The 70,979-nt window shown below is 36.4% G+C and overlaps 10 protein-coding genes and 1 long non-coding RNA gene across 16 annotated transcripts; 8 read left to right on the top strand and 3 right to left on the bottom strand.

The window, feature by feature from the left end:
- The first annotated feature begins 3,776 nt into the window (after positions 1–3,776).
- On the top strand, positions 3,777–4,795 carry LOC127565626 (uncharacterized). Its single transcript, XM_052005046.1, has one exon. The coding sequence runs from the start codon at positions 3,899–3,901 to the stop codon at positions 4,658–4,660; it is 762 nt and encodes a 253-aa protein (XP_051861006.1). The 5' UTR covers positions 3,777–3,898; the 3' UTR covers positions 4,661–4,795.
- A 100-nt stretch (positions 4,796–4,895) lies between these two features.
- Positions 4,896–7,129, top strand: LOC127565622 (uncharacterized). Its single transcript, XM_052005042.1, has 2 exons — positions 4,896–6,046; positions 6,111–7,129. The coding sequence occupies exons 1-2, from the start codon at positions 4,996–4,998 to the stop codon at positions 6,125–6,127; spliced, it is 1,068 nt and encodes a 355-aa protein (XP_051861002.1). The 5' UTR covers positions 4,896–4,995; the 3' UTR covers positions 6,128–7,129.
- Positions 7,130–7,547: 418 nt separating this feature from the next.
- On the top strand, positions 7,548–10,667 carry LOC127565621 (trichohyalin-like). 5 transcript variants are annotated; one of them, XM_052005040.1, is made up of 4 exons: positions 7,548–8,251; positions 8,744–9,100; positions 9,656–9,838; positions 10,022–10,667. In XM_052005040.1, the coding sequence occupies exons 1-4, from the start codon at positions 7,671–7,673 to the stop codon at positions 10,647–10,649; spliced, it is 1,749 nt and encodes a 582-aa protein (XP_051861000.1). In that variant the 5' UTR covers positions 7,548–7,670; the 3' UTR covers positions 10,650–10,667. The 5 variants fall into 5 exon arrangements, with proteins under 5 accessions (XP_051861000.1, XP_051860998.1, XP_051860999.1 ...); XM_052005038.1 differs by having other exon boundaries at positions 8,744–9,283; positions 9,467–9,838; XM_052005039.1 differs by having other exon boundaries at positions 8,966–9,838.
- LOC127565629 (uncharacterized) lies at positions 7,596–10,015 on the bottom strand. Of its 2 annotated transcripts, none has more exons than XR_007954958.1 (3): positions 9,839–10,015; positions 9,101–9,655; positions 7,596–8,743 (listed from the first exon to the last, which is right to left on the bottom strand). It is a non-coding gene; the product is annotated as an uncharacterized LOC127565629 (long non-coding RNA). The 2 variants fall into 2 exon arrangements; XR_007954957.1 differs by lacking the exon at positions 9,839–10,015 and adding an exon at positions 9,656–9,785 and having other exon boundaries at positions 9,101–9,466.
- Positions 10,668–11,431: 764 nt separating the features above from the next.
- On the top strand, positions 11,432–12,499 carry LOC127565627 (uncharacterized). The gene has a single exon (XM_052005048.1). It carries the CDS (start codon positions 11,567–11,569, stop codon positions 12,326–12,328), a length of 762 nt encoding a protein of 253 aa, XP_051861008.1. The 5' UTR covers positions 11,432–11,566; the 3' UTR covers positions 12,329–12,499.
- Positions 12,500–12,613: 114 nt separating this feature from the next.
- LOC127565628 (uncharacterized) lies at positions 12,614–14,457 on the top strand. The gene is made up of 2 exons (XM_052005049.1): positions 12,614–13,308; positions 13,369–14,457. Exon 2 carries the CDS (start codon positions 13,905–13,907, stop codon positions 14,430–14,432), a length of 528 nt encoding a protein of 175 aa, XP_051861009.1. The 5' UTR covers positions 12,614–13,308; positions 13,369–13,904; the 3' UTR covers positions 14,433–14,457.
- Positions 14,458–14,674: 217 nt separating this feature from the next.
- On the top strand, positions 14,675–15,919 carry LOC127565624 (uncharacterized). The gene has a single exon (XM_052005044.1). It carries the CDS (start codon positions 14,833–14,835, stop codon positions 15,670–15,672), a length of 840 nt encoding a protein of 279 aa, XP_051861004.1. The 5' UTR covers positions 14,675–14,832; the 3' UTR covers positions 15,673–15,919.
- Positions 15,920–16,495: 576 nt separating this feature from the next.
- On the top strand, positions 16,496–17,360 carry LOC127565625 (uncharacterized). Its single transcript, XM_052005045.1, has one exon. The coding sequence runs from the start codon at positions 16,583–16,585 to the stop codon at positions 17,351–17,353; it is 771 nt and encodes a 256-aa protein (XP_051861005.1). The 5' UTR covers positions 16,496–16,582; the 3' UTR covers positions 17,354–17,360.
- Positions 17,361–17,396: 36 nt separating this feature from the next.
- Positions 17,397–18,647, top strand: LOC127565623 (uncharacterized). The gene has a single exon (XM_052005043.1). The coding sequence runs from the start codon at positions 17,532–17,534 to the stop codon at positions 18,387–18,389; it is 858 nt and encodes a 285-aa protein (XP_051861003.1). The 5' UTR covers positions 17,397–17,531; the 3' UTR covers positions 18,390–18,647.
- Positions 18,633–21,551, bottom strand: LOC117567079 (uncharacterized). Its single transcript, XM_034246830.2, has 2 exons — positions 19,800–21,551; positions 18,633–19,743 (listed from the first exon to the last, which is right to left on the bottom strand). The coding sequence occupies exon 1, from the start codon at positions 21,405–21,407 to the stop codon at positions 20,484–20,486; it is 924 nt and encodes a 307-aa protein (XP_034102721.1). The 5' UTR covers positions 21,408–21,551; the 3' UTR covers positions 18,633–19,743; positions 19,800–20,483.
- A 16,722-nt stretch (positions 21,552–38,273) lies between these two features.
- Positions 38,274–70,751, bottom strand: LOC127565705 (putative protein DDB_G0292252). Its single transcript, XM_052005636.1, has 2 exons — positions 70,087–70,751; positions 38,274–39,084 (listed from the first exon to the last, which is right to left on the bottom strand). The coding sequence occupies exon 2, from the start codon at positions 39,051–39,053 to the stop codon at positions 38,274–38,276; it is 780 nt and encodes a 259-aa protein (XP_051861596.1). The 5' UTR covers positions 39,054–39,084; positions 70,087–70,751.
- Positions 70,752–70,979: the final 228 nt, after the last annotated feature.

Below are 70,979 nucleotides of genomic sequence, written 5' to 3'. Positions count from 1 at the left end.
ATGATGATGATGATGATGATGTTGGCTAAAATGCTGAATACATCTGCAAACTAAAACTAACATACTTTTGTAAGACAACTAATTTGTCTTGATATTGAATCGATTTGCCAGCTACAAATATTACTTCAATCTAATGTGTTTAATGCCATTTTCTCAGTTTATAATATAAATAATTTTATTTAATAAAAAACAATTTCAATTAAAGTCGTTAATTTTTGCAGCAATAGGGAAGCAATGAAAAGTCCATTTCATGCCCCAAATTGCGCTCATTAAATTGCCAGTTCTATGCATTCAACTAATGAAATCATTAAAATTGTTTAAAAGCAAGTTTTCGCCTGGCAAACGGACGCATGCAAAATTTATGTGGCAACTAGAAACTATGTTTTGGCTACATACATACATACATACATATAATAAGCACATACACACACTTAGAGTGTGGCACGGACACCCACTCTAAGGATATTCGAGCAAAGGACATTGCCTTGAGTCAGTCGAGACAAAAGTTGCGACGCCAGCGCAGTCGACAGTCCTCGGTCGGCAGAATTTAAAGGCAAAGGATATATGAAACTACCCCACTGTGAAAGTGTCCCTCGCCCTCGTTTCGCTTGCCGCGTGTGCTACTTAAAACCCTTGCCCAAAAACTATCTGCTGACCCCCTCCAACAATCTCAACCCAGACCAGACATCGAAAACATGATTTTAGTGTTTTCAAATTTGAATTTTAAACAAGTCATAATATAATTTGGCTAAGCAGCAACAGAAACAGCAACAGCAAAGGAAAAGCAAAAGCCCAAGCCGAAAGGCGAAAGGCGAAAGCCGAAACCTCACACCCTTCTATTCTGCGGCCCTTGTCTGTGTGTCCACTTGCCGGGCTTTAATCTGGCACAGAACCCGAGTTATATACACACTCCACCCCTCAGTATCAATCCCAACCTCAACCCAAACTCTATCCGATGCGGAGCCCACGCAGCTCTAGAAAATTAGCTCAAGCCTCGACTTCGACTCCTTCTCAGGCTCATTTTTCGTTTGCGCTTGGCGTTTTTCTCCTCGCACAAAATTGTGAAATTTAAATGAGATACAAAAGTAGCTATAACTATATTGCCGCGTTGTATTATATATATGTTTACATAGCTGTGGGTGTCGGCTGAAACTATCTCTCACGAAATATTGTAATTTTCTTTGCAACTAAATACGTAAACGGATATTAGGAGCAAATTTTCCCGTTTCGTCCTGTTTCGTTGTTCCTTGGGCGTTTTCTTCTATCGAATATGCTGATTAGTTTCGAGCAGGGTTGATCTAAGTATATTAAAAACCTAATCGAATTGTCATTTAATTGGACAATTACAATTTGCACATTTAACCAGCAAAGATCTAAGAAGAAATATTTAAGAATATCACAATATCAGAGATTCCTTTAAAGCAGAATAAGAATATATATATTAACTCGTAATATTGATTAACGAACAACTTGTTTAAAAACGATTAATCATAGCGTAGCTAATGAATATATAAACGATTAATAATATCATGTTGTACATAAGAATGCTTATGAATATGTAAGCAAAAGGTCAATTATTATTATTATTTATTAAAATTCGAAAGCAGCTAATATCGAGTATATGAAATTATAAAATTGTTTTTATACTGTGCTGGATTTATACTTTATTGTTTAAGTCAATTCGATTAACTTATCCGATGAATACTATATACTTAAAATATATTTTCATTATCTATTTGAATTCATAATAAATAGACTACTAATTATTATAATATTTTATAAACAAACTTTGAATTGAAATTGAGTGCGAATATCGACAACTCGAAGCAACTACACTAACATGAAGGAAAAGTGCCATCCCTGATTGCCCTTTCGTGCTACAAAGTAAATCGAAACTGCTTTTGACATTACCAAGAACTTATGGCCACACGGCAGGTTTCACCAGGATCAGGAGCAGGGATACTTGTAGTTGTGCAGTACATGGCACTCGTAGTTTGAATTAAACACAAAGGCTCAGTCGTAGACATTCCATTTGAAACACATAACATATGGTTGGATGACTATGCGGAGGCGTCGCATTTCTAGGGCGTTGTTATCGTCGTCAACTTGGCTTGCATACATTTTCCATTCTAATTTCTAATTATTTCTATCCCACATGTGTGTGTGTGTGTGTTGCTGTCTGACCAGTTGGATGGGCTCTGTCCTCCCCTGCCCGAGGTCTTGTCTGGCTGTGCGAATTAATTAAGTGTTTTCGTGCGCGGGCAAATCCTTTTGCGGTTCGCTTGCCTTGTGGGCTGTGTGCAACTTATAAAGTTTAGTTAAGGCGTTCCCTTATGGAGTTCTGTAAGTTGTTGTGTGTGTGAGTGCTATGGCTTGGGGAAAATCAATTATAAATTAAACATTTATTAAGGAAAGCATTGCCTTTTGCTAGGCCTATGCAAATCAGTCGCGGCATAAATAATGCGACATCATTATTTAGTCAGGTAGGCGAAACTTATAGCTGCAGGCTACAACAGCAACAGATGAACGACCAGAACACATTGTCGTCAAGGCAACAAGCAAGAAGATGAAGCGCATCCAGAAGATGAGGAATATCGAAGGTAAGCGAACCCATCCATCCATCAATTATGTTGAGTTGCCATGCCGAGCTGAGCTGAGCCGAGCCTCTGCGCATTGCCTTTTGGCAGCTGCTTAAATGTGATTCAACTCATTTCGATTGTCTTTCGTTGGGATTTCGCTTGATTATGCACATGCATTTGGTCCAAGTCGCGCTCGTACATCAAACTCCCAGTCGCGAATCTTATAAACTGGAAGTTCAGCTCAAATAAATGCGGCCTGCATATGCTGATAGATGCTGAGTATAACTGATTTGTGTGTACTCGTATATATCTGCATTGGTAATTTGCTATAAAGCGACTTTAATATGGCACGCAGTCTCCACTTTGTTTTTTTTGTTTTTCTTTTTCTCCGTCTCTTTCTGTTTATTTTTATTTATTCGTTTCGATTTTGCTTTGCGTTCTCTGCATTTGCACATGCGCAGCAGGAACTCCAAAGATGCTTTGCATGCAACAAAATCTTGTTGTTGCTTGGCATTTACATGGATAATAAGTATAGGCGAAGACAGTCGCATTCCATGTATACATATTTAAGTGATCTATGTGGTTCAGGAAATAAATGTGCATATGCATATCGTAGACTCGAATGATAATATTTAATTTTATTATTATTCATTCTTGATTATTTATTATATATTTTCTATGAGTCTAGTCTAAAAGGAAGCATCTGTGCTTTGTTTCTTGCTTAAAATCTGGTAAACAGAAATAAGAATCGCGTCAGTTTTGCTTTATTTTTGTGCTTTTATTCTCAACATTTTATTTCAATCTATTATGTATTCCCTTTCTCTTATGAGGTGTCGAATATGACCGACAGATGTATTTCTTTTATCAGTTTTATGTTTACAATGCAGATTAGGTTATCTTTTAAATTTGCTCAAGAGGTACACAAATCGAAATCAAAACTACATTGAAAAGAATAATATAAATGATTCCTCAAAATTTAATTACGACCCTATACTAAACTTGGATGTAATTATTAACTTTATGTTATGCGATGTCCTATCTTTAATCTATAATTTTTTTCTATATCGTTTTAAATAGAAATTGGTATCTGACAGTTGCAATTGTGCACTCCCTGCTGTAACTTTCTTACTTATTTCACTTACACAATCACTCCCAATAGGTGATGACTAGTTTGTCATTCGAGAGCACATAGAATCGTACAAAATGTTTTTCCTCAGTCTGGTTTAAACAGCTATCGACTCCATGACCATAGAATTTTAGATCCAAAATTTAAATAGTTTCCATTTTCGGGCTCAAAATTCTAAAATAGGAAGTACAAAATGTCATTTCTGAAAACCATTGCAAATGATTCTGTACCGCTAATGCGCCAGATGCGATCATTAATCACAACTTCAGTTCGCCAAACACACGATGCGTTCAAGCCCACAAAGCACAATCCTTCGCCAACGTGCCAAGGGAAGGGAAAGAGTAAGAAGAAGTCGGATGAGGATTGTGTGGATGACCATCCGAAACCACGTCAGCGCGAAAATATTCAGGACACATTTCCGTTCTATCATCTGATCAAATTCAAGGATGTCTGCTGCGGCGATCCGTGCATTGACAAAGATTTTGCTACCTTCGATGAATGTTTGTACAAGGAAAGCGATAAGAACAAGCGCAAATATCAAGTAACTTGGGTTGAGTGTCCGCCCGTAAAAATTCAGCCCAAGAAAATTTGTTGCTTTGCCAAGGCAAAGAAACCGCCAGTTGCACGTCGCAAGCCAGTTGAGAGGCCAGACACTGCCTGCAAGTACACCAAACCATGTCCACCCAAGGGAGAACAGCAATGTCCCCGTATCAAGATGCCTCGCTGTAGACCTGTTCGGGTGCCCGTTCGTTGCCATCGCATTCGTTGGCCAAGCGAGTGCAGGAAAGTTAAGACTCCCTATCCGGCCTTCTCTGAATGCGCTCGTCCCAAGTTGCGAGTGAAACGCCGAACTGAATGTGAATGCCATAATGAGATACCGATGTGCGCGTTATTAGCGATTTTGAACAGACGTCTTCGATCAGGCAGCTTACAGTTAAATCCGTGCGGAAAGTAAATTATATTTGGGTTACCCACAAATTTCACTTTTAAAATGGATAAATTCTGACGCAAGCATTCTTATATTAATTCTTAAAATTATTAATTCGATATGTTACAGATATGTAATAATAAACAAAACCAGCATACCATATACCATACAATATAGATTTTTCTGGGAGATTTCTCGCAATACCTTTGAAATTATTTTCATTCTTAGCAGGCCTTCGACAATCATTTTTCATAAAATGTGCAAGCTCTGGGGTTAGGTATTACTTTTTGCCCTGATCTTTGAGTGAACTACTCATCAAAATTTTATTTTAATTTTTGGACCTTTAATTTTTCAATCTTTCAATGTTGTCCAGTTCAAAGAAAAACGGTTATCGCACCGTTTGTCTCATATACCGAAGTTTCTCTGCCAATTCTACATTCATGGCGAAGTATTCGAGGAAGGAAAACGAAAAACGTCTTGTTAATGTTTTTGGTGAAACCATTTCAAGCCAACATGAAACTTTTTCAAAAAGATCTATAAAAGAGAAAGCTTTCTCTAAGACTTATGATACAGCTGAAAAGCTTACACCCATGGAGATGAAAAGAAGGAAGTTCGAAGAAATCTCAAATGTAGATGAAATAATTCCATTTTCAGAGATTCAAACCTTTGGCAGAAGCAGAAAGAATGACAGACGAAAACCCCAAAAAGAAGATAAGCAATATGCGGTTAATATAAAAGCTTTGTGTCGAAAGACAATGCATAATCCATTTTGGGATTCTACTACCAACATTCTTAACAAAAAACAAAAGGAAGAAAACTTAGTTGATGTCTACGGTCAAATAATTGAGAAACAAATGAAAAGCGAGCCTTCCGCTCCCGGTATAAATCAATTCAGTCTAAACTCAAAGTTAGAACATCCAACAAACAAGCTAAATGAAGAATCAGAGCCAGTTGACACGTCTGCTCAATTAATCGCTAACGGAAAGAAACATTATGAATATTTTTCAAATCAATCGAATAGAAAAGAAACCACGAAAGGAACATCAACACGTAAGTTGAGCAAAATGTATATTAAAAGGAAAAAACCATATGCTGTATACGTCAAAAAATGCAGACTCAAAATGAATTTAGAATACCCTAATATAGTCAACAAAATTCAAAAGGAAGAAAATTTAGTTGATGTCTACGGTCAAATAATTGACAAATCAATGAAAAGCGAGCCTTCCGCTCCCAGTATAAATCAATTCAGTCTAAACTCAAAGTTAGAACATCCAACAAATCTCACCGCAAAGCTAAATAAAGAATCAGAGCCAGTTGATGCATCTGCTCAATTAATCACTAACGGAAAGAAACATTATGAATATTTTTCAAATCAATCGAATAGAAAAGAAACCACGAAAGGAACATCAACACGTAAGTTGAGCAAAATGTATATTAAAAGGAAAAAACCATATGCTGTATACGTCAAAAAATGCAGTCGCAAAACGAATCTAGAATACCCAATTTACTCAAGGCCAAACAAAAATATATCCACAGAGCTTAATGAAAAAGTAGAGCTTTTGGATGTTTATGGGCAAGCTTTTAGAAAAAAACAGGAAGAAAAAAAGCCATATAGAGTGAATGAAATTGTTAGCGAAAAAATTGAGAAAAAGCATCCAGAATTTGATGTGTTTAGGGAAACTTATAAAGAAAGAAAACCATATTCAGTAGCTATAAGATTTCCATCTTACGCTTCCCCTAAGAAAACATTTCCTGCATATCAAGAGGAGGAAGAGACAGTTGATGTCTATGGGCAAGAACAAGAGGAAGATTATGAAGCCTTCGACTATACTTCTAGACAACAGAGGGAAAAAAACCCGATCTTCGTTTTGATTGACAATAAAGAGAACTCAGTCGAACTTGATATTTCTTGTCCAAAGGGGGGAAAAAGGATGACCTCTTTTAATAAGAACATCAACCGGAAGCAACATAAAAACTTTTCAAGCAAATTTGAGCATAGCGAAAAAGAAATTAAAAGAAATGTGGATGAAATGTTGGATCCATTTCAGAATGAAGAGATAACTGAAGTCAATCCCAAACAGTATATAAGGAAACGGCCTATGAATGCTAAAAACATCGACAGGATGGCTTACGATAAAAATCTTGATATTCCCAAAATATCTAGTGAAAATCAAAACGATGAAAATCTATTTATTAAGAACGAGTAGTATGACATGAGAATTCTGAAAACTTCGACAAGTTATGTAGAATGCAGAAGGAAAAATAACTCGTTAACAATGGGATCTTTAACCGGAAACAGATGAAAGAGAAACAAATAGACTTCGACAATTCTAATGATGGCCAGAAAAATTAAAGTTACATTGCTATGGGCGAGATATTCGTTCTAAAGCAGATATAATAAAAGAGAGAGTTTGCTCACACTGCCTTTTCTCGCAGAGTGTAATTCTGTCGTCGTTAGTTCTTGTTAAATCTAAATAAAAATTTATTATTAATATATATATTTTTTTTTTCTTGTCTTCCTATCCTAGTCAAAGTTCATATTGATTTTAATTCCCGCAAACCCATAAGAGTTTTGTATTTCAACATTTTTCGGTATTTTGGTATATTAATTTGGCATAATTTAATGTATTGCTGTAATGTTTTGCCTTTAATGAAAACAGTTATATGGTTTGTCACATTCGAATACTCTTGCTTTCTATTTTGCATTATTTCTAAATTTTCAAGACCTGTTGAAAAGATGTCTCAGCTACTAATAAGCAAACTTGATTAAACTTATATTAAATTTGCTTTGATTGTTTTTTATTTCTTCCTCAGATTATCAAACATCAACAGATTCTTATTATTTTTAAAAACTTAGTAGGTCGTGATATCACATGTTTTAAAGCCCTAAGAGCGCCTCAACTCATATCGTTAGTTTTCGGCCTACGTTCAGACGAATAACACCTCTCCAAATTTTTTTAAGTTTTGGTTCAACCCCGAAAAAAAAATTATTTAATTTTATTTACATCGGCATTTTGGTTTTTATTCAAAATTCGGGATGTTGTCCATTGCCAAGAATAATGGTTTCCGCACAATTAAGCCCGTGTGCCGCTGTCTATCTACTGGTTCAACGTTAATGGCAAAGTATTCCAAATTACAAAGGCTAGAACAGCGGATTGGAGAGTCGGCGTTTACAAATCAAACTCTTGGGACGAAGCTGAATGAGGAAAAGCCCTTTGCTGTAAAGGTTTTCGGTTTGAAGCAAAAAGAAGAGAAACCTCAGATCGGTGATGCTTTCTCCAAAAAGCGCAATGAGGAGAAATCTTTCGCAGAGAACACCTTCGGCCTGAAGCAGAAAGAAGAAAAGCCTATCGCCGACAAAATTTTTGGTCTTAAACAAAAAGAGGAAAAGCCAGTTGTTGATATCTCCTGTAAGAAGCGTAATGAGGAAAAGTCCTTCTTAGAAACTAAGAAAACCCTCGAGACAAAGGAGGAAAAGCCCACCTGTGAACAGATCTTCGGTCTGAAGCAGAAAGAGGAAAAGCCAGTTGTCAATGACATCTCCTGTAAGAAGCGCAATGAGGAAAAGTCCTTCCTTGAAACTAAGAAAACCCTCGAGACAAAGGAGGAAAAGCCCACCTGTGAACAGATCTTCGGTCTGAAGCAGAAAGAGGAAAAGCCAGTTGTCAATGACATCTCCTGTAAGAAGCGCAATGAGGAAAAGTCCTTCCTTGAAACTAAGAAAACCCTCGAGACAAAGGAGGAAAAGCCCACCTGTGAACAGATCTTCGGTCTGAAGCAGAAAGAGGAAAAGCCAGTTGTCATTGACGTCTCCTGCAAAAAACGCAATGAGGAAAAGTCGTTCACAGGAAATGTCTTTGGGACTAAGATAAATGAAGAGAAACCCTTCAATGACATCTCCTTTAAGAAGCGCAATGAGGAAAAGTCCTTCCTTGAAACTAAGAAAACCCTCGAGACAAAAGAGGAAAAGCCCACCTGTGAACAGATCTTCGGTCTGAAGCAGAAAGAGGAAAAGCCAGTTGTCAATGACATCTCCTGTAAGAAGCGCAATGAGGAAAAGTCCTTCCTTGAAACTACGAAAACTCTCGAGACAAAGGAGGAAAAGCCCACCTGTGAACAGATCTTCGGTCTGAAGCAGAAAGAGGAAAAGCCAGTTGTCATTGACGTCTCCTGCAAAAAACGCAATGAGGAAAAGTCGTTCACAGGAAATGTCTTTGGGACTAAGATAAATGAAGAGAAACCCTTCAATGACATCTCCTTTAAGAAGCGCAATGAGGAAAAGTCCTTCCTTGAAACTAAGAAAACCCTCGAGACAAAAGAGGAAAAGCCCACCTGTGAACAGATCTTCGGCCTTAAGCAGAAAGAGGAAAAGCCAGTTGTCAATGATATTTCTTGTAAGAAGCGCAATGAGGAAAAGTCCTTCCTTGAAACTAAGAAAACCCTCGAGACAAAAGAGGAAAAGCCCACCTGTGAACAGATCTTCAGTCTGAAGCAGAAAGAGGAAAAGCCAGTTGTCAATGACGTCTCCTGTAAGAAACGCAATGAGGAAAAGTCCTTCACAGAGTCGAAAATGGAATGGAGAAAAGTCGCTCCCAATGAGGAAAAGTCCTTCACGATCTATGGAACCAAGCTTAATGAGGAGAAGCCCACCTGTCAACAGATCTTCGGTCTAAAGCAGAAAGAGGAAAAGCCAATTGACAATGACATCTCCTATAAGAAACGCAATGAGGAAAAGTCCTTCACAGAGACGAAAATGGAATGGAGAAAAGTCGCTCCCAATGAGGAAAAGTCCATCACGATCTATGGAACCAAGCTTAATGAGGAGAAGCCCACCTGTCAACAGATCTTCGGTCTGAAGCAGAAAGAGGAAAAGCCAATTGACAATGACATCTCCTATAAGAAACGCAATGAGGAAAAGTCCTTCACAGAGACGAAAATGGAATGGAGAAAAGTCGCTCCCAATGAGGAAAAATCCTTCCTTGAAACTAAGAAAACCCTCGAGACAAAAGAGGAAAAGCCCACCTGTGAACAGATCTTCGGTCTGAAGCAGAAAGAGGAAAAGCCAGTTGTCAATGACGTCTCCTGTAAGAAACGCAATGAGGAAAAGTCCTTCACAGAGACGAAAATGGAATGGAGAAAAGTCGCTCCCAATGAGGAAAAGTCCTTCACGATCTATGGAACCAAGCTTAATGAGGAGAAGCCCACCTGTCAACAGATCTTCGGTCTAAAGCAGAAAGAGGAAAAGCCAGTTGCCAATGACGTCTCCTGTAAGAAACGCAATGAGGAAAAGTCCTTCACAGAGTCGAAAATGGAATGGAGAAAAGTCGCTCCCAATGAGGAAAAGTCTTTCACGATCTATGGAACCAAGCTTAATGAGGAGAAGCCCACCTGTCAACAGATCTTCGGTCTAAAGCAGAAAGAGGAAAAGCCAGTTGTCAATGACATCTCCTGTAAGAAGCGCAATGAGGAAAAGTCCTTCCTTGAAACTAAGAAAACCCTCGAGACAAAAGAGGAAAAGCCCACCTGTGAACAGATCTTCGGCCTTAAGCAGAAAGAAGAAAAGCCAGTTGTCAATGATATTTCTTGTAAGAAGCGCAATGAGGAAAAGTCCTTCCTTGAAACTAAGAAAACCCTCGAGACAAAAGAGGAAAAGCTCACCTGTGAACAGATCTTCGGTCTGAAGCAGAAAGAGGAAAAGCCAGTCTTTGGGACTAAGATAAATGAAGAGAAACCCTTCAATGACATCTCCTGTAAGAAGCGCAATGAGGAAAAGTCCTTCCTTGAAACTAAGAAAACCCTCGAAACAAAAGAAGAAAAGCCCACCTGTGATAAGGTCTTCGGTCTGAAGCAAAAAGAGGAAAAGCCCTTCGCTGAAATATTCAGTAACATCTACTTGAAGAAGCGGAATGAGGAGAAGTCATTCTTAGATAAGATATTCGGAACCAAACTAAATGAGGAGAAACCTGTAGTAAAGGAAGAAGAGAATGCTGAAACCAAACAAGCTGTTCGCTGTTAGAAAGTTCATTAGCAGGACTTTAAATGCCGATGCATTTCACATCCATGCATCAAATATATCTCGTAGTTTTTAATAAACAAGAATAAATATTATATATTAATAAATAGAATGCATTCTAATTTTAAGATTAAAAAATTTTTGTTTTTCTGTAGTACATTTTTAATATACTAATTCATCGGTATGCCATTTTAAGTATTTGATATGCTGATGGCTGTAGCTGTCATACATGCTCGTTTCGCTGATTTTCACCAATATTGCATTGTTTTGAGAGTTCATCTACTCTATTAGCGTACTTTTCTATTAGAATTCAGGTACAAGTGTAGTTGTCGATTCATCTGTAGTTCTTTCGAGTGTGCAAAATATGTTAGGTTTTGTGGACAACATTTAAATTGATAATGTCGTATATTTTTAATATACTAGTACATCGATATACCATTTTCACTATTTGATAACTGGTGACTGTTGCCGTCATACTTGCTCGTTTCGTGTGGATGCGCTGGTCTACACCAATATTGAATTGTATTGAAAGTTTGTTCACCTACTTCTTTAGCATATCTTTAATTCTGATCACTATTCAGTCATTTCAAAAGCCATTCGCCAAATAGACTCATTATTATTATACTATATTTATTTTTTCATTGTAAAATGTTAATCTTGTTATCTGCAATTAGGGAATTGCATTAATATTTTGACAAATTTCGAAGTTGGCCCTGCACTTGAAAAATATTCATCAAGGGAGGCGATGACCTACTCTTTAAGTAGTTTGGGGGTTACTATAAGAAAATTATACCTATTTCTATCGTTGGCCACAAAATCTCAGATTCTCTTTTTTTGGTTTCTGGCTAAATTTATTTTATTCCTAGATTTTTGTAATAAATTAAATTGTTTTCTTTTATTCGGAATTCAACTATTCGAAAATGATATTGTCCCCCTCACGAAATATCGGTGTTTGCAAATTTAGGTCGTTTATTCGACTTGGATCTGCCGTGCTTCTAAATCGACCATTTCGAAATTACTCAGATTCCGATAAGTGCGATCCTGAGCCAGAGCCAAAGTGTGCGCCACCAGTACTGAAAGAGTATCCATGTGGCTTGAAACCGTCGCAGTTGCATATTCCAAAGCCGACGCCCAAGCGCCCGGAGCTGATATCAATGTGGAAGTTTGAAGACTGTGAGCCAGAACTGTGTAAAATGGATCTGCGCTATGACATGAAGTACTATCGCATAACTGATAAGCGGAAGCGCAAGTATCAAGTGACATGGAACGAATGCCCTCGTCTCCTCATCAAGCCCAAAAAGGTGTGCCTCTATGAAAAATTGAAGCGTCCCAAGATCGTTCGCCGTAAGCGTAAGGCTCACTCTGGGGGCGGCAGTGCTGCGGAGGTCAAGACTTGTGCGAAAGAGAAATCGAGGAGTACGTGTGTGTATATTAAAGCGCCGTGCTGCAAGGTTGGACGCAAGCCGCCAAAATGCAGAAGTGCATTCAAAAGTCTCGGAGGATGCACGAAACGTAAAGCGCCGTATCCCAGTTTTTCGGAGTGCAAAAAGGATCCACCACTTGAAGTACCTCCCACCGAATGCAAGTGTCTTCTCACTCCAGCCACGTGCGATGCGTGGGCAGAATTAAGACGACGTTACGCTAGAGGACAACCCCCTGCGAAGCGATGTGGTGAAGCCTAAACTAAAATTGTGTCGGCGAAATCAGGAGAGCTATTTAAGTTATAACTTATAATTATAGTTATATTTAAATCCTATTTTGTATAATTGTAATTATAAATTTTAAATTTCAAGTTATAGGTAAAGCCAACCGCATAATTAAACAAATTGATTTAAATTATAAAATTAACATAATTCCACATGCAAGTTCATCAATGAGCCTTTTTTAGGATTAAATGAAATTTATATAGTAGGCTGGTTGAAATTTGTGAAATACTCTGATGAAAATTCATATTCATATTCAAATTCATAATCCATATATATTCGGTCTCAAAATATTATTTTTAAATTATGCTGCCAAATTTGATTTCACGTCTTGCGTCTCATGTGCGATGCACAGAGGCAACAATATATTTAACTCATAGACTATATGCTAAGAGCTCAAAGACAGATGATAAGAATAGTCCCGAACGCAGCTGCAAGCGAACACCGAAGAAAAAGAAGTGTACGAAAGTTCCAGCTCCAAGCCCGAGTTTCTCAGAATGCAAAAAGGAACCCATAAGTCCAAGGAAAACAAGCGAGTGCGACTGTCTGAAGCGACCAAATTTGTGTCCGACCAATGACAACAAATTGCAATAAAATAATAAATAGAACTTAGCAACCCAAATTGAAACTTCAAAGATTATATTATGCTTTCTATTCAAATTTATTAAAGATTGAATACTAAATATTATTATATTTTTCCTCAATATCAAAATTCTAAAAAAGAATGAAATCGTTAAGGTCGATTAATATCGGTAGCTTGTTGGGTAAGACTTGCGAAGCTCTTCGTATGGCTGGCCACCCAACATTGTTGAACAATTCTTGTTGCAAGCTACGCAATGAAGCTCGAAAATTGGCTGTGCTACGGAGACGGAAACGATTTTCTCTTTTCGATCGGCAGTTCTACAGACCCCGTCCAATTAATCAGCGCATATTTAGTCGCACCTGGCTAAGGAAGATAGGTGAGCATATCATATCAATTGGATATCATACAGCCAGTCTTTAAATCAAAACTGAACTAGAATCTGAAGAAGAACCGATGCCTGCACAACCATTTGATCGAAGTGTGTTGACGTCGCTTACAAAAAGAATTTCCGACTGTGAACCTGCTTTTAACGATTTTAAATCTAATTGTGATATGCGCAAGCGAAAAATTTCACAATCGTGCAAAGTAGAACCCAAAGTTGTTAAAAGTAGTAGATGTAGAAATAAACAGCGAGGAAGTGGGAACGTTAAAAAGTCGAAAGCTTCCCCAATCAACTTAGCGATTTGTAAACTTGGTTCCTTGAAGCATAAGTCAACGCGAATATCTTATCCTCGTAATAACTGCATTATCAGAACTAGCGCATTTTCTTTGGATCGTAGCACATATTAAAAAAAATGAAATCATGTAACTCGTATAATTATGCTCGTAAATTAAAATATAACTAAGTAACCTAAGCTTAACTTCTAACCAAGTGTTTTAAACTGTATTCTAAATATTTCAAATGCTGTCAAAATTTAAAAATAATAAATTGATCTTTTGGTTGATAGAATCAAAATTATTATAAAAACAAAAATGCGGTCACTGAAGCCCTTCATTCAGCTAGCAAATAAAGCAGGACGCGGTGTCCACGTGGTTACCAATCGAACTAATCTCAAGAATAGTTGTTGGGAGCTCCGTAAGGATACTCGTCAGGCTAACCGTAATTTCAACGGATCTCATGAGGGCAGGAATCATCAGTCCTATCGATCCAGTCCAGTTGATCAGCAATTTGGCAACTGGCCTAGTTCAGAGACGATAGATAAAGCTGGTTCCTCAATGCTGAACCGTACTTCGGAATATAATTCAACTTCGAGAGCCGATTGTACGCACTATACGCCAACATCAATGGCGGATCGTAGATATTATCGCACTTGGAACGATTATGGAGAGTGCATTCAATTCATGAAACCAACCTTGCGGATGCAGGAATTCAAACGTCCTCCGGTGCGCAAACGTGTGCTTCCTTTTAAATTACAGGCGGATGAAGAACCGAAGCTCAAGAAAGAAACTTACTATAATTGCAATGGGCTGGATTTTGGTATTCTTTCCTTTGGACCATAGCTTTGAATAAATCTTATTTTGCTTATATGATCGGGTGTTTATAAAGGAAATAAGGGAATATTTTAACATAGCGTTAACATAATATCTATGGTACGGACTCTAGTAATTACAAGGACTATAATCTATCCGTCAATCAACCGAAATCTCAGCAATCTCTTAAAAACAAATAAATTCTTCTGCTAAGTAAGCTTTGAATTTCATGTCTCGTTGTGCTTTTTGTGTAGTGTTCGAATCACAAAGTGTTCATTATTTTACTTAGCCTTTCGGCAATCGCATCATTTCGACGGGCAACATGAAAATCAATCTAAATTAAAGTTTTTATAAATTTTTCGTAAAATTTTTCTTTTGGCTTTTAATATTGTCTCGAAATTGAATATTGAGTTGCGAGTTTGCAAGCTCGATGATGCAATCCTTTAAAAAGAACCTTTCCCAACTGCCGTTGGCGATGATGCAGCTTTTCCAACAGCCGCAACATATCGGTCTTCTGTCCGTCACGAGTTGTTCGAACGTCGTAAAGCAAAAGCGATGCATGGATACATTGTATGGTGTGGAGTCATGCGAGGATTGTGCCGATGCTTATCAGATATCGGGACCCCGTGAGGATTTGCAGAAAATGAAGGAGCCGGATCCATTCAAGGCGAAGGATCCATGCTGGCAATCCTTGCGACGTACGGAGTACAAGTGTCGGACAGACCCAGAATTTTTATTAGATTCGTTCATCGATGCAAGAAAGAAATGTCTTTCGAATCCCTGTGCCTGGGACGTACCACGTGCCGACTTGACCCACTATCGACCCTCTGATAAACTGAAACGCAGATATCAGCGAACTTGGATCAAGTGTGTGGTTAAGCGACGCAAGGTCAAAATGCAGTGCGATTGCAAGCCTGTGGTACTTCCGCGTCGGAAGTTCAAGAAACTTCAGGCACTACCCGGCAAGACAAATAATGAATGCATTGGTGGTGGTCCAGACTTGGGCCTGGCCCTGTGTGTGAAACCAAAAAAAGCGGAGTCACCATGTCCCCGTCTGAGTGCTAAGGGCTGTAAGCCATCTAGGTTTCCCCCATCCTGCAAAGAAGGTGGACGAAAACCGTCAGGATGCCGCAAGCGCTTAACTAAATATCCAGCCTTCTCAGAGTGTCTAATTGATCCATTACCCGATGCACCGCCCGTTGAATGCAGTTGCCTAAAGACCCCCATGATGTGTCAAGTATGGGAGTATTACCGTAATAGAAAATCTTAATTATCAACAAAAAACATTTTTTTAAATATTTGATTGCTGAAATTAAATGAGCCACGATATAAGTTATCGATCCATTATAGATCAACATTAGCAGAGCTAACAATGGTGGAGGGATAAAAGAAGTCCAGAAAGCCCCACTCGAATTTCACATCAGGTTGCCACATACCACTTTTCTAGTAATTTAAAAAAACGCAGACTATTTTCCATAACAATAATTACTTTTATATAAAAAATTTTGATAAATTAATAGTTGATTTTTTGATTAAACTGGTTGATACATTCCGTGGGTTAGCAGTTTTAAAAATTACTTTGTAGATGATTTTTAAATTAGCGTGATGACACGTTTTTATAGAAAAACAAGTAAGAATGCTACAGTCGAGTGTGCTCGACTGTGAGATACCCGCTTCTCATTTTAATAAAAGCAATATATTGCGATATTCTCAAAATATACAAAAAATACTAACAATATACCGAATGATACATTTGGTATATCGGAATAGTACCATATTCAAAATATCCCACATCGATCGAGACCGTATAGCCATATTTATATCAAAACGACAAACTCCTTAAAAATGCCTGTAAAATGGAATATACCACATACAAATGCTTTAAAACGAGATAGAGAGATGCGACTTAAAATGAACCTTAGTATATTTTGTCCTCGCCTAAAACCTGCATTCTTTTTTGTCTGCGATCGAATGCTCATGCAGTGTAAATACACTGTTCGCAATTGACTTTAATTTAATGCATTTTCTTCCATTGACGAATTGTTTGAAAACTATATGAATGTTGATCCGAATCGAAATATGCCACGACCAACATTTCATACATAGCTATGCTTTCAAAACTATTCCTTTTTTTGGCAATTCCAAAATAAATTTTTTGTTCAGGTCTACAGAGATTAAAAATGATTTTAACATGCCGCTTGAAACCACAACAAGTACTGCGCTTAACGCCTCACATCTGTCCACACTATGCCTACCACTGGGGCAACTACGATGCCAGCTCAGGTGAATGCTGTAAAATGCAAACGAATTGCATACATAAGACGCATTGTGGAAAAACGACTGCAATACCCAATCGTTGCTATAAGAGAGTGGATAGTGCCAAGGTGCTGGAAGATGCGTACTCCAAGCAGTTGCTGGAAATTCTAAACAGAGAACAGGCCGTCATTGACTGCGATTTATTCAAGCACGACATGGTCTATTATCGACCCTCGGATAAGTCGCGTCGCTACCAACGTACCTGGTGTGAGTGTCCACACATTTGGCTCAGACCCAAGCCAATCTGTTGCTATGATAAAGAAGTCAATCTGCCCATGAAGCGGCGCCCAAGGCCGCCACCCCAAAAGGAGAAAACCGCAGCCGAGATGTACGCTTTTCAAATGGAACAGCTGTGCAAGTACAATATTCGATTGGGGCAATATCCGAAATTGAAATGCCACATTGTTAAAATACCCAAAAATTGTACAAAGGAGAAGGCACCATTCCCCAGCTTTTCAGAGTGTGATGCGGAGTGTATTCCTCAGTATTGTCCAACCGAATGTGCGTGCAAGTTGAAGCCAAACCTTTGCGATATGTGGAAATTATTTCACCATAATGCTGGGATGCTTAAAAAATGCACAGAGGCATTAGTTGACTACTGTCCATTCAAGAGGCGAGCTCGTGCTCTATCATAAAGCAGATGAGGTTGTCAAGAATTTAGTAATCCGGGCATTTTTCTATAAAGTTATTTTTAGTCTCTAGCCGGAACAACTACAGATATGGAATATTTATTTGTTTAGACATTTTCAATCAAAATTCAAAATTATTTCTTTTTCGAAACCTTTTTACATTTTTCGGCAGCAATTATTCAAAATGCGCTATTTTGGACGAGTCTACGGCAGTCGCATTGGTATAACTACAGTTCGAACTTACTCCTGCAAGCAACCCGTACATTCGGATCCGCCCTGCGTTTCACCTAATCCCAAATGCTTTGTGGTCGAGGACAAATGTGGCGCGGCACGAGATTATCTAACTAATAAAATACCATTGGACAAACACATGGTGGAAGCTCAAAGACAGACCAAAGATGGAGAATTCGAACCGCCTTGCTGTGTCTCACGCATGGTGTTTCCACCGCCCGAGAAGTTCAAGCCGTCAGTAACCAAGCCGAAGGAGCGACCTCCCTTTCGCTCGATGTGGGAGCCCAAGTGCGAGGCCAAGGAGCAGTTTTATTGTAAGAAGATGCTGCCGCGCTTTGATGAGATGTTCTACCATCCGTCGGACAAGAAACGTGCCTTTCAGCGTACCTGGACCGAATGTCCGCCTATCAAGGAGCGCCTGAAAAAAGTATGCTGTCTGGATGCCATCGAGCCGCCCGAAATACAGCGAAGGGTCAAGGAGCGTTGTCCCGCTGTCACCTGCACCTTCGACTATGTGCAAATGCGCCACGTCTGCAAGAAGACCGATCCTGATCAGAATAACAAGTGCACCAAAATCCATTGGCCCTGCTGCAAGCCAGCTCGCTGTCCACCCTACTGCCATCGGGTGCGAAAGCTCAACAAATGTTTAAGGCTACGGGCACCGCATAAGAGTTTCTCGGAGACGAGACAGTGGCAACGTCCTCTGCGTGAACGGGAGTGCAATCGGGTGCCGCCGAGCATATGTGAAATAATCAGAGAAGGACTTCATCAAAAGCAATTTAAATTAAAGTCTGAGTGTCCCACAGGCTAGGCAGAAATCTTTCTAAGCGAATTGGGAGCTTAACAGACGAAGGATCGCAATCGTAGAGTCAAGCGAAGTTACCTAAATTGAGAAGTATTCATAGGGGGACTCCTCTTCACATCACAGTTTCTTTTTGGCCTGCCTGACGCCACTGACGATTGTAGTCTGATCACAGCATACAATATCCACTCTGTTGAGGGCAAACTACAATCGACTGTGACTTTAAATGAAATTGAGAATAATTTAATAAAATTCATTTTAAATTCATTCTTTAATTTTTTTTGGATCGTTGAATACAATTTTTGCTTTACAATTTTTCCCGCCAGCCTCCAAAACATAGAGCGCCTTAAGAAGTGCATAACGCATGAGAATCCTCGACTTGGAATCATCCAGTACAGTCTGCATCTGTGCCTCTTGACTATTCTCAATTTCTGTCGTATCGGTACTTACATCATATTTATCGGGATCAAATGCATCACTTGAATCTGTTTTCTGGGCTGGAGGAGCTAACGGAACCTCAATTGTTGGAAATGCTTTATAACTGTAGATGTTGCCTTGGGTTTCATTTTGAATTTTACCCAAAGCGCCTTCACTTTTTACTTGCGGCAGATCTTTATGTAAATCTGACCTAACAATGTTAATAGCGCCTCTGAAAATTATATTGGACTGTTCCACATCTTGCATACTGATTCCAGCCACTGCCAGCGCATCTTGCGCTTCCTTAAGATCGCCCGTCGCCAAGGGTTTTGTGCCTTTCATACTAAGATATTTCTCTAATTCGGTAACTGCCACAGCACACTTATTGATTAAGGCATCCATTGCCTTGCAATCTACACCGAGCTGGTCTAGTTCTTGCTTCAGCTCCTGATTTGTGCATAGTCCTTCAACTTCTTGAGCTGTATTTCCCTGAAGTGTGCATTTGCCGATCTTATGCTGGTCATCCGATGTTGTGTTTTTGTTGAGAAAGCCGCGTGCCACTTGATCGACTTCACTGTCGCCATTAAAATGCGAAACACCTCCAATATTCATGAGTTCCTGAGATCCTGGCCACAAGTGCTTAGAAGAGGCATGTCGCATTATAGGTTTCCAAGATTTCTGGATCCAACGATAAGCATTACGTGTATAAAGGCCAATCTCAATCACGCACGACATTCTGACTTTAACAAATAACCGAAATTTTGTAAACAAATATATAAAGAGGAAAGCTTTGAATATCAAACAAAGCGATGTGAAATAAAAATAATGTATGAAGTGTCAAATCTGAAGGAATGGGCAAAACTAATAATATTTGATGTAGGAAATTTGAAATTTGTATTTTGAAAACTACCAAAAATAAGTTAACAAATTCAAATTGTCATCAACGCTGTAAGAATATAACTTTGGAATAAGTGTTGTGTGAACATAATTCAATTTTCTGACCAAGTTTGTTGGTTCATTTTGATTCCATGATCTAGATCGTTCTTTTTGCTCTCCAAGCTAGTTTCCTCCCTCGCTCGTTGCTTAATCTTTAAATTTGTCCGTTAGATTATTCTTTTGTGGAAAGTAATATTGGTAGCAATCGAGAATTTACTTTACTCAATCTTAATACCAAATAAAGAAATACACACTTATTCAATATTTGTCATACAGGAGAGGTAGGCCACGATAGATCGAAAATGCTAGTAAATGAAAATCTAGAAACATCTCGAGAGAGAGTAATCACATGAACAAGACCGACCTAAGGATCAAAAGTACGCAACTCAACACAACTGAACAACAAAAAATAACTTATTCAGTTCCTTGCATGTCCTTCTCTCACTTTCTCGTTCTTTCCTTTTAACAGTGAAGAAGCAGTTGTTAGACATTGCAATCGTTTGTTTCTGCAAAAATTTCTGCGCTTAAGCAGCAATTTCTGGTTTTTCAGTTACATCAAAGAATGAATGGAGGTGATAGTTGACTTTTGTATTTATTGGTTCCCCCTTCAGCTATTGAATTCAAAGTATTTTCTGAAATTGCAAGCAAATCATTTCAAACTGTTTTATAGATACTGCGAGGATGTGCAGCATAAATACAACAGTTTATAACAATTTGCATTGTACTGATCCATCATGATATTGATACAGATTAAGGGCATTTGGGGCATGGGCACATTCTCAATTGCTCGTGAGTCATGTTCGCCTTCGCGCGCACCGAATCGCACTGGGATGGCGGGTCTAAGCAGCGACACTGTGGCGGCCTTTGTGGAATGTTAGCGGCTTCCATTTGCTGGCACTCCGAGTAGCTGGGAAACGGGCACTTCGTCTTGGTACAGTCCAAGGGACGACGCACAATATTACAGACGGGCGGCACCCGAGCAGCCCGACAACAGGGCATGGTCAAGCGCATGCAGTCCTTGCTCTTGTCATTAAGACATTTCAGACGCCTTGCCTCGTGATCCTGATTGCAGGCGGTGCGCGGACAGAGAGGGAGGCAGCGCCGCGTCTTCTCGGGCGGAATGGCATCACAGTAGCAGCAGACGCGCTTCGGAACCATCCGAGGACAGCACTCCCACCATGTGCGTTGGTACTCTTGCTTCTTGGTCGAGGGTCGATAGTAGAGCACATCGAAGCGCACATCGTCGCATTTGGGACAGCACTCGGCTGGATAATCCCACATTAGAGCTGTCTCAGTTTTCATGTTCATTGGCGTCGACTCCCACATCGACTCCCATTTGTGGGTCTTCTTCTTGTCCTTATACGATGACGGCTGGCAAACATCCTTGGAGAGAGACGTATTCCTGCAGCAGGATATTTTTGGCTGCTGTTCACAATCCTTTTCGCTGCACGGTCTAACTGGTGGATCGGTTGGACTGCATTTGCGTTTTTTGAGTGTCAGGCATTCCGTAGTCTTTGTCTTGGGACAGTCCATGGGATCCCGTGGGGATCCCGTATCCTTTCTGGACAACTTATTGGAGCGATGAAAGAAGGCTTTATTGAACGGAATTACGTCGTATTTCCGGGCCAAAAGACATTTCCAGCCCGTACTCAGAGGTCTGGCAATTTGCGGCATTTTGGTATCAAGTAAATCAGCGGAACCAATAAATATTTGGATTTTGTGTAAGGCCAAAAGAAAAACGAAATGTGTGGAAAATAAATTTACTTTGTAATTTTCAGTTGCTCATTTCATGACGCAGCAGCAGAGCCAACTATGAGTTTAAACTAAAACTATTTTCATAGTGAAAGGCAAGGCAAAACGAATTTTAAAATAAACGAATTGTATTTCTATGAGCATATTGAGAGCAGCAAAAGAAATTCCTGAACAAACCGACTGCAATTTGACAACAACATATGAATAATTCCATGTTGTTGTCAAACTGCAGTCGGAATGTTAGAAGATCATCTGATCGTAAGTCGTCACACTACATAGTTGCTGGGACTGTCAAAGAGAAATCTTCGGAATGCCCGATTCCAATTTCCGTTTAGCTCTGAATTTTGAACTGAGGCCTTTTCAAGGAATTCTTGTTGGACATCGAGCAGTCCAGGACGCCTTAGTAGAGATCGTTGGAGATGTTGATATCGATTGTTCGATCCCAGAATAAAACCATAGATGCTCTTCACAGTCTGGACATTCTCATGACGTTGCGAATACTTTCGATCCATGGCAGCGACACGTTGATGATCTTGGACACTGCTGGGGACGTTGCTCGTGCTCAACTGGACCTTGGAGTAACGGGTGATAAACTTGGTCAATCGCTCGGCACAGATGGTGGCCAGAAAAGAGGTACCAGCCATAACCATAAGAAGTAAGTAATAATAATAATAGTCTTGTTAACGAAAACCACAATTGATTTAGAGAGTATAGGTTTACTTTGATTTCAAACATTTGTCGTTTTCAAACGTGTCTACTGAAATAATCATTGATAGATAGATAGATAGACACACAACATACACAGAGATAGATTGCCGAATTGTTTCGAATACTGTCTCCACATTGAAATCGCTGCTGCTGCTGCGCCTTTCCTTGCTGTTGTGACAGTGAACAACAAAAAAAACTGCGCATGTTTAGCTTTAATTGAACATTTAGCCAAACTAAAATGCATTTTATTACGCAGCCATGAGACAAAACTTGCGACTAGCAAAGAAATGCAAAACAAGCCAAACTCGCGCCCAATCAGCCAAACTCAGCCAAAAAGGCTTGCAGACAGTCTGTTGGCTTCCTTCCCCCTCCCCGACCCCTTTCCCTCTCCAGCTGCTCCTGAGACTGAGCTGAGCTGCTGACTGAAGTCTCAAGTTGCTAAGCCACGCAACGGTTTTTTGCCGTTGTCTTATTTTTATTTGGTGTCTCTTTTATTTATTTTTTTTGTTTTTGGCTGTGAATTGTTGGCGCTTTTTTATGCGAAATTTGGCACAGATTCGCAACGGATTTTGAGAGAGACGGATCTAAGAGCCAAGTGGCCAAATGGCCAAAATCGAATTGTGGAAGTCTCGAACTGAAACTGGTTTACAAGTGGAGGCGGTGGCAATTCTAAAGGCAGCTAACATGCGTTCTCAAATTGTTCAATAGCCTAATTAAAATGTGCTCGGGAAACAGGTTAAGAGCCTGGAAAGTTGTACGAGTATGCAAAGAAATAAATCCAACTATTTTCCATAGACAGCAGCCCAGCTGCTGGCGCCATCTGACAGCTGACGAGTTGCAGTCACTGTTTGCAGTCACTGTTGGCAGTCACTGTCACTGTCAGGCGGGTGGATGATTGTGTTTTTTGCATGCTTATCTTTTTTTTTCTGCTTTTTGCTTTTTACGCTTTTCTATTTTCTGTGTTCGCAATTACATTTGGTTGTTAATTGCATTATGCATATTTATGGACGGCAGGCAACCATCCTGCTCTCCTGCTCACCATCACCATCAGCATCAGTTAGAGACTCGACAACCCTGGAGCAGGACTCTCGGACTAACGGCACAATGCGGCTCATTAGCATACATCAGCGCGTTAAGCGCAGAATGTGTCTCAGTCTCAGATGATGGGCATGAACATGAGTCTGAATGAGTTATAACAGCGTTCGTTGTCTGCCAGTGAGTAGCTCTCCGACAAAGTGTGAGTGCCCCCTTCTCTCTCTCGCTCTCTCCCTCACATACTAATTTAAATTAAAATATGAAAAATACTCGAGGCGACAAACACACACATAGAGAGAGAGACAAAGGGGGAGAGAGAATGCAGCAAAGAGCGAAATGTATAACTCAAAATGTGTGTGAAAATCAAATCTAAAATAGCTGCCGGACATAACATAATCAAATTGAATGCGACTAAAGGAGAGAGCGAGTAAGAGCATTCACTACATATTTGTCTTCTTTCTTTCTTTTTTCTGACACTGACAGAGCATGTGTGTGAGAGTGTGTGTGTGTGTGTGTGTGTGGGTGATTCACAGTTAGCTTTCATTTTAGTTTTTTTTAACAGCTTTAAAAAATGAAAACCAAATCATTGTAATTAAAGTAACACTATTTATTTCAGTAAAAAGTTGTTAAATTGCGCTGAATTTTTTCTTTTTAATATTTATTATTTTTAATTTTTTATTTTTATTTATTTTAATATTATTAACTTTTTACTTATTTAGTGTATTATATTAAATATTGAGGATAAAGCTAAAAGAAATTTCATGAAAAATTAATAAATAAAACTACTTTGAGCTGCCTTCAAATGTGATAGGAACTTTTTAAATAAACTAAAATAATATTAAGAAATTTTTACTTGTAATATTTTCATTTTTGAATTTAAATTTTTTTTAAATATATTTTATTTTTTAATGCATTTGTTTAGTGACAATTGTTGAAGTTGAAATAAATTAATATACAATCTTTCTAAAATTGATTTAAACTAATTTAAATGCAATAAATATTTTGAACAATTTTTCAAATAAACTGAAATAAGAAGCATCATTTCATTCACTAAATTAGTAACCAGTGCACTGCAGTGTTCCACAATCAAATTGTTCCACACATCTACACGAAGCACACACACACACATTCATACTTGAGGCACATAGAAATTGCCTGACAACTAAAATATCTTCAAATATGTGCTCTCTTTGTGAATGCTCCCTGAGTTGACTTCTAGTCTCTGTGAAAACGATGTTCTCCTTGCCCTTTGCTGTGCGCCTGTTACAACACACATCTAAGAAGTGAGAGAGAGAGAGAGAGAGGAAAAGAGCGAGAGAGTAATAAGTAGGAAATGGGCAGAACTAAGCTCGTGAGTGTAAGACGACGCTTTGGAAAGCAGCGCCAAAGTCGCGTCAAATGGCGGTAATAAATAAATATGCCATTAACCCACTTTGGAAGCGGAGCCCGACGTCATTGCCACAAGCTTCTTGCCTTGCCACATGTAAAAATATGTAGAAATATTAGGCGGCATTTGTATATCAATATGCGGCGGCAAGCGGAAAACTTTCTAATCGCACAATAATTGCAGGCAAAAAAAAAAGAAGGAGAATAAGCTGCACTGCAACTGCAGCAGTTACAGCAACATGAGCAGCAGCAGCTGACATGCCAAGCAACAATTAATGTTGCGGCAACATGTTGCGTATGCATGTTGTGAAGCTGCAATGGTTTTCAATGAAATCCAGTTGTAAGTTAAGAATACTTTGGACTTAATGTTAATGTAATGCTGGCATGTAAATTTAAAAAATAAATAACATCTATTACTATAAATATTATTTTTTTTAATTTAACATAATTTTTACAGCTTTTATAGACTCTGGTATTCACACCTCGCAGCATGTTGCTGCATGCAAAGCGAAGCACTCAGACGACTGCAACATATTGACGCTGGCGATTGTGTGTCCACATTAATTTATATGCCGCGATTAGGGGCAGCCCCAAAAAGAGTTTTGCTCTAACATCAATGGCATTTTGCTTTTGCTTTTGGTTGTTGGTTGTTGGTCGTTGGCTTACAAGCGTTGACTAAATAAAATTTATTGTAATGACAGTCGCACGACATTTTATAATTAAGTCAAATTGTTGGCCAAAAAACCGGTTGCCTATTGGCCGGCATAGCATTTAGCTGATCTGGCTGATTGATGTGGTCAGCAGTATGTAGCCAGTACTCCATATGCGGTTGCCGGTCTCTATCGATGATCGCTCGATGCCGAAGAGGGGCAATAAGCGCAGTCAGTCGCAAGACAATTAGGCCGACCTTAATTTGTGGCCAACCCCCTCAGCTTGTGGATGGGCAATTAAACGGAATAAAACGGAACGAAACGAAACAGGACCCACTGCCAAGCCGGACGCTAACTTCGAAGCGGGACACTGCAAAATATACGTATCGCTTAATTGAAATAATTACACATTAAGTGCATTAATTATTTTTTTCACTCGCGTTTTGCCAGCTACATGCAAACTGACGACGCGCCTGAAAGTCGCCTGCGCCTTTTCTCCGTAATTATTAATTTAAAGCATTCGACTCCGCTGGGTATCGTAGGATATTACCACATTTTGTTGCTGTTAGCCACAAACACAAACTGCCAACTGCCGACTACCAACTTCCAACTGGCAACTTCCAACTGCCAAGTTGCAAACCCGTTTTGTTGTTACTTTGGCTTAGGTCATAATTATTTACGTAAAATCATAATTAAAAGTGTATTTAGTTAGGCTTTGAAATATGCTTAGATGACCGCGGGGCAACAACCTGCACTCAGCTCCAGCTCTAGCTCCAGTTCCAACTAGCCAGATGTCGATTATCTGATAGCTTAGATAGTCTCTAATTATACTGCAAATTCTCTGACGATGACGAGGGTGCAGTTGACCAGGCAATTTGATACTTTTATGTTTTCTTAATATCTTCTAAAATCTTTAAGTTGAGCAATCTCAAAAGATTCAGCATTTTTGTTAACCATTAAGGACATACCCCATTTCATTAGCTTGTATTTATTACATCCTTAACTTTATTTACTAACACTCTGTGAGCTTTAATGCGCTTTTACATTTGCTTTGACTGCCTATAAAAGAAAACACTCACTTGGGCAACTTATCTTAACCAGAGTTATGTTCTCTTCGGAGGCTAACAAAAAATGTGAGTTCTTGAACATTTGATGTTTTTTTTAACCATGTTCAAATAAAAATTGTTGATTTAAATACTCAAAATGAATAAAGTTGAAGTTCAGCTTTTCAATAATAAAAAGCTACAACGAGTGTCTTGTTCTCTTGTTCAAATATACCGAAAAATACTAAAATATACCAAAAGATATAATTAGTATATCAATATTCAACTACATTAAAAATATAAAAATATATATCGTGAAAAATACCATATTATGAAATAAAGCGAAAATTGCAGCCACATAAAATTATTTCTTCAATATCTTTTAAGATTTTGATTTGATCGCAATCCAAACTTTAAATTTTATTTTATTATTTGTAGTCTGCTTTTGAAGAACCCAATGTTTGCTAGATTCTTCAAACTAAATTCAATTTCTAATAGTAGCCAGAGGAAATATTTTTCAAAAGTCCAAATGTGCATCTAAAGTTAGTTCATCATACATCGATATCAAGACAAAAAAAATGTCCGAGTACAGTAATAAATCATATCTTCAATGAAAAAGCTTGAAATATACATCTTTATTAATAACTAAATGTAATTCCAAAGATATAATTACTTTTTTTTGGGCTAATTGGAAGTAATGCATAGTTCAATAGTTGAGAGAAAAGACTACTGAATATGTTAGTTTGTTGTTGTTGGCGGCATTTTATTATTTGCCAATGCCAATTAAGTGAAATTTATGTGCTTCAATAAGTTATGAGGGCCGCAGCTGACATATGCGCAGTGTCAGAGTGAAGTAAGCGAGTCAAAACAGCGGAGGACACTTTTAGCCGAAGGATAACTGAAAAATTTCGGTGTGGGGCTCGATGGTTCGCTGGAGGCGGGAGCGGGGGCAGTGACACATGTCGCTAAGGTAAAATAGTTATTAGTGAATATACACACATATACAAATATGTATATACATATATAGACGAGCTGTACACCAAAATATTTGAATAGAAGACACATGACGCTGAAGCGTTGCACATACGCCGCGTTGTCCCCTGCACCGCCCAACGGCATTGTACAGACTAATAAAACAATTGACGTGGCTGAAGCTGGCGCTGAAGCCGGAGCCGGAGCAGAAGCAGAAGCAAAAGCTCGTTGCCAACGAGCCCAGGGACAACCCACAACAGTTGACTGCAATAATTATTCAAACAAATTTCGTTGGCGCCACAGTGAGGCAGAAGAACATCAGAGGATGACGATGGCAAGTGCCGGGGTATTGAGCTGAGCCGGGAGGATGCTTTTGGTGAGGTTCATTGGCAGCCGCATCGACGTCGCCAGGTTGTGGCCGCTGTTGACCTAGCCAAGTGAGTGGATAGATGACTATTATTGCGCACAAGTTAACCTGTTTTAGTAATTAATTTGGGTATTGTATGTTTTAATTAGAAGCAGCGAACAAACATCAGCAGCCGCAGCTGGAGCATCGGCAAACCCAACTGACGGATGTATTACGCAAAGTGCCAAGGGTATGAGACCTAAAGGCTTGGAAAAGCAGCTGGCCAAGAGTATGCTTTATTTTACTAACACTTTTCTAGTTTGCAATTGTTAATATTCCATATGTTTTGAACATAGAAGTAGAAATAAAAGAAATATTCTATTCATGAACAACTGAATGACATTAATTTTACTAAATTAAATATATTTGTTAAGATAGTAATTACAAGAGTAATAGAAGAATTTGCTAAGTAGACAGATTTGTAATCATAAAGCTTTGTATTCGCCAGTAATCAATTCCAGCTGAATGACATGATACTTCATCATTCAATTTAGTATCGAAACAGGTAAAGTTTTGTATAAGAAATGGTCACACTTTTCAACACATTTTAGTTCTTAAGCCTTGTTCCCATATAAGCGAAATCCCATTTTTCAAGTTGCAATAAAATTTGCTTGGGATATTGTCGTCAAAGACATAGACAAAGAATGTAAGTGCATCTGTTTCTTTCAATAATTTAATTTAAGATGATTTTTTTTGTTTTCTACCTTTTTCGTGTCAAATTTAGACACACAAAGGTTGCTAAAAACAGTCACTCTAAAATGTGTAGAACTTGCTTAGTATATACACAGCTTTTATCAAGCGTACCCTTGATTTCCGTTTTTGTGTTTTCTGAATCCTGAAAGTTTCCTGCTGAATGCAAAAATTAGTGATCAGATATCACGATTAATTTCTGAATGCTCCAGATACATTCAGAGTGTCAATCGATTAGTCCCACCGAACTATTTCGTCTATACTCTTTTAATCAAAATATATTTGTTTTACTTAAATCTGATCATTTTCAACTCGTGATTCAAAAAGATTACCAATAGTCAATAGCAAATAGTAATTAAAAATATCAATTTAGATAAATCAATTTACTAAATTCTGTATTTTCTACTGTGAATATCCATTTCTCTTCTTTTTCGCCTATCTGAAGATATTGAACAAACAAAAGCAGCACTTTATACGTTGGTTGTTTTGCCATTCTGCCATTGTCTGTGCATTTCCTTGGCGTGGGCCACACCCAAGTACCGAAGCGAAAATGCAAAATAAATAGTGGAAAAATTATGCATATTTTTTGGTGAATTTAGTACAGCATCTGCGGCTGTGGATCTGCGGGAGTTTTGGAGCCAGTTGGCCAGTTGGCTAGCTCATAATAAACGAATTAGCGCCTTTGGCTAAATGGCCAAAGAATGCGCCTTTATTGCAATTATCGAGTTGCAGTTTCTACGTTTCTACACTCGAGTTGCAACTGCAACAACGAGTTGAAGTCGTTTCCTTCTTCTTGCCTTCTGAGAGTTGCATGGCTGAGTTGAATAAACAACTGGGCTTCTGCCCTCTGTCCCCTCATTGGCCTCGAATAATCACATAAAATATTAATGCTGGCTTAAACCTGGTACGTTTTCGCTCATGGCCAATTTCTTTTGGGGCCACAAAACGCAGCGCTAACAAATAGAAAAATTATCGCAATTGTGGCATCTTTTTTATGCTTAGTCGTCGTTTGTGGGTTTAGACTGTTACTCTTGTTGTAGTTGTTGTTGTTGCAGTTGCAGTTGCAGTTGTGGGTTTTTCTGTGTGCCAAACCAAATGTGCATTTAATTTGTGACGCGGACAAAAAGAACACTCGAAGAAATCGGAGCTGGTTTATATTCATATAAATGAAATTTAACAAAAATGTTATGAAGTGGCTTTTTAACTAATATTTCGTTAATGCAATTTTTATTCTAGTTACTATTAATCACACGAATTTGTATAGCAATTAAAAGTGTCCAATTACAATATAGGATTGCTCTTTCGTTTGTGCAGTTTTCATTTATTCATTGCTCGCACTAGTTGATAATAATCACACAGTGTAATCCAACGAGTTGGCCAAATTGTCCCGCTGATGCATAAAACATCAATGCGATGGCCAAAGTAGTGTGCCACGTACGACTCAAAGAAGCGCAAAATAAATGCCAAAAACAAAAACACAAACAACAACAGCAACAACAGCAACAGCAAACAGCGGCAGCAACAATAAAAACAGCAAATATTATGCCTTTTGGCAACGTTTTTCATACTCAAAACAACAGAGGAGCCGAGCTAGTCCGCCAAACCAACCAACGAAGCAGCCAGCAGACAACGGGTACTCATACTCATACTCGTAGTCGTAGTCATAGTCGTTCAAACATGGTCATAATCACGCGTTAAATTAATGAGTTAAATGCTATTTTTGGCTTTAACTATTGCTGGCACACACAAACACAAACGCAAGCAAAAGCACAGGCAGAAAAAAAGACAGCAGCATAAGCATACGGATATATACTGTGGAGAGGCATTTAATTGAGTGTAGCAAAGTTGAACCAACATCGTCGCTGTGGCTTTGCCACCACTCGGTTGCAAATTATGAGAGGCCCGGCCAAGTTCAGGCTCAAAACGTGGCGCATGCGCAGAGCTCTCGAAGCGACTTGCAACTTGCAACTTGCAACTGGCGACAGGCAACCGGCTCCATGCGGCAATATTAAATTTATTTTAATGCGCACGCTCATTGCCTAGTCCAGCTTGCTTTAGTTTGCATCCAGTGGGCAGAGAGAGCGAAATACTTGCAGCACTATTGTTGTTCACCGACGTCGCCGACGCTGCTTCGTTTGACTTTTATGATTATTATTATTTTCCCCACAGCTTAACGTTTTAATAAGTAGTACAAGCGTAGTCGAAATCGCCACTCAATAATTAATTGTCCGCTCTCTCGCGTGGAGATGCATGCAACAAAGCTGAATTCAAGTGGCAACTGGATAAGGTCAACACGAATACTCAAATGGCAAATTCAAGTGATTTATGTGTACCCAACAATAATGCACAAATACTAAGCGCAGCTTCTATAGAATTAATTAATAGCTATTTATTGACTTTGCTTAAATTTAATTAAATTCAATTAACAACAAGTAAGAAAGCTACAGTTGAGGGTGCTCGACTCTGAGATACCCGCTACATATTATCAAATAAATATACTGTAAAAATACTACATGGTAAATTTATATAGTACTACATTCAAATTATACCAAATTGTACGCCAACGCTATAGTTCGATCTTCATTTTAAAATATACCAAAAATACTGAAAATATACCAAATACTATATTTACATTGTATTCCAAATATACCAAATAATACAATTTTACAAAAATATCCAATTTTAAAAAATACCAAATATACCACATTTTAAAATATACCAAATTACTATGCCGCAAAAATAAAATAAATATACCAAAGACGAAGTTTAATATATTGATGTAGTACTACATTTAAAATATACCATATAGTGCTAAATATACCAGATTGTCCGCCAAATCACCTAAGACTAAAAGTAAGTAGGTATTTTTTTCCTATACAAAATAACTTCAATAACTTCCACAATTTAGTTTAGCTTCTATAGATTTAATAAATAGCTATTTATTGACTTTGCTTAAATTTAATGAAATTCAATTAACAAAAAAGCGAAATACTGATTTTGACAGCGTAACTCAATTTAGTTGCCGCTACCGGACGCCAGCTGGCGCTTTTCACACGCTTCGCCTGATCTCCGGCTGCAATTGAGGCTTATTATCACGCATATCGTATCGCTTTTAAAGCTACAACAACTTCAAGCTAACTTCAACTTCTGGCCACAGAAATGTCGACAACGTCTGGCAGCATTGTTAATAATTTTTTAATACTACCATAATTAAGACGAAGGCAATTTGCCATTTGCTGTTTGCATTTTTTGTTGTTTTTTTTGTTTTTGCGTCTTGCGTAAATAAAATGAAATTAAGGCAAGTCAAGGCGAGACGATGATGGAAATGGAGATGGAGATGGAGACGGGGGTAATATGAAAAATGAGCTCAACGTCAAAATCAACTTGGCATATTATATTGCCCCTAAATGCAGCGCCTGATGATTATTGGCATTACGTGGACGTTCATAAGTACAACTTGCATTATAATTAATTTATAATTAAATGCACTGCCAATTTCAACTTGCATGCAGCTGACGTGGTAACCGCAACAACAAAAACTGCAGCAACCAAACAATAACAACACAGCAGCACAGCAGCAACGTCCGACACACAAATTGCTTTGTAATTTATTTGCAATTAATTTTGAATTAATACAACTACAAGCAAAGTGCAAGCCACAAATTGTCCGCTTGGTATTTGGGTCTTGTCTTTTTTTGGCCCCAACTTGCACTCTTACACTTGAGACACATCGGGACACACGAGATACGATATACGAGTGTATTATCCACATAAATACTGGGTTTTTGGGGCCAACCGAGGAGCCTGTCAAATGTCAGCCATGTGAAAGCGTCGGTGAAGGCGTGTCGAATCCCACAAAAAACAAAAAAAAAAATAACAAAAACATAAGCTGAGTAGCTGCCACGACAATCCAATCGGGGGGAGGGAAACATTCAAATATATTAATATTGAGAAGACGCAAGTGAGGATTAATTAATTTGCGAAGCGAGGAGAAGTTGAACGTCAGGCAATGAAGTTGAAATTTATTGATATAATTGAAAATAAAACGGGGAACGAAATAACTCAGCTCAATTAAAAGTATAGAGACGCTTTCCTTACCACACTTACTAAAAAATGAGTTACTTGGCGAGCATTAAATAATAAAGGGTCACTTTTAAGAAATCATACATTTTTTTAAATTTAAAATCTCATCTTATTTTAATTAAATGTTGCGAATTGAATTCGAAATGAACAGTAATGATTATAAGATTTATAAAAATTAAATATTCAATTAAATTACAAAAATTTTGTCCTGTATGAACAATAAAGTGCATATTTATTTATTTAATATTAAATCAAAGTTAAAATTTGATGCCAGAGCACGAAAGTATAGCTTAAACTCAATAAATAGTAAATAATTATTCTTTTTTCCTAATATTGTATATTCCATTCGATTAATAAAAATACCATTATAGTACAATATGGTCGAATAAATATTTGTAAGGACCTGAAGTCTGTTCGCAATTTTTTGTCCTCTCTCTTTCTTCCTATCCTTGGATTTAGATTTGTGAATGTGGAAGTAATCAAGTTTACAATTTATATAGAAAATATAAAATAGTACAATAGAAACTTAAAGCATAAATTAATTCAATTTGAACCTTAATTAATTTTTCAATAGAGTTTTATATCTTATTCTAATAGTATTTCTCCAATACAACAAATATTTCCCATAGTTCAATCGATGCGATCAACTATTCAACTATTTAAATGATTTGCTGTATTGAACAAATATGTTAGCCTTTCAACTTTTTATTTACTACTCTTATTTATTATTTTTCGTAACTCAGAAATGTTACCTAAGCACTTTAATTCTTTAGTTTTCTTAACTTTCTGATTATTTTTCCATTTTCACTTCGTATGCAAACTGAATTTTATACCTCTATAATATTCCTTCTATTTAAGCTTTCTCGTTCCATTTTTCATTGAGAATAATTTATTACGATAATCGCACTATTTATTCACATTTTTGCATAATTTATTTAGGTTTTGCCTTTGGTTTCTTGATTGCTCCGCTCACCTAATTTGCAGTCAATTTTCGCACTGACTTTGGCAGTCATAAAAATTGTTGCAGAAGACATTCTTTTTAATAAGCAATTATTGTCTGCTCCTTTTAAACGTTGACGCACCGAGACTCTTAACTAATTACAAGCGATTTACATGCCACGCAGCTGTGGCTTGCAACCGAGAGTGAGAGAGAGAGAGAGAGAGAGGTAAAAGAATGATAGAGAGAGAGAGAGAGAGAGAAGTCCAGAACCAGGCCAGGCCTCTGGTTGAGTCGTGGATAATCCCGCTTTAAATATTTGCAACATTTAAAATAAATGCAGAAACCGGTTGGCAGTTAGCAGCCAGTTGCTGATCATCGTGATGATGACGTTACAGATGTGAATGTGAATGTGCACTCAAACACACACACACACACACTTGCACACCCACCCAGCTGAAGAGGCACATCAAATCCGCTTGGCACGCACGTATTCTCCAGGCTGTCAGACATGGAAGAGGAGGCAAAAGGGGCAATGAGGCAGCCTCATTGCACATGCGCAACATGTGCGCTGTAAATGCGAGTACGACTTTGTGTACGAATAATAACGCTGGCCACAACTTGTAATTAGCGACTTTAGATTTTAAATTAGAGTACACATTCGCACTCTGTGCTTTCACCGCACATCTGGTTGAGGGACTGCACAGAGCCAGAGCTAGAGCTAGAGCCAGAAATCCAGATCCGGGCCAAGCCTGCGGCTGACCAGGCTCATTAGACGCGTTCGCCGTGTTGCCAATATGACTCACACAGCGGGCTGCCGCCTTGGCCTCAAATTGCATTGAATTTGCCGCCTGTTGCACGTACCACGTTCCACGTTGCACGTTGCCAGAGCCGTCAAATTGCGTAGCCAATGGGCTGCCCGACTGCTCTGATCATAATTAGCTGTAATATATTGTGAACTGCACCTATCACCCCCCTTCCTGCCCTGTGATGTTGTCTCAATTGGCCATTGTAAAGCTGTTTAGCTATGTATACCCTAAGATCGGGTTTTTGGACTTTGTCATACAGATTAACATAAGAGAAACGGCAAAGCATCTTTGAGTAGTTGATTTACATTTCTTATACCCGCTATCTTTACGGTTGAAGGGTATATTTTATAGTTTATTTTGAATGTACTATTATCTCAATATACCAATCAACAAACCTTTAGTATATTTTAGTATTTTTGAGGTATTATTTTGTCATATTTTACGAATAATATCGCACTGTTTTGCTTTTATTGTAAATGGGGAGCGATTATCTCAAGTACACTCAATTGTAGCAGTCTTAATTATTCTTATATTATTATTATTTTAGTGTTAACGTTAACCTTTAACCTTTACCTTATATGTATATATTTTATTAGCCCCATTCAGTTATTATTTCTTGAAGCTCAGAGCAGTTTTCGAATTTTGGAGAATTCCACCAATTTTATCAATTGTGTTTATTTTAGTTTAATTCCTAAAATTATATTATTTTTATAACGATATATTGCATTTTTATCGTGAAATAATTGTAGTAGCATTTGTTTATTTTTTTTTTTTTATAAAAATCCTATATTTTTTGTAAATGATATATTTTACAGAAAAATAAATAATGTCATATATAAGACAAAAAATTGTATATTCATATAATGACAAATTTATATGAAAATTCATAATGAAATTTTAATTGTTGTAACCTTTGTTTATAACCTACAAAATTATTTACTATATGACATATAAACATAATTATGAAAAAAAATTAATGAAGTCATTATCGATGATCAGAAAATGTTTATTAATTTTGTAGAAAATCAAATATACAAACTAAAATTATATTTACGATAGTAGTAAATAGTTAGGAAGTCTAATATTCTAATTAGTTTATTTCTTAACGATAGTCTTCTATTAAATCTCGATTTTTTAACCATCAAAATGAAACAATACGAAATTTGCGCAGCTAATTACTCCGAAGTTAGTGTAGTGACAATTCGTTGTTAAATTTCTTGCTGTGTTGTGGCCTTTGATACGATGTTTATTGCACCTGGATTTTCTTGTTTGCAGTCACCAATATAAATTTATTTCTTATATTTTTCGACTCGTGTATGTGTGCTGATTATTTTGCGCTTATTATTTGCCTTATGCGATGTTGTTGTCGTTGCCTGTCGCTCTTTTTTTTTTTGCTTAATTTTCAATAAATGTTGCGAGTTTATTATTGTTGCACTTATTGTTGTTGTTTGTTGTGTGTGTTTATGTGTGTGTGTTGGGCCAAGCGATTACTCATTTGACTGCAAGCACATAAATTTTATGCACTTTTTTGATTGCTTTATTTTTATTAATTGCTTTTTACAACATTTTGTTTGGCTTTTTGAGCATTACAAGTCGCATTTTAGTTGCATGATTTGCCCAACGCTCAATGCATTGATAGCAGCGGGTGAGGTTCAACTTCAAGGAGGGGATTGCATTTGCTTCACTTCGATTCAATTCCATTCGATTCGATGTGTGTGCGTGTTGTGTGAGCTGATTGTGTCATTAGAGTGCATGTGGATCGGACAGAGACAAAGCGGCCGAAGCTGAAGTCAAAATGCGGTCAAAGATATTGAATTCAATTTTTGGTTTTATCGAATGTGGCATGCGCAATGGCCAAGTGGCTTTAAAATTAATGCCAACTAATTAACGATATTATAATTAGATATGAGCACTGCTCAAACATTTTATTAATTTGCCTAATAATTCGAGTCATTAATTCGATTATAAATTCGATTTTTTTTGCAGCCTATGCAATTTATTTTTGTCAAGCTTTGCTTAGAAAAAGTTGGACTATAAATTGGATTATTGAGGTGATTTTTTCTGTCATTGCTAATCAAGAGTTATGGCCAATTTTAGATTTGACAACATTCTGCAAATGTAATAAAAATTATATAAATCTGTGGTAATTAGTTATTTATCACATTTTTTGCGCTGAGGCAATTTCAAAGAACTCTTTACGATCTCAAATATTTTCACAGCCCTTTGGCCGGCTCGTAATTTAGGCAAAATTTACGAGAAACGACAACAATCGCCTTAGACGAAAAATTAAACAAAAATAAACTTGAAAACGGAGAACCAAAAACAACAACTGATCGAAGCGATTCGCAGCTATCAACAGATCGCGTTGTTGTTGCTCTCATTGTTATTTTTGATGTTGTTGTTGTTGTTGCTGGTTCCACTATGCGCCAGCAGGCACAAATTCAAATTCAAATCCAAAGCCAAAGCCAAATCCAAATCGAACCCAAGAGCCCAAGCGAAAAGCAATGCGAGTCCAAGCGAACGAGGACATGCGAAATTTTTATTTATTGCTGACAATTGCACAAATTTTTTTATGAACTCATTTCGGCTCAGTTCGTTGTTGTCTTTTGTGTGTTGAGTTTTTATGGTCATTAAAATTGGGACAAATATTTGACCGAGTGCTAGCGCAGTTGTTTTTATTTCTCTCTGTTGCTGAGCTCTTTTATTTTTTGTGTAGAGCACGACATGACTGAAGCCTGCGGCTGCTACAAAACATTTTGTGGCATAAAACATTTGACGCCAAATTTGCCCTTGATGCTTGGCCGCCGCCGCCGACGCTGCCGCAGTTGCAACAAACAAACAGCAAGGCAAACTGTGGCAAGCTCAGCGAGATTTAATGATTAGCCAGTTTGGTGGCGCAACTAATTAATGAACGTTGCACCGTTTGCATGCTAATTAAAAGCAAAACCAATTCAAGAATTTAACTCAGTCAAATAGAGATGAACACGTGATTTCTCACGCGTGAGCTGCGATCTAATTGATGTGCATTTGTAATAACTTAATAAATACTAAGTTTTAGTTGAATATGCAATACTGATCGATTTATATAATTTATTTATTTTTTTATTAAAGGCATAAACTGAAAATTAATTTATAACCTAGCTGGATTTATATAATGTTTCATTCGTTTTACAAATATGATATTTGCGGTGCTTCTTATAAGACAAGCCAATTTAAGAATTTAACTGACACAAAAGGCAACACACCTCTATTTATTGATGAGATCTAATCGATGCACATTTTAAATAACTAAAGGAATAGTAATTTTTAGTGAACTTAAATCAATTATAACAATTAATTATTTCTCCATTTATTTACTAAAACAAAAAAAGGATGCTCTGGTAAAACATCTTAAGTGAAGCACAGTGTGATTTAAAAAATGGTCATTATAAAATAATGTTATTTTTCGTGGTCTAAAATAGTTCCATTATACCATTTACTTCTTTTTAAAAAAAAACGTATTTTTGTGGCACGAATATCACAAAAAATAGATCATTCATTAGAGCACATCAATAAGAATAATTCAGTGAAATTAAAGAGTACTGAATACCTTATTAAGCTTGTGGGGCATTTACATATTAATATTAAATGTTATTTAAATTTAATAGAAATATTTTGGTAAATCTGAAATAGTTCTTCAATAATATAAACTTCCTTAGAAAAACCCTAATAAAAATGACTAAAAATCAATCATTGATCAATTAGAACCATTTAGTTACGTTAAAGAATACTGAATTCCTTATAAGACTTGCGAGATTTTCAATTTAAAGAATGTTAGATTAATTTTAGAAATAAATAAATAATATATTATCATCAAAAAACGATTATTGATTAAAGCACATAAATAAGAATAATTCAGTGGAATTGAAGAAGATTTTTAAGACTTGCTGAGTAATTATTTATCGCGTATTTTTCCGTAAATAAATATATCATTAAAGGCCACTTGAACTGCCCTCAATTGAGAGGCAAACAGAAGGCGCTCTGCAGTTGCTCAGATTTCTCTAGTTTTTAATGAGAATTAATTTAGCTTTTAGCGACTCACCGACTCGGTCTTAATGTTGAGCGCCAGCACATGCGACGAATTGTTCGAGGAGTCAGATGGCGGCGACGAGGGCGTGGCACCTTCACATGGCGACTGTGCGGCAACAGCTGCCGGCGAACATCGGCTGGGCAGCGGACTGACATCACGCATCGGGCTGGCGAGGGCGACACCAATGCCCATCCCCATCCCCATGCCCATGCCCATTCCCATGGTCATGCCGATGCCACTCTGGGAGTAGGGGGAACCGGGCGATTTATTGGCATTTGTGGAGCAATTGGAGGGCACTATGGCCGCGGTGGTGCAACTGGTCAGTGTGCTGGCCGATGAGCTCGATGATGTGGATGAGCACGATGAGGAGGAGGATGATGAGCTGCTGCTGCTGTTCGTATTATTTGAGTTGGCGTTGTTATTAGTGCTGTTGTTGTTGTTAATGTTGTTGTTGTTGCTGTTGTTGTTATTGTTGTTGCTGCCAGCGCATATCAATGCCTGCAATTTGGTATTGTTGTTGTTGTTATTGTTATTGTTGTTATTGCTGGCGGAGCTATTGTTGTTATTGACACTAGCACCAGGCATAATGTTGCCATCGCAAAACTCTCGCTTCACAATATTGCTGCTGCTGCTGTTGTTGTTGCTACTGCTGCTGCTGCTGCCGGGCGTCGCGACAACGGCCGCCTCACAAGGCAACACCGTGCCCAACATCTTGTCTAGCTTGTACTGTGACGTGGTGGATTCTGTGGCGCCGGCAGAGTCCTCGCAGCCCTCGGCCATGTCACTGATCCGCTCGCATTGTGTGCGCCACCTGTAAGCAAATGAGATGAGAGCACAAATTAAGACTATGTTGAAAATGGTCTTATATTTAAAAGTACAACTTAGCATTATTCGTTAGAATTCTCAAAAATTGTGCTTATTCTTATTAGTATTTAAGCTTACCAAACGAAGAACATCAAAACACCAACAACTATCGAAGAAAAATATAGAGTAAAAATAAAAGTACATCTTAGCATTAATCATAATATTACTTACACTGTATTCATAATATTACTTACATTGTATTCAGATTAGTATTTAAGATTAACAAGCGAATAAAATCAAAACATCATATCAAAGAAAAAGTTCAATGAAATTCAACGAGTAACAATATTGCTAGCGAAATTAAGCGACTTAGTTCACTGATCACAAATGAGCGAACGAAATTACTCAATATATTGAACCAAGCTTACACAACAGTGCAGCCCTGCTTATCGATATGCTGGGAAGCCAAGGATTGCATATCTATATGTCGACGACGGAATAAGAAGAAGAAAAGTCGCGTGCTGATCGATATTAGATTTAAAATGGCAGCAATCAATAAACCTTATAAAACTAAAGTACCAAAGTGTTTAATTATTTATTTCGCTTGTCTGATGTAATACATAAATGTATTATACCTAGCTTTTTCAATAATAACCAACATAAAATACAACTTGCATTAATGTTTTGTTATTCTTTATTATATTATACTAATTCCGTCTCCTGATGCTCATAATGTTTCTTAATTTATATTTATTATATATATTTTGTGCTGCTGTTAGATTTTGATGACTGACACACGACTCCTGATCTACATCTTAAGACTGACAAACTACTTCTGACGTCTGATGAGACCAACAGCTTCATGCCTATTGATTACCTAATGCCAACATATCCAATATGATCTATTGACTAGAGTAGTTCATTTTTAAACCGAAGCCAGCACAATTACAGGTTCTATTATATACCTTTTGCAACGGAATACATTTCATTAAACTCCTGAGACGTGATATCTGCATTTCTATTACACGACACTAAACGTGCTCACTCTTATTTCCTCTTTAATAAATCAATATCTTTCAAATAAGATTATTATTCGAGTATTGAAGTGGCAAGGGCATCGGTGTCGGTCGATTATGCTACTCTGGACTCTTTGATAATGAAAGCTGCAGCAGTTAATTGCAATTAAAATACATGAACCACCCTATTAGCCGGCTTTTGGCTGGATGATGGTGACTGTACCTGTGAGTTTAGTCCGCTTTTGGCTCATAATTTAGAATTTGCGTTTATCGAATATATTTCGTGCACTTAAAACTCATGCCCAGGCGCATTAATTTCATTAATTATCCCTGTTGCCATCCGGTTGACCACAGCAACACACAAAACAACAAAAGGCAAAAGGCGGCGCCAACAGAAGGGAGAGAAAAACAGAGGCAGATTGATAGAGTGAAAGGGAAAGACATATAAACATAGAGAAAGAGAGAGAGGCAAAACATTGCACACATGCCACATAATTTTGCAAATGCAAAACGCTCGAGTTTGAGCTCGAGCTCGAGTCCAGTGCATGTCCTTGCAACCGACGACGTCCTGCATCGGACTACGACATTGCAGAGCTAAAGGGGCTTGTAAAGTAGCCACAACAGGCTGATGGCTGAGGGAGGAGTGGAGGAGATGCAGAGTGGTGGCTGCTTGCCCAGTCGTAATCGGAAATTTTACACCTACTCCGCATTATAATTTATATGCCTGGCGGGGCTGACCAAAAGCCTGACTGTGGAGTGAGTCACGTCTGGCAAGAAACTTTTTCTTATGTAGAAACAAGAGTTTTCGGTGTTTGAGTGTGTGTGTGTGAGAGATGTTGGGATGTGAGATCAAAGTATATACGAAATTTGGTACATAAATTATGCAGAGATGTACTTAAGATTTAGGTATATAACCCTCAACTTCAAGAAACTTTTATTCTGCACAGAGACACAACTTGATTAATAGCACTGAAGTGGAACATGATTCTATTCGAATTTACTTTTTTAAGATAGGTTAATTATTATATTATTGTGAACTACAATTATACTAAATAAAATAATATAATGACCATAAAATATGTTATCTTATTTCTGAAGATAAATCAATTAAGACACATTTAAGTATTTCGTGCTAATTACTAACTGTAAGCCCGAAAATTTTGTTAGAAATCAACTTTCATACAGACATATACGAATATTTTCTCATAACTACAATTTCCTTGTGTATTATGTAATTTAATAAAATTAAATGAAATTTAAAGACTAGCACATTATTTTGTAATATATTGTATTTTGAAAATAACTTATCTTAATTGAAATAAGCTTCTAATAAATTAGAAAATAATTCCTAGCTTTGTAAATCCGAAAAATAAGCTTCTAATAAATTATATTGAATAATAAATCTGAAAATTATGATAATATTTCCTTATCTACTTTAGAATTCATTGAAATATGCTTGTAATAAATTATATTAATCATCTCAAAAACATGTTAAACATTGCCAGTTTACTTTCGAATTCCCTTGAATAATCTATTGTTTTCAGTTTTCTAATTGAAATAACCTTCAGAATACTTTGATCTAAAATCCAACTCGTTTATATGCAGCTCTCACAGGTTAACATATCTTAAGTATTAGAGCATAATTCTGCTGCAAATGAATTGTAGAATTGGTCGCCATAAGCTGCTGGGCTCAACTGCAAATTGACTCAGGCAGTAAATGCGCCTAAATGTAGGCACACAACATAATACCCCAAAAATGGGGCTGTTTTCATGCCTTGACTTTTTCTCTAAAATGCACAGACAGAGACAGAGAGAGAGAGAGAGAGAGAGTAAAAGAGATAAGGAGTAAAGGAATCGAACACGAGTCTCGATTCTGAATGTGTTGCTGCTGCTGTCTTCGGTTTCGCAATGCCAAGCACACAAAACGGGCGTTGATTTTAATGCATAATACATATGTATGTGTGTTTCTGTGTATGTGTGAGTGTGTGAGTGTTTGTTGTTGTTGGCAACAATGCAGGCAACTCGCCTACGTCTGTCTGCAGTTGGAATAATACAAAGCTGCCATGACCAATGCAACAACAACAGCAACAAACAGACGCATCAACTGCACTCAAACTCAAGCTCAGAGTCGGAGTCGGAGTCGGGGGCAGAGACAGAGTAAGGAGCAGAGCTACTGCTGGTGTCAGACTCGGAACTCTAGTCGTAGCCGTAGTCGTAGTCGGAGTCCGAATCAGAGTTACAGTAACGACGACGAAGAGTACGACGCTGACCAGCAGGCAGCAGTCAACGAACGCACTTTTCCGGCCACGTCGCAAGCGTCGTTGGTCATAATGAGCTGAGTGCAGCCAAAGGGGCTAAAAAGGAGGAGTCAGGGACGGAGGCAGGCAGGACGATGCCTTGAAAGTTGTGTGCAGGACATGCAATGCCTGACTCAGGACAACAGACGTTACGTTACGTTCTGTTGTGTTGTGTTGTAGATTTTGGCTGCAGTCGAAGGAAAGCAGAAGGTGGCCGGGGCCAGGCGTAATAATTAATTTTGTACATTGCATGCAAATGTCTGAGCCAGAATGGTGTGGCAAAGACAGAGGTGGCATGTGGCATATGCATAAGCAGGCAAACAATGCGCAAAAGCACAAAACAACAAAATCATTGCGTCTACACAGTGCGAAATTCAAGAGTAGTTAGTAATGAGCAATGCTTGCTGATGTTGCTGCTGCTGCTGCTGCTGTTGTTGTTGTGGTTGCTGCTGCACCTTGGCAATATATTGTGAAAGTGCGCCAGCAACATGGCAAATTGCAGCGACAAAAATGTGCCAGCCAAATTAAGTACAATTTGCGCGTATTAAAAGTCTGTCTAAATTGCTGCGGCAGGCGGCAATTGGGAGCTGGCAACATGCAGCATGCAACAGCGCTTCCTGGCAACGAATCTAATCAATAACCGACAAACTGGTAGAATTTCATGTATCACACTAAATAGCACGATTAATTATCGCTATGGCCAACCAGCTATAATTCAAATCGAGTGCACTTCTTTTGCTGCTGCTGCTGCTGCTGTTGCTGCTGCCTTCTTTAATGCACGCGGGCAACATGCAACATCTGCAACATGAGCATGCCAGTGCTTTGGCTATTACAACAACCACTGCGAACGCATTACAAAACCGGTCTAATTATACTCATTTTGTTGCCGCAGAGCCATGCGCTTGCAACATGTTGCCGTAGCGGCTGCAAAGTCCAGCTATAAATTGCAATTTCCATGCAACTTTCTATTGGTACAAAATTTATCATTTGCAAGCGGCCAATGTCTTGGCCAACGTTTTGTCATGCCTCTCCGCAATAGAGACGTGGTCGCTGCTGCAACCAACGACGACGGCGACTTCCAATTCGTTGCCAATATTCAAATTAATAAAATCATCAATAATTTTTGCATAGCTGCAACATGCAGAACATGTTGTTGCATCTACCAGAGACTGCAACCTGTCGTAATTAATAGTCTAACTAAATTGTAGCATATTCTCTGCCATCCATTTAGAGGTATCGCTTCAAATGTGGCACAAAGCAATTTTTGATTAGAAAACAGCGTCCGGCAGCAGAGAGACAACTTCTATTTATGCTTTGCCATTAAATTGCCATTGATTTGTAATTAGCACAGAATGCTGCACTTTAAATGCAACGACGAGCTTCAAGGAAGTGAATGTTGCAACATGCCCCACAAGCTAGTGGAATGTGACAGGAGGCAAGGGCTGTGGCTTGCAACTTTTTTGGCAGCTAAAGTTTTCGAGTGCCGGCGGCCTGAAAACAAAATCAATAATGCGCCTCCTTTGCCCAAGCGGCATTAAGTCATTGAGTTGAAATTATTTATGCAACATTTATTTACGCACACTCATAGACTACCAAAACACACACTTACACTTGCACACACACACGTGTGAGTTAAAAGTTTTCTGCATTGTTTTAGGGTTGTTGGTGTCGGGGATGTTTCCAGTATAAGGTGTGGGTGTATTTGTGTTTGTGTTTGTGTATAAACGTGCAATTTTCTTAAAAATTACACACGATTACACATGAAATACAACCTGAAGGTGGAACATTATGAAAAGTAGCTACTGCATCGTCGAATGGGGAATGAGAGCCGCCTTCCCCAGGATGGTCTAATAAAAGTACTTAGTCCACAGTTTTCGAAAATGAGCCAAGGCTCGTAAAGGTAGAAAGGTGCAGCCCTAAACGGATTACGAACAGAATACAGAATAGTCTAAACAAAGGTTGCCAGCGTTTTTAAGTAGATTAAACCGAGCAAATAAACTTTGTTCTCAATACTGGAATGAGTTTTATAATCAACTTACATTAAAAGCTATTTAAAAAAGTTAAAAAGACATAAAAAAAAATTAATATTTATTAAAAGAACAATTTAAAAAAATTATTTGCTCTGAAATTTGTAATTAAATAAACTTGTTCTATGATATGTCAACTTTCAATAGCAAAACGGAAATAGGTTGTTATTTAATAAATAAAAATTTAATATATATTTACTAACGTTACGCTGCATTCATAATTTGAATTTCTAACTATAGACAATCAGAGACATCGATATCGATAGCGATCAGCAGATCAGTTCTATTTCGGCTATTAAAAAAGAAAAGACGCCAGATGCCAAAAGACGATCGCAGCTGCATAAGTAAAAAGAATTAAGTGCCAACTTCTAATTGCAGCAAATTAATTATTGATTTGTATAAATAAATTAGGAAGCTTTCAGAATGCGCTATGCTCTAACTATTAAAACAATCTGGCAACGCCACGCTGCATTCAAAATTTCAATTTCTGACTATCGAATATCTATGCTTCGATAGTCAGAAATTGAAATTTTGAATGCAGCGTGGCGTTGCCAGATTGTTTTAATAGTTAGAGCATAGCGCATTCTGAAAGCTTCCTAATTTATTTATACAAATCAATAATTAATTTGCTGCAATTAGAAGTTGGCACTTAATTCTTTTTACTTATGCAGCTGCGATCGTCTTTTGGCATCTGGCGATAGCGATCAGCAGATCAGTTCGAATTTTAATGAAAAGTGACGCCAGGAAATACAGATAAACTGAAACGAAGTTGCTATAAGTAAAATAAATCAAGTTTATATAATTTCTAATTACTTATCTTATTTATATTGAAAACTATACTATAAAGAATATCTTGTGCTAATCGATAAAGTAATTTCCATTTATATACCGAATTGATTAATGAGTGTTAAGTGTAAGATAAACTGGAATAAGTTGTTATTGAACATATCACCGTTAGCTATTTTACTATAAAATTTAATTGTGAGTTAATATTTAGCTAATCTTGAATGGATTAGAACTGCTTTAAGTGACTCTGATAAATTAGCAAATGCAATGCAAATGCGACTGCGATGAATGTACAAACTTATTTGCTTGGCATTGGCTAAATTACCTTTGGCTATATAGTAGATATAGAAAGGAAGCATTATCAAACGCATGGCACGGGCCATTACATTATATTTTATAGTATTACGCGAACATATAACGAGTACGTGATCCATGTGGCAGGTTGCAAGTTGTTGGTTGACCCCCCACTTAATGCAAACAAAATGCATTGCAATCCGGTCAGTGGACTATTTAACTGGGTGTTTTCTTGTTCTTTTGTGTTTTGTTTGAGCTGGTTTTGTTCTATTGTAATTTGTTTTATAGTATTGTTGCTTTTAGCTCGGCTCGGCTTGGCTTGGCTTGGATTTGTTTTTCTATTTTTTGCTGTAGACTTTTTCCACTCAAATCATTAAAAATAATAATAATGAAATTTGCGTGATTCAAACTGAGCACGCACCAGGCGATGCCAATATAACAGCAACAACAATACCAGAGGGGTACTCAATACAACAACAACAAATAACAACAACAACAGCGACTACACCAACAATAAACATGTGCAAGCCGAACAGTCAAACGCCCCCAGAGAACTCAGCGAAAAGGAAGTCAAAGTCATGCCAGGCCAGGCCAAGTGAGAGACCAGACCAGACCAGGCTAGGATGAGGGCCAAAAGCAACCCTCTCGTAGCGTGAGTCCTGCACACACTCACACACACGCACACCCATCCACACACGTTGCCCTTAATGCGCCTCGTAATGAGTTATTCGCATTTTGTATTTGCATTAAAAACAAGACTCTCCCTGCCCAAACCCGCCCACATTTGGCAATTTTAATTCATTTAGAAGGGAAATAATGAGAAAAAATTCAAAGCTCACTTGAAGCACACAGATTTTGAAATACCCTTACGAAAATTTTTTTAAAATATAATAATGAAGGATTTAATAAATTAAATTTATTGAAGGAAATCAATGGAAATTTAATTTGTATTATTACAAAGAATTTATTGGGAACTTGATATTTAAAGAAACTAGATGAACCTAAATATTGTTAAGAGAGGTTCGTAATTCTTTATATGATTACATATTATCCAGAAATTGCGAAATATACCTCGAAGATTTGCTTATTCTTTCACCTAAAACTTAAAATGTATAAATTTCTATATGCTCACTTGAATCTCAAAACTTTGAATAATATTGTTGTTTCATTCATAGAAAATGTTATACTTTTTTAAGTAAACTCCTAGTTCATTAGGGCTTAAGATTTAAGGAATCCAGAAGGACTTAATATTTTTTAACTTGATCATCTATTCAAACAATCTTAAATATTACCTTTTTTTTATTATTTTTTCGGAATCTAGGTAAGCGAATGTTTACTTAAAATAAACTGAACTCCTAAAATGATAATGGAATCTACAGTCTACTATATTATTCGTTATTTTTCAGTTCAAAACCTGTTCTTGAATTGTTTGACAAAACAGAGTTTTCAATTCAAAACAACTTAAATATTTCCTGATTCGTTTACGTAAAGAAAACTGAACTCCTAAAATGATAATGAAATCTACAGTCTACTATATTATTCGTTATTTTTCAGTATAAAGCCGCTTCTTGAATTGTTTATCAAAACAGAGCTTTCAATTCAAAACAACTTAAATATTCCCTTATTAGTTTACCTAAAGAAAATTGAACTCCTAAAATGATAATGAAATCTACAGTCAACTATATTATTCGTCTTTTTGAATTAAAGATAAATGAACTCCTAAAATGATAATGAAATCTACAGTCTACTATATAATTCGTTATTTTTCAGTTCAAAACCTCTTTTTGAATTAAAGATAAATGAAATTCTAAAATTATAATGGAATCTACAATCTACTATATAATTCGTTATTTTTCAGTTTAAAACCTTCTTCTTCAAAACAGAGCTTTCAATTCAAAGTAACTTAAATATTCCCTTATTCGATTTCTTAAAGAAAACTGAACTCCTAAAATGATAATGAAATCTACAGTCTACTATATAATTCGTTATATTTCAGTGCAAAACCTCTTCTTGAATTATTCGACAAAACAACAATACTCCTCAGATGTCATTGTAAGTGCATGAGAAATGGCATAACCATAGGTCGAAAATTGCATGTCCCGTTCGTGTTGCAGTTGCATAACATTATTGTGGTACAATGAGAAGAGGAGTGGAAGTGCAACACTGAAGAGTAAGGGAAGAGGGAGAGAGCACAAAACATAATTTTGCTAAATTAGCGAAAAACAAAAGAAATGCCACGTGGACTTGTGGGCGGGGTTAGACATTCCCCCTGACTGAAAACTCCCCAATTGAGCACGCACCAAAATCGTTTGCCTAGAGCCGTGTTCCCACCACGAATCGCGGGTTTGAGGCACCATAATCAACGTCTAAATATTTGGCAAAAAGTAGGAAAAAAAACAAACGAGAAGCCGTTGGAAAAGAAATATGTAAAAAACCTGCTGATGGCTTTGGATTGCATTTGGTGCCGGGCAACGGGCAACGGGCATCAGGCAACGGCCAACTAATTATAAAAATTTTTTTGCAACCCCTTTCACTGCGCACAATAAGAATTATGCGAAACCCTTTTGTGAATTGCATGCGACTCGATCTGAGGGTCTGAGGCCAAGTCCGGGGTAAGTGATTGTGTACGTGCTCATTATGGAAATTTCTTTCTGTTTTATTTTTTATGTTTTATGTGTTTTTTTTTTGTGTTTTGCATTTTTCCATTTCTGGCATTGCAAAATTAATGCAAATGCCGCTTGGCATGCTTGGATCGCAAATGTTGGGCAGTGTGGGCCGTTAATGACAGCTGGCTGTGTGTGTGTGTGTGTGGATGAGGATGGCAACTCTGGAACACAGTGGAACTCGGAGCTTAGCGAGGGGCGCTTGACAAAGGTTTATTGGAGCTTTGACACAGGCGATACGCGATTATAATTAGAATTTAGCCGCGGGGTTCGGCATGGACAGTAACTTGAAATTTGGAATTTTTGCAGACCAAGCCAAGCCAAGGGTTGTTGGGGGTTCAAATGGGGTTGCAAAAGTGTTTTCGGGTTGATTGCCAAAAACTGCTGCGCGACCGACTGACTTGAAAGTGCCACGCTAATCGAATTTCAAATCGATTAACTGGCCTGTAATTTGGAGAGGACGCAGATGTTATAACTGATCTGCCAAAGATACGTTTAAGATAATCTCAAAATCCCTTGACGAAACTGTCATTGAAGACATGGACCTTGGTCTGTGACCCTCATGTGATGTCGTTAACCCAGACCCCGCCGGTTGAGGCCATTAGGAACGTAACGCAAAAAACGTAAAAAATAGCAAGATGCAATAAAAATTATTGTGTGCAATTAATCGATCGTTGATAATTATCGATTATATATTAAATACAATTATAATTTACATATAAGTAAGTACAAGTACGACTGCGACTGCGAATTCAACTCAATGAGGAATGCCGTGCCTAATGGATTGTCAACAAAGTTGCATTGAAATGGCGTCTTTAATAAGCTATGATTAAGTAGGGCATTGTGGGTAAGCGAGAGGGGGACAGCACTTGACTTCATTTACTGCATTGACAATTGACAACGTAATTAGCCTCCTAGCCAATGTAATTAGCGTAGGTGCAAGCGAGACGACAATAATTACGCCAGCCTCGAGTCAACTACGTATGTATGTAACTGACTGTACCTCCAAGCTAACAGCATTTGTTATGATTGTTTTGTTGTTGCTGTTGCTACTGCTGCTGTTACGTTCCCAGCTAAGTATTATTTATTATTTATTTATTATAATTATTTATTTACTTTTTACAACTAGCAGTGCTTATTAAAAGCAACTTAACTCAACGTAAACACTGCGCAGCGAAAAGACAATGGCCACGTTATTATTTATCACGCCCACAATGCATCCCAACTGACGCCTCCTTCCGCTTCTACCCCTCCATAATAATGTAATAAATGTCATTAAATTACTTTTACTTTAACAGCAATAGTAAAGTGCGAAAGTAGAGCGCTAGAATTTTACTACTTGCAATACAGTTTTAAGATTAACTCTTCTGTTAATCTATCCATTCAATAAATTTGCACCAACTTTAATGGCACACTAGCTCACTGGAACTCAGCTATGTCATTTATTTATGATGTTCGCTGGGAATAATCAAACAAACAATAAATCGAATGGGATATGCTCGCTAATGGGGCTAGGTGAAGTTTAAACTTAGGAGTCATATGGGACGAAATGTTTGTATAGAGATGATGGGAAATTAAATGAGAAAATAGAAAATTGAGCAATGAACTTTTATGACAGATGGTATTTTCAACTAGAACAGTTCGCTGGCTTAATGTAGTGAAATTTTTGATTTCAATTGAAATAAATTTCTATTAATATTTTTAATTGTTTGTTAAGCGAAAAATTGCAGTAGCTTTCAAAATGGCGAACTTGCTTAGAGAAGAAGAAAGCGAGAAAGCAACAGCAAAATCGTTATATTTGTTAATTGAGATTTGACCTGATGATATAGTGAAATGAGCACAATATAGCAACAACAAGATCAGCAAGAACAACAATGCCAGAAGCTGAAGCAGCACAGCGACAAATAAAATTGACGTCAACGAAAAAATTGTCGCGAGAAAGAAAGAAATGCGCTGTGAAAGTGTGTTAATTAATTGAACGAGGAGCAGACAAATAAACTGTACTGTACTACGCAAGAGGGTATAAGTACAGTGTAATAAAACGATTAATTTGTGTATGCAAAGTGGCAAAGTGTTGCAAAGTGTCCAAGGCAAGTGGTTCAGCAAATGGTGATAAAAAAAGGGGAAAGGAAAGAAGAATGAATTTTTAAATTGTGAATAAGCAAATGAAAATAAAAATACTATCATTTATATAAAGTGAGATTTGGCAAAAGTTGAAGAGGTTAAAATAATATCATGTTTATTTACGAATGTCTTAAATTCACGTATTATAAGAACATTTAAGAAAACCACACTTCCGGGGAATAATCTTTAAAAAATACTGAATAATTATAATTAAAAACTATGAAAATATACCAAATATACCATTATTAAGTTTAAGTACAGTTGTCAATTCAATTAAAAATAAGTGGGCCAACACATTCAATTGACATAAAAATCTTTGAATTGTTTAAGTATTAATTTCATTTAAATTCCAAAAATTTCAACTAATCGATTGCACAGATAAATGCAGTTAGTTGCGTTTTATGGCAACTGCGAATATCGTTTATTATTTGGTGCCGATGCCCAGCAAGAGAATGTCTCTTAGACAGGCTAATTGAATGCAGTTTGCTGTTATATAAAGACCTATAACTAGATGCCTAAATATGCGCCACATGCCACTCTCTATTCCTTGCGGCGCCCCGAAACGTTCCCAATATATCAGGCCATTCAACGCCCCAATGCTTTTGCAACACTGCGCACTAAAAGTTTGCAGGCATCGTATGTTTGGGACGACGCGTCGTCACACTTTCCTATAATTTGCGCTCATAGTAACTGCAACAACAACAACAGCAACAACAACGACAACAAACTACAAACACATATGCAACAAAAATCAAATGGCACGCATGAAATTAAAGTTTAAGCGCGCAAAAAATTTATATGTACGACGCCGTGTGCCAATTAATGTAAATTACGCGACGTCGACGACAGCAACGGCAACAGCAAACAGCGGCGGCAACACGACACCAACACCAACAACAGTAACAACTACAACAACAAGAGCAGTAATAGTGACGCCCAGCGCGAGATATGGCAACGCCGTGGGGGCCACTGCCAGCAAACTGCACGCATGCGTTCATCTATCCATCCCCCTCTCTCGCTCTCTGTCTTGCTTGCTCATGATGGCTACACGGAATTTTGAAAGTACTCACAACGCCTGCAAGAAATTAGCGACTACAAACACACTGTAAATGATTATTAAATGCGCCAATTTGTTGTCGCCATCGCCCGCAGACGAAGTCTCAGTCTCAGTCACAGTTGCAGCCGCAGTCGCAGGTACAGTCACCGCGAAGGCTCATTAAGTGCGTGACGGCCTAAACTTATACATAAATGCATGAGCCCGCTTAAGCAACTTGCTTAAAACTGAGGCAACTGTACGCACTTAATAGGCAGGTGGAATTGTTTTGACGGATAGACACTAAGTTAAGCTGATATGATTTTTAAAACATTGATGAAATACATAATACAATATACATATGTATAATTATTTACAATCTGTTTGCATAAATCTGTTTAAAAATATTAAGAATGATAATTTGCAAAAGTGATAATATAATATATAGCTGATAATATAACTGGTCTTTAAAATAAAGATTTGTAATTTGATTGTCCAAATTTCGCAACGATCAGGTTAGCAAATGCCCTTAATGGGCGTTTTTTATATTTGTATTTTTGTATTTCCTTTGAGATTTGTAAAATATATCAAATATTTCTTTAATCTGATGCAAGGAGCGCAAAAAGACTCCAAGATGAAATTTTTACATATATAGTATTATGTAATATATTTAACATTCAAAGTGGACTTTTACATTTTATACATATTTAAAATAAAATTTTAAAAGAAGAATTATTTTGTAATTAAAAAAAAAGCATTGAAAATAAGAAATATATTTTAAATATTTAAATTTGTAAATAGTTTCTTTCATTTTGATTATACAAAATTTTAAATAATGCAAATATCGTTTGATCCATTTAGTCTAATCCAAAATTTTCGATATCAACACTTTTTTTTCTTGTATCGCATATCCGAATTTAAAGTAGACTTATGTGTAGTGAATGATCCATTGAGTAAACATTTCTTAAGCTTTTTTACTTAGTGAACTATCATAGTAGATAAAAAGCGACAAATAATTTTTGTTGTCTATACCACTGATTGATATATTTTGAGTTTTTTATTGAATGTCATATAATAATTGACCATTTGGTTTATGGCCATATATTGTACCATAAAAAACTAAAAAACTTGAGAGAAATAGTGAAAACTAAGCCATAAAGCTAACAGCTAAATTAAGTAAAACTTTTTCATATCAATGCATTTAAATTCAATTTAATTGCATAAATAAATACATTTGTATTCTCAGAAATATGAATCCCTATTTAATCATACCCTTTTCTCTATTCCCAATCACATTTCAACTATCAATACACTTTCTGCAGAATGAAAGTAATGTGTTTTGAAATCAGTGGTTTACCGCATAATAATGACTTTAAGTTGTGCACGATATAATTATTACAGAAATAGAATTTATTTATTTATAGATCCATTTATTCAATATTGCGAATTACGAATAGTCATGAAATTATTAATATGCATTTAATATATGAATATTAATAGGAAAATAATTTATATTGAAAATATAGAATGTATGTACATATGACGTACATTTTATTAATTGCAATATTTATGGTATTTATTACGTACTTTTCTTTTGCGCAGTTTGAAGAAATTCGGCTTTTGTTTTCTAATGACTGCCGATGCTGGCTTCTCATTAAAAGGTTAAATAACTTTGCATTGAACTCGTTATCGCAATTGTCTGGCCATTATCAAGAACATCATCGTCATAATAATAATAATGCAAAAGCCAATCAACGAAATATATTTATTTAAATGAGTCTAAATTACGGCTCATTGAAAAATATTGGACGAGACGCCTGCTTTTCTGGGTTCTGGGTGTGCAGCTCAGTCTATTTCTCTGATTGGAAATCAACAGAAATAAAATTGAAGAAAGAGGAAAAAAAATATACGCAGTGGTTGTTTGTCAGTTCAATACGTAAATTAATAAAAATCGAAATCAGTGAAAAACACTAAATGTTCAATTTATGCGACAATAATTGAGGGAAAGAGCGAGAGAGTCCACAAATGACACCAAACACAAGCGAAATATAACAGAGCAGAAACCAAAGCACACACTCGTAACCAATCAGGGCCATATTAATCAACTTTTAATGAAAGTCATTTAAATGTGTTAATTTTTGTACGCATCCAAATGCCAACCACAAGCGTTGCTCTTTTGTTCCAAGCTACGTTGAATAAATGTCTCGTCTCATTTCTTGGAATACTCATATGCTGGTGTCAAGCCTCTCGATGATTGTGATGCAATTTCAGAATCACAGATTCAAAAGAATGATAACGCATTCTGAACTGCTTAGCTATTGTTACATTATGGGAAAATTATGTGCATGATTTTCAAATGCTGCACTTTTATTATTTGTAATTGAAAATAAGGGTTACCATTGAAATGTGATTCATTTAAATGTGTTCCATTGAAATTCTGACAATACTTATAATGATTACCTAAGCTAGCAATCTTAGGACTACTCTAAGACATTGTTTGAGGCAAATACTTAAAAGGATGTTCCTAAAATTGAATTCTTTTCTTATGCATTTATGTATTTACACATAAGAGTGCTTCTATTTTTTGTATTCTTGCATTATACATATCATATTTTTATATTTATGATTACTATTCCGCAACATGTAACTTTTTTACTTAATTTTTGCATGAAATTGAAGATAAGTGTTTTCATTGCAATTCTGAATATATAATATAATAACTAAATAAGCTCGTTATCTTACCACTATTGTATAACATAAATCTATATATTTAACATTTTATTCGTTTCTTATGTCAATCTTGAAATCAGTCAAATTAAAACCAACCAAGACTATATTTATTTTACTTCTATAATCTTTCTTAAGCAGACGTCCATAATAATGATTGCATTTCTTCATATTCACTTATTCATCGTATTAAGATCATTTTTCTATATCAGTTTTGCATACTTCTAACTTTACTATAAATCACTCAATTGGCTAAAAATATTCCCTCATTTATGCAAGTTCATGCCCGAACTTTTCCCTTTAATAATCAATTATTGGCCTTGTCGCATTTCAGTTTTCATAAATTTGTGAGCATTATTTGATTTTCTCTTTTGTTTTATCAGATTCTCTGCAAGATCCTCAGAGCACATTAATTGCTTCACGCGTCACAAATGACGCAATTTGAGAGATGCTCGCTTTCGTTGGCGCTGGCACTGGCAATAATGCCAATTAATAAACAACAATAAGGCAATACATATTTATTAATAATAAGTAAAATAATTTGCCCAATTAACAGCGACAACATTCCAGTTGCCTTCCAGCTCTTCCAACTCAACTCCAGCTGTCGGCCAATCACAAATCACAACGCGCCTCCAAAGCGAGAGCGAGCGACTCCATAAACCCAACGAGTTGTAGTTGTTGTTGCTTTTGTTGCTGATGCTGTAATTGAATTCTTCTTTTTTTCCAAGTATTTCTGTAAATGTTCTACGCGCTAAGAGGCAATTGAAATTGAAATACATTTTCAAGCTTGACAGATTTAATTATTGTAAATAAATACACGCAATCGATAATGATGTGTGCATGTTGGAAAAAACGACCCAAGGGAAAACTATGCTGCGTGTTGTTCACTCAATTGAATGGCTTTTGGGGGGGCAGAGTAGTTAATAAGTAAAGCATAGTTTACATAAATCTACTTTTGGCTCAAATCCTCGATTTATTGTTCTTTTATCGTTTGCTTCGATGCCAAACCTTCGAGCCAAATCAAAATGAAATATGCAAATAAAAATAGTTTACAACTCATTGATAGCAAATTTTGGCAACTAAAAAGAACTATCTGTTTTACAAATGTGCAAATAATTGTGATATTCGAAATCTGCCAAGTTAATTCGAACTAAAAATATATTTATACCGTTTATCTAGTATATTTTGCATTTTATGGTATATTTTAAACGTAGTACTAGAGCAATATACCAAATACATCCTTTATTATATTAAGGATTTTGTGGTATATTATTTTAGTATATTTTTAGTATTTTTGTGGTATATAAATTCGGTATTTTTAAAATTAATACCATACTGCTTTTATTCACCATATGTACCAAATATTGCATTTGTTATATTTTTAGTATTGTTGTAGTTCATATATGTATATACATAATTAATAATATATTTTAATAGTATATTTTAAAATTCATATGTATGTATGTAACTTTTTTTACTCTTTTCTTAGTTCCTTCATTATTTTTCTTATGGTGATTCAGACGTGTAATAAATGAATACAAATGTTTTCCATGTCCTTGTCGTGTATTGACACCGAAGTATTTCAATCAACAATCAGCCATGCATACTCAACTTATCTTTGTGCTGACAATGGAAAATTTATGAGAAATTATAGCCAATTGAGCACCAAATTCGCACGTATCAATATGTGTGCCATAAACACGCACACACATACACATACACACACACATTCTCGCGTGTGTCGCTGAAAATTTACGCTCATTTTTGGGCTTATAAATTGCAGGCCAAACTCTGGCAGACAGGGGCCAAACTTATAGGCCTGGTTATAGAATTTGTTTGCTGGCAACGCAGAAATTCACACATTCGTGAATATGTATTTATGAGTGTAACATTCCATGCGGAAAATTTGTCTTAGCTATTTCCATGTTGATTTTTTTTTCTATGTAAATATGCAAGTGTAAAAAGTATGAATACTAAAGAATATAATGAAAGTACTTGTATGCAATTAAAATATTAAATGCGGTGCAACGCAGTGTGAAATTAGCATTACACATAGTCTGTTTATAAGAGGCTATTAACTTTTAATTAACCTGGTTAAGCTTGAAGTAAAGTTGAATATCAATATTAAAGTGCATTGAAAGTTTAATAGTGATAAAAGTAACTAGAGTGTGTAAAACACTTTCGTTCTTTTTTATTTAAGTCAAGTAAATTTCTAAGATAACTAGAAATTAAATAAAGATAAAAATATATGAAATGGATTTCTAGAAAATTCAAAAACTGTCTAAAAAATACATATTATTTGTTAGACTTAAAATCAGCTTTAAGATAATTGTTCTTTAATAATGTTTCCCTATTTTTCGCGCTGGTCAAGAAACAATTTTACTTGGCGGTTGGAAAGTTTTTGTTGTGTTTTAGAGAAATTATGAGAAATTAGAATGCAAATGGCGGCAGCAATGAAAAGTCGGTCGAGAGTCGGTCTGTTGGCAGACAAATTGCATTACTCATACGCAATGTACGGCAGTAATTGCATGTAATAAACGAGCGTTTGCTAATTTAGATAAGTTTTTGCCGCTGCAACTGAAACTGTAACGGTAACTGGTTGCTTCGACCTGCTAATCGGGCACATCAATCGAGCGTCGGCCATAACAAACCATAAATAACACACACGAATGCGACGCCAAAAATGGCGCTAAGCATTCGTTGTTATTGTAATTGTTTCAGCTGTTTTTTTTTTTTTTTCTGTTGCTGTTCTTATTGCTATTGCGATGGCTTTGCTTTGGTTATGAATGAAGCAGCGTTGAGCTCATGAATGGGCAGCGGTGCGGTGAAGGAGAAGCGAGCAGAGATTGCTCAGATTGCGACTAAGTTGATATAGAAAAACACACTCAATACACTCAACACACAAGCGAACAGACGAACACACAAACGCCAAGTTGACGTCGCCGCAATAACAGCAGCACAGCAAACGCCGCCAGCCGCAAGTCGACAAACAGCAAAACAGCAAACAAAAAAAAAGCGTGCGAAAAATCAGCGACAGTCGCAGTCGCAGTTGACGTCGCAGTCGCAGCAGAGGCGTGACGTCACATGGCTGACACAAGATGCGCACAAAAAGTGGCGGCAACGCCAACGACGACAAAGCAACTTATAAAGTTGTAAAAGCCTCAGCTTAGGCGTCTTGGCCATGGCCATGGCTGTTGCTGTTGCTGTCGCTGTGGCTGAGATGCTGCCCCCGATGCTTAGTGTAGTACGAGTGTCTTAACATGGCCAACTGTTGGCGCAACAGGCGGCGCCTTCGTTGGGTAACTTGGCTAAGAGCAGCAGGCGCACAGCATTGCCAAAGAGACGACGACGACGCTGCTGTCGTCTTAATGTGACAGACGCGACGTGTTGCGAGGGGTTGCGACTCTTGTTCGAGACTCTTTTTGTCGTCATCGCCGACGTTGTTGTTGTTGCTGCTGTGGTTGGCTAAGAAGAAATTCATTGCCCCGAAACAGAGATGCTCGAAACATGCGTAGACTATTTAAAAGGCTAAGGCAAAGAAATGAAAATTGTCTAAAATAATATTAACAACTTTAAAGACCAAATAGATCAAAATTGTTATCTATAATAATTTTTAGTTTAAATTGTTAATTTGTTAAATTTTAAGTTAATCAAATATAACTTTACAAGTATATAAACTAATGAAACGAAATAAAAAATTAATATTAAAATATAAAATGTTAAGACCAGCTCATTGCCCCAAAACAAACTGATATGCTCACAGTATGTGAAGACTATTTAAAAAGCTAAGACAATAAAGTCAAAATTGTCTAAATTAATATTGAATATCTTAAAGGCTGAATTATTGAAATTTGTCATCTAAATTAAAATGATCTTATTTAATCAAATCTTTTAATTTCATAAAATTCAAAGATTGAATTTTTATTAAAAAATTCACATTTTAAAAAAAAACTTGAAATTAAATCTACTAAGTATTAACACTGTATAATCAATAAAAGAAAGAATGGAAACTATTGATGCAAATTCATTGCTCCGAAAATTAAACTATTTTAAAAGTTAAAATAATGAAAATTACATTTTTATACCACTTTATAAAGTCATCAAATTTAAAATTTTTAATATCAATTTTTTATTTTTTGTTCAAAATATATTCACATAAATTTCATGTTGAAATTATTATTTATTATGATTATTCTAATATACTCAATAATTGTGAAATTTATTTAAAAACTTAAAGTAAATTCAAATCGCTTTACTAAAAATCATATACTATATTTTGTTTCATTGTTTGACTTTCTTTAAATAAAAAGTTTAAGTAGAAAATAATACAATGGTATTAACTCTTTTATCTCTTCTTTTTCCTTTCGTTAACACATTGTCGCAGAAGTTCATAATCTGACACTTTTCCGATGCAAATAACCTAAAATTTGTATTGCCAAATCTACCATCTGTTAATCATGTTATCTTGTAAAGCTTCTTTTCATATTATTTTTAATAACAGTTCACATTGGTTAAGGTTTTTTTATTTAACGTTAAAATAAAACAAAAAATAAAAGAAAAACTAGAAAATACTGAGGAAAACTATGAATTGGCGTCCGTCAAATTTGAGTCAATGGCAAGTGCAACTCCAAAGTTTTGAGTCATACACTCGTAGTTGTGTCTAGAAGAGCAGCTCAGTCTATTAGCACTTGTGCCTCTATCGTTGCTTCAGGTACAGTTGTTGACCTTCAGCTTGAATTTGAGTGAAAATGCCAGAAATATCTGCACACCTAACATATCTGGCTACAAGTTGAGGCCATCAACTGATTCTCAACTTGCCACAGCAGGCAGCATTCAAGTGGCCCATTAGGCGCACTTAAAACGCCCACAGAGCAGTCGTCCACCCACACAACTGCACACTCACACACACACACAGACAGAGAGACAGCCAGACAGGCAGCAAGTCAAATAGGAAAAACTCTATTAAAACACCCACTAAAAGAAAAATTACAGACACTTGGCAGGCAGCTCAAAGAGCAGGACACCGAAGGCAAAGTGAGGTGGCAAAAGTAAAAGATTTCTGCCACCAACAATTTTTGGCCCTGTTTACAAATCTTGTACACAAAAGTCCAAATAACAGAAAAATACAAAAAAAAGAGGGAGGAGAAAACTCCCTTCATGCCTTCGATGCTTTAACATATAATTTTGGCACACGACGATGACGACGACGACGACTTGAGTTGGCCCCACAGAGCGAATCAAGTCAGTGCTACATTTCCTATAAAAAGACGGAGAGCAAAAAAAATAAAAGGGAAAGAATAAAATGAAAGAGGAGAAGGAGCTGCCACACTTTGGCAAATTTGTGTGCTGAAATATGCAACAGGTTGTTTTGTCCTCCAGAATAGCTCCTTTTGTGGGTCTGTCTGTCTGTCTGCCTGGGTGTGTGTGTTGGTGTGTGTATCTGTGTGTCCCTTTTTGTGAATGAGCTCATAAAACGTTTTTCTTTTCACATTGCCCGGGTGTTGATGTCGTCGTCGTCCGTCTATCCGTCTGTCTGTCTGTCCCGTCTTCCTGACTGGCGTGCGCCCCAAGTTGCTCTTTAGTTTTCAATTTTTTGCTTTTTAACAACAACAACAACAACTACACCCCACACTGAGTATCTACGTTACGCTTTTGTCCAACTTTGGGTTAAACATTTTGCCAGACCAGGGCAAGTCTTTGATGACTCCCTTTCTATGGGATAGACCCGTCTCGCTGTTTCCCCTTGCCTCTTAACCCTTCAATCTCTCTCTCACTCTCTTTGAGCTGTTCATTTTGATTAAGTGCGAAACAATTAAGGCTACTGTTTGCTGCTGTTTATGTAGTTAATCGTGCCCGGACCAGAGGCGACTTTTCAGTTAGCAGCAAATGGACAAAGGCAGTCAAGAGGCTATAACCAGAAACAGCTGTTTCTTTCTCTCTCTCTCGCTCTGTGGTCGATGTAACTTCAGAGAAGAACGATGACGGATTGCCACTGTCAACTAAATTGTAGTGCATGAATAAAGTATTGATTAACACAAAAAGTGGTTAAACTTTAGGGCTAAACTTGAAGATTGTATTAAAGAAAAATCTAAAAATAAATTGAAATGCTCAGCGAGATACATAAGGAAAGATAATTATTAGCAATGCGAATTGTAAATAATAACTTAAAGCAAACAAAATTTATTTTAGTATAAAAAGAAACAGAATAAAATGGTAATAAGTAAATATAATATATTACTTAAATTATGTCAGAGAAAAATTGTGTAATGCATTTATAGAGATTTAAAGAATTGAGCCCCATATATTAGATCAAAGATAATTGACAGCAAGTATTAATGTCAGACATTTAAGTAAGGAGAAATAATGCCCTTAATGTCTTTTCTAAAATTTTTTAATAAAATATAATATTTAAAGTGGCAACAACGGAAATTTCTTGTAAAGTTTAAGAAAATATTGTAATATTTAAATATTATGGATTGAGTTCTAACATTAATGTAGCTTTAAATCGTCGCTCAAAAATATGGTTTTTCTAAAGATATTGTAAACTTTACATGAAACTTCAGTTTTCCAAAAATTGCGTATTATATTTATATAATATATCGAAGAGATTTCTAATACTCTAAGATATATTATATAGATTTTTCGATTAATTTAGCTTGTTTTAAGCACTTAGCTTGTTTTTGAATAACCAAAATGAATTTATAACATTTTGATTAACAAATTTATGCAGATCTAAAGTTCTCTTAGAGTATAGTGTATTTTATAACTACACCTTTTTAGATACATTAGAGCAAGAAAACTTTTGTAACTCGAAAAACAGCTGATTAGTTAGACCCGTTTTCGGTTAACGGTTTGAGTTTGGTCTCATGTTTTTAGTGTTTTTCGTTTAATTTTTGTTAATTAAACGCAATTAAAAGCCGTCTCTCTCCTCTTGACATACTTGCAGCTTGCACGCGTCCGAAGCGAGGCAGCAACAGTAGCAACAACAGAAGTTCGAGTAGCATCTGCCCAGTTAATGAGACATGCCACACTCGTCACATGGCACTGACAACTGTCGAGCTAATTGCGCAATTAACTGCAAGACACGAAGAGATGGAGAAAGAAGGGAGAAAGAAAGAACGAACAAGAAAGAGAGAGAGAAAGAGTGACCCAGAGAATGCCACATGTTGCATGGGGCAAACTCAAAAATTTGTTTGCATTAAGTGTTGCCAAATCTCAAGCACTTAATTCACGCTTTGTTAAAGGTGTTGAAAGGCGGTCGCTGCACCGCACAGAGAAAGAGAAAGATTTACCCCAAAAGGCCATTTACCACCAGCCAAGTTAAACCAAATGCAAAAACCGCAAAAAAAAGCCACCAAATGTGTAATGTGTGGTCCTTTTTTTCTCTAGCAACTAGAAATGCGAGAACTGGACCCTGGAACCCGAAGCTCATTTTGACTTTGAACAAGCTGCTTATCCTCTACGTAGAGAGCCAGGGCAAGGAAAATGTTAATTACCCTTTGTGTTTAAATAGACCCAACCATACATACAGAGAATCCCTTAGACCCTTTCGCACATAGAACACAACGGGAAAAAATAGAAATGTAAAAGTTGGCCTGGGTCAAAGTCGTTGGAAAAAAAGATGTGGGACCTTGTGTGTTATTTGAAGCAATTAAAATTATTATTTTAATGTCAACACTTTGGTGGCCAGGATAATGCATGTAAAATGAAAACATTGCCAACGCCCCCAACACACAAGAAGAAAAAAAAAACAAGCATTCGCCAAAGGACCCAAATCCGTTAAATGTTTTTAAAGATTTAGCCCATCTTCCATTTCCACTTCGGATGTCGATTTCCATGGGATTCTTTTGCCGTCGGCTGTTGGCAACGGCGACTTTAACGACTTTGCGTTTGGAGTTACTTTGGTTAAGTTTTGGGGTTGATTTTACGCCCGTGCCACGGCTTACCAGGCGCTGAGAAATTCCGTAAAGTGTTTTTACGGTATTTGCACCCAGCTCAGCTCTGTTCTGGTCTGGGTTAGGTCAGGTTTTCTCAACTCTCCACTTTGAATATATATATATTTTTTGTATTTGTTTTTTTTTTTTGTTACTCAGCGAACGTTTGAGAAATGTTTTCGGTTTTGCTTTGGGTTGCTTGTGGTTTAGTTTACTTTTGGTGTGGGTGAATGTGAGTGTGTGTGCCTGTATGTGTGAGGGGGAGCTTGGATTGGGGATGATATCGCTTGGTGTTGCCATTTGGCTGTCAGTTGGTCAGCTTGGAGATAAGCAGGTGTTATATTTTTACGACTAAAGTGGCTAAGTCGCTTGTTGCGGGACATTCGAGAAGGGGGGAAAATTATCTAACTTCTAATGAAGTTTTCTCTTCTTGAAGATGTCGAATATATTCAAATACATTTAAGGAAGTTAAAAAGTAGATTATTGATGCTTGATCATTAAAATACATAAAAATCATTAAGGAAGTTAACAATTTAAACACGTAAGAAAACTACAGTCCACAGTCAGATATCCGCTACCCGTTTTTAATAATACCATATTTTAAAAATATACCAAATTGATATATGGTATATGGCCATAGTAATATATTCAAAATATTCCATAGAGTACAGAATATACCAGATAATCTGTCTTCTAATGAAGTTTTCTCATCTTGAATATGTCGAATGTAAAAATAATAAAAAAAAAAATTCTACAACAATTTAAGCAAGTACGAAATATGTGAAAATACTCGCTATCCAATTTCAATAATACTATATCTTGAAAATATATCAAATTAGTATACTGCAAAATTATTAAAATATACCGAAGGCTATATTTGGTATAATCATATAGTACTACATTCAAAAAGTACAAAATCTGTCTTCTAATGAAGTTTTTTCTTCTTGAAAATTTCGAATGTATTTAAATATCTATTCATTTGAAGAAGTTGTCATCTTTGAACAATAATTCTAATATTGTCTTGACTTAAAACTTAAAATATATTAAAATATATAAGCATTTGAATAAGTTACAACACGCAAAATCATTTGAAATTTAAAACAAATTGAAATCAATCTTCTGATCTTATTAACATTTCGGGTACATATAAGAAGTGGGGAAATAATCTGTCTTCTAATGAAGTTTGCGCTTCTTGCAGATGTCGAATGTATTTAAATATGTATTCATTTGAGGAAGTTTACAACTTGTCTTAAAACTTAAAATAAATAAATATATATATATACTTTTGAGTAAGTTAACAACTTTGTCTATAAGTCGAAAAATGATTTGAAATTTACTACAAATTGAAATCAATCTTGTGATCTCATTAACATTTCGAGTACATATGTTGCTCTCTGGTTTTTCACGCTGTTCATCGTTTAATGGGAAATGCAGTGCGATTAACTGGGGTTCAGTTGAGCACACGACACACTCGCATTATCAATGGCATTTATCTGCTATCCATCCATCAAATGGAACTGCTATCAACCCCCAAATGAATAGAGAGTCGTGTTTAAGTAGCGCTAGTTAAGAGCATTGTCGACTTTGGGCTCACGCAATGGTCTATGAAGAACTTTAATTGCTAATTGAGCAAAATACTTTTTGGCTACAAAACGAATGAAATAGAAAAACACAAAAAAAAACAAAAATAATTATTGTTTCATGTTCGTTATTTGGAATGAAGTGAAAACGCAAAGCATAAATTATTTAATTGCTAATTAAGAATGAGCAACAATAGCAACAAAATGTAATGAATTAGAAGGCGAATCGAAGACGGTTGCCGTTTTTTTTTTGTGTTTCTAGCGTGTGACAATTCGCATTAATTAGAAGAAATGACTCCAAAAATAAGTCATTAAAATGGAAGAAAGATGTGATGAAAGAGAGGGGGGGGGGGGGGAGAACGAGGGGGAGAGGGGAATGTTACGATGCCGATCAAGCCAAGTTATTGCAGTTGAATTCTCGGCGCCAGTTGAAATGAAAGTGCGCATCTCTCTCGCTCGTTATATTTCCCTCTCTTTTTCAATATGTACTCCTTCTCTTTCTAGCGTGTCTTCCTGCTGCTCTTTGCGTGTTTTCTCTACCGCTTCCATTTGGACGCTTGTGACATTTTCTTAATTGAAATGATGCGCGTTCGTTGATAAAAATTCGTTTGTGTCCCTCTCTCTCTCTCTATATATATCTATCTTTATCTTTTCATTTCTCTCGCTCTCTCTTTCTCCCACTCTTTGCACGTTTTGTGTTGATTATTATTACTGTTCATTATTGTTCATTATTAAATGAGTGTGTAGATGTGACTTGCTGTGTGTGCATTTAGCACTTTGGATCGTCGCAAAATGCTTTGGTATTTTTTGTGTGGGCTTTGCAACATGCGACTTGCCACTCGCATGCCACTCGCCGCAGAGGTATTTTCATAGAGTTGTAACACACTCTGATGGTGCTACAACTCGCTTAATCAAATAATTGTTCTTGCCCCAGCATCAACACTTAGTGCCACACATAGGTATGCTATACAAAATAATTACTCGAAGGGTAAACATAATCAACTGAAGAATATTTTGTATGTTATCAGAGGTATTTTAGTTTTAGATGGCGATTATGGTTAAATTTATGTTCACCAATTGACCGCCTAATGAAATAAATACCATAGAATATTAAATTCTTAAAAGGTATTTCAGTTTTATATAAATAACATGTAGTACTTAAAGCAAAACAAGTAATTTATATTGCTTAAGTAATATGTTTGCTAATACTTCACAATACGTTTTATTCTATTATAATTACCATTTTAAAAGAATAGCAGAATAAAGTTGGTATCAAATTTTTAAATTTTATATTCCATCATTATATACGGGCGTCTATCGGAAAAAATGCCAAAGACCACATTTTATATGAATAATTCACATCAACTCATTTCATGTATCTCAATATTATTTGAATCCATCCAATGAAATAGATTCATAAAATCATCTTTTAAAACATATTTGTGACAATACTTGGTTTTTTGACTAAATTATATACATTATGATAAAAGTTCTGTTCACATTTGAGTACTTTCTTAAGCTTTTTACAGTCAAGTTCTTTACCAAATTTTTTTAATTTATCACTTGAATATTTTTTGTGAGATTTGTGAACCATGGCAAATGATAAATTTACCATATGACTGAAATTTCTTTTATATATAGTAAAATTCTAATTAATTTGATCATACTCTCATTAAAGTAGATAAATTCCACACATCATTGTGTTGAGCATTAGAGACATCAAAATTTAAGTACTTTTAAATTCAACAAAATTAAATGATGATGTCAATAACTTTTTGATAAGCGAGAATATTTTCATCTAGACAAGTACTTGATACTTTATTATAAAATTCCTTCAACTTTTTAGGTTCAGTTTAGTTGCTCACAAATATTATAAGAAATTAGACGATTGATTTAATTACACATTAATTTATATTTCCACATCTTATTAAATTATTAATGATATCACACATTGAAGATATAATAATCAATTTCCAAAGATAAAGTAGAATTATGCTTTTCAAATATTGGATACAATTTGAATCAGAATTCAACCATACAATTCAAATACAAATACTCAATCTGATGGCTTATTATGCAGATGGTCTAATCAAGTACTTAATTACAACATTAAATGGCAGCATTTTCTGCATTTGCTTTCCTTTGCTTTGATGACGTTTTTGGCTCGTTTGGCTGGCGCCTTTCACAATTGAGATGCATTTCCTGCTTAACCGCAATAAAAATGCAAACATTAAAAACCACCCGAGTTTGCAAATTGGCCAGCACATCAAAAAAAAAGCGAAAATCCTTTCAAGATACTCCTGCTTTGCGATTCGCGACGTGTTTTTTTCGTGCAATTCATTTATGAGAGGTAATTACCATTTTAATTTTGTTTAATCTGCTGGGCCCCCCAACAAGTGAAGAGGCATGTGGAATGGGCATGTGGCATGTGGCACGATGTGAGTTACTTCCATTCGGAGATTTATTAGGGCAGCAATGGATCTTTTGGATTAGCTTGTGGGCGGTTTTTCTTCGCCAGCTGCTGGCCGAAAAAAATATCTGCACATAATTACGCACTTTTCTTGGCTGCTTTTTGTCTTCTGTTGTTGCTGTTGTTTTCTTTATTTGCTAGTTGGCGTTTTTACGATTTGCCTACTTAAAGTGACAACGTGACGCCGGACGAAGAGCGAGTTGCCTGTTGCCTGTTGCAAGTTGCCTGTTGAATGTTGTTGCTGCTGCCTCTTGGTGGGGAGAAGAGGAATCGCAATTGCCGCTGGCTTTTGGTTATTTTTAATGTTGTTGCTGCCTGTTTGCTGATTTTCGTAGCCGTTTCTTGTGCCGCATTTGCTGCATTTTTATGCGTTCGTCATCCGTTTGTCATAAAAGAAGCAGCAGCAACAACAACAACAACAACAGCAACTGCAACGAAAACCATAAGCAAACGCAAAGTGCAACAACGATTTTTAATTTTAATTTAATATCTAATAATTGTTGTTGATTTTCTTTGCTTTTTATTTTGCCAAGCAAAATTTTCCGTGCAGCTATTTATGCATTTAAACCTGGCCAACAACATTCAGCATATATGCGGCTTTAATGGATTTCTCTGATGATGAGGCGCAATATCATTAAAATACTTTTCGTAAACGGAAAAACTGTATAATAAGGCTATATATATGTGGAAAACGTACTCATATCACTTACTCACACTCTCTATCTCCCTCTCTCTGGACTGCTCATTATTATGTGGCTGCAAATAAAATGTAGAGACACTTTTTTTTGTGTTTGACAAAAATATTCCATCTGCTGCAATTATAATTTTGGATGTTCTAATCTCACAATCAATGAATCATTTCGTATTTCGAATGCTGAATACATTAAAAATTCCAACCAAATTTGAAAATAATGTTTGTAAATAATATTTGATTGTATGAATTTTAATACTAAGTATACTAATTGTATACCAAATGTCTGAATGTTGAATTTAAATACTAAATATACCAAGTTAATACTAACTATCTTATTTTTGTTTAATAGCTAATATGTAATTTGTATTAAATGTAACTAAAAATTGTTGTAGTTGTCGGCAAAATGAAAACTCTCATAATAAAATATACTAAATAAATACTAAATATCTGATATGTTTAGGATCTAAATATGCAGTTTGTATTTGAATGTAATTTTAATGTCTGGCACTTAGTCATTTTGTAATATGAAAATATACTAGATTCATAAATATTTGATATGTTTGGTATTTAAACCTGTTATTTCTATATGGTGTAATTTTAAAGGTTTATAGTTGTCATTTTATCATTAATTAAAAAGAAAATATACTAAATTAATACTAAATATCTGATGTGTTTGGTATTTTAATCCGTAATTTGTAGTTTTATAGTTGTCATTTTGTAAATATCTGAAGTGTTTGATATTAAAATCTGTAATTTGAATTTTTGTAGTTGTCATTATTAAAATAAGAAAATATACTAGATTAATACTAAATATCAGATGTGTTTAGTATCTAAATAAGTATTTTGTTTTGCAATGTCTGGCACTTTGTCATTTTGTAATATGAAAATATACTAGATTGATAAATATTTTATGTGTTTGGTATTTAAATCTGTTATTTGTATATTGTGTGATTTGAATGTTTTATAGTTGTCATTTTATCATTAATTAAAAAATAAAATATACTAAATTAATATTTAATATCTGAAGTGTTTGGTATTTTAATCCGTAATTTGTATTAAATGTAATATTAATGTTTTATGGTTGTCATTTTGTAAATATCTGAAGTGTTTGATATTAAAATCTGTAATTTGAATATTTTGTAGTTGTCATTATTAAAATAAGAAAATAAACTAGATTAATACTAAATATCTGATGTATTTACTAATTAAATCTATAATTTGAATTAAATGTAAATTAAAATTTTCATCATTCCATATGTTATATAAGTAAACTACTTTTGATTTTAGGTACACAATAATTTCATATTCAAATTACTTCTTATTAATTGCCGTTTTAATGAATAATGTTGACTTTAATACTCCACATACAAAGTATTATTTTATGTAATATTTTTAATTTGTATTAAATTAATATTTCTATAGTAATTATTCTGTCAGTATGCCAATTTGAATAAATGATGTGGATCAACTACACAATAAATTTTGTATTCAAATTATTTGTATTAATTTGTTGCAAATGGAACTTGAACTGATTAATATCTCTGTTTTGATATCTGACTGATCTGGTAAACAACTTTGCCGACGGCTTTTCAGTGTTGGTCTTTAGTCGATCGAATTGTAAATAAGAAAACGAATTCACTGCGAATCTTTGTAAGAATTACTTAATTAGTTTGGAGGCAGAACAAATGATAATGACTTCATTAAATGCAAATGGCACCGAGAATAGAATTCACCAATTCGTAAAATTGAATAGGATGCTGAATGTTGAATGATGAATGTCATTGTGATTGCCGCATAAATTTCTGTGGCACCAATCGCCAAGCAGTCGACCAGCTAAATAATTACGCGATAACGAGCCGTGGAAAACTAGTTGCAGGTTGCAACCCTGTTTGATCGAGCGACCCAGCGACTGTTGTTGCCTGGCAACAACAATACTGAGTACAAAACTAAACTCGGTATTAATTTGCAATTAATGCAGCTAATTATATTTAATTAAATGAACGAGCCAAGCGGCAGCAGCAACAGCAGCGGTTAACAATGCAATGCACTTAGTGCAAGTCGAGCTCATGCCCTGTGGATACTTTGTAGCCAGTTACAGATACAGATACATTTACTGAGATACAATGATAGCTACTACTATATTGTAGTAGTAGATGATAATTTGTGTGGAGCTTGGACACACTGGGAAAAATGTAACGCGCAGGTTGTGGCGGCTACCAAATGAAACTGATTATTACTAATGCCATTGTTGTAGTTGTTGGTGTGAATTGCTGCTTATTGTATCTCGTAGATACATTTTACAAGCGGGCGGCGCGCGCGCATTTTGCAAAACGTCCGCTACTCATTCAAATGGCAATTGTAATATCTAGATATCTATTTTTCTGTTTTCCATTTTTCTCATTTTATTTGTATTTTTTTCTTTTTTTTTCGTATTTTTTTCGTGGGGTGGCATCATTTGCAAGCCTTAGCACATTAAACTATTTATGTGTAGAGTTGCGTTTTTTTTTTTCTACATCATTTTTATTTTAGTATCTCACAGATACATTTGAGCGACTCATTGTTGCAAATTGTCAACGCTGCGGCCGCTGCTGTTGAACATATATGATTAGTTTAGTTTGACTGCTTGCTTTATTATTATTTATTGTATTTACTTTTATTATTAGATACCAGCATCTATTTTTGTGCTCGCAAAACAAAGGCCTCCAAGGGGGAGAGCTGAGCTGAACAGAAACCAAAATCAAAACCGAACAGGGCCAACAGAGAACTCTTGCAACAATTTAATGTCTAAAATGCAGTTGATAATGCGAATTGATGTTGTGCCAAGCAAATTATACTTAATTAAAGCTATTAACGATCCTAACTCTTTGCATAAAAATCACATCAATTTATTGTATTTTGCTGCATTACGATGTCAAGGCCGAGTCAAGATTTACATACACAGCTTGCATTTACTTTGACGTTCGCAAAGTGCGTGAGAATCGAAGTTTTAAGATTTATCCTAATGATTTTTAAGTGATACTTAAATACAAAGCTGAGATTTGCTAAATTTCAAGTCTTAAAAAATCAATTTATTGATTTAAAATCAGCAATGCAAATAATTCTATTTTATGTTTTCCTATTGTAACTAAGTCTAATCGGATTAACGCTTTAAATGAGAGAGGAAATTCGATATTATAGGCCTGCATTATATCTTAATTTTAATATTTTCTAAACCGGTTTGGGAATAACACAACAATAGAACTATAACTAAATAAGATTGATTATATGAACTTAGACCAATTTTAATGTCATTTCATTTTAATTATTTTAATCACTTTTCATATACATATATATTTCAATAAATTTAGAAATTTGTAGAATTTACCGTCTTTTTGTAGAATTAAAGCTGCAATTGAAGATTGATTTGTTGGACTTGTAGAAGTTTTGTTCTTTTCTTATCTTCACTTTAGTTGATTTTATTGCACTTTTATCAGCGTTAATTTGATAATATTTGTTTCTCTTAAGGATTGTATTGAGTAAGAACTTTTGAGTAGAGTTAAGATTTGAATTATCACTTTAGAGTTAGAGACTGAGCGAACTGAGAGATAAGCGATCAAACCGATAATCAGAGTAATTAATCGAACATTCGGTTGCACTTTTTAATCACACACACACACACACTCTAAGAAGAGGCTGCATTAGCAGATGTTGTTGTTGTTGATGATGTTTGCTGGATGTTTGTTGTTGAGCCACACGCGACGATTTCTTGAGATAGGCGCGCGCGAAATCTTTGGAATACTTTTGTTCAGGCTGCAGTTGCGTTGCAGTTGCAGTTGCAGTTGCAGCTGTTAAATGTTGCTCTGCCTGGCACACGCCGGCAGTGGAATGCCAAAATGCAAAATGCAAAATGCACACGCGCTGCTTGCGATGTATGCGTGCGTGTTTATTATCAATGTATGTGTGTTTGTGTGTGTGCGCGCTCAGCAACGTAACGGTGCGTGAGTGGTACGTACAGGCGCAAAGTCGTCCACAGACTGAATGAACGTGTGGCGCACAAACGGCGCTTGGACCCCCAACAATCATCAACATAAGTAGCAAAGCGCGGCCACAACAACAACAGCCCACGACAACTACACGACGACGACGACGACGACAACAACGACCACGACTTACGACAAACACGAGCAAACAAAAATGTAGCCGAAGCCGTTGCCGAAGCCGAAGCAAGTGGCCCAAAGCTTAGCAGGAGCAAGCGAGTGAGATTCAATCCCGAGAGAG

This window comes from Drosophila albomicans, chromosome 3, assembly GCF_009650485.2.
Source record: "Drosophila albomicans strain 15112-1751.03 chromosome 3, ASM965048v2, whole genome shotgun sequence".
NCBI lineage: Eukaryota > Metazoa > Arthropoda > Insecta > Diptera > Drosophilidae > Drosophila > Drosophila albomicans.
The sequence above is the reverse complement of the archived record's forward strand: the minus strand, read 5'-3'. Positions and strand labels throughout refer to the sequence as shown.

Coding starts and splice junctions, on each gene's coding strand:
- LOC127565625 (XM_052005045.1), top strand. CDS start 16,583: ATGATTTTAACATGCCGCTTGAAACCACAACAAGTACTGCGCTTAACG.
- LOC127565622 (XM_052005042.1), top strand. CDS start 4,996: ATGTTGTCCAGTTCAAAGAAAAACGGTTATCGCACCGTTTGTCTCATA.
- LOC127565621 (XM_052005036.1), top strand. CDS start 7,671: ATGTTGTCCATTGCCAAGAATAATGGTTTCCGCACAATTAAGCCCGTG. Junction 8,252..8,743: donor ACAAAGGAGGAAAAGCCCAC/CTGTGAACAGAT, acceptor GGAAAAGCCCAC/CTGTGAACAGATCTTCGGTC. Junction 9,839..10,021: donor CTTAATGAGGAGAAGCCCAC/CTGTCAACAGAT, acceptor GGAGAAGCCCAC/CTGTCAACAGATCTTCGGTC.
- LOC127565627 (XM_052005048.1), top strand. CDS start 11,567: ATGATATTGTCCCCCTCACGAAATATCGGTGTTTGCAAATTTAGGTCG.
- LOC127565626 (XM_052005046.1), top strand. CDS start 3,899: ATGTCATTTCTGAAAACCATTGCAAATGATTCTGTACCGCTAATGCGC.
- LOC127565628 (XM_052005049.1), top strand. CDS start 13,905: ATGCGGTCACTGAAGCCCTTCATTCAGCTAGCAAATAAAGCAGGACGC.
- LOC127565705 (XM_052005636.1), bottom strand. CDS start 39,053: ATGGCCGAGGGCTGCGAGGACTCTGCCGGCGCCACAGAATCCACCACG.
- LOC117567079 (XM_034246830.2), bottom strand. CDS start 21,407: ATGCCGCAAATTGCCAGACCTCTGAGTACGGGCTGGAAATGTCTTTTG.
- LOC127565624 (XM_052005044.1), top strand. CDS start 14,833: ATGATGCAATCCTTTAAAAAGAACCTTTCCCAACTGCCGTTGGCGATG.
- LOC127565623 (XM_052005043.1), top strand. CDS start 17,532: ATGCGCTATTTTGGACGAGTCTACGGCAGTCGCATTGGTATAACTACA.